The following is a 60,948-nucleotide window of genomic DNA, read 5'->3' on the forward strand; positions in this document are numbered from 1 at the left end:
TACAACAAAATTTATAAAAATAAAAATATAATTAAACTTTGCACTTTTCCGTCTAGTCAATTTTTGCCTAGGAAAGTTGTTTTCTTGTTTGCTAGATATAAAGATTAAAGAATGTTATTTATTGCTCCTTTAATTATATATTATATGAGCATTTCTAGTAGTCTATTAAAAATTTTTTTGTATAAAATATATACTGTCGCGTATGGATGTGTAAATTTTTTTTAATCTTTAATAGTATGTTACCAGTAAAATTATTATGTATACACTATATTTTTATACAATCACATCAATATATTTTCTTCCTCCTCCTTCTTTTTTATTCCATTAACTAATCAACCTTGTATTAAGTAAGTTTGTAAAAAATATGTGGAATCCAGACATGACACTAGTGGGTTGTTATTGGGGGAAATATTGTTATACAAAATGTATAAAACAATCGTTGGAGCTAAAAATAAATAATCAAAAATTTTTGTATAAATCTATTATAAGAGCATCTCTAACTATTGTGTGTGTGTGTGTGTGTGTGTGTGTGTATTTGTGTAAATCTGATGTGTCATAATAGATTTACAAAAAAAAAAAATTGGATTATTCATTTTTAGTTCCAGCGGTTATTTTTTATCATTTGTGTAAAAATATATCTCCCAATAACAACCCACCAGTGTCATGCCTGACTCCACATAATTTTTACAAACCTATTTAATATAGGATTGATTCATTAATAGAAGGAGAAAAAAGAAAAAAGGAAATATGATGACGTGATTGTGTAAAATACACAACAATTTTACCCATTGTGACGTGACAGTGTATTTTAACAAACTACTGGAGATAAAAAAATAAAATAAAAAATAAAAAATAAAAAAATTGGACCAAAGAATGACTTAAGAAAGATGACATCATTTCAACGCGAGGCAACCGATGAGAAGCGAAGCTAAGTGGGAAAGGGATAATGTGCAACTTCGAGTTGTCAATCAGTTGTGTGTGTGTGTGTGTATATATATTGTGTAAATCTGATGAAATTTTGGTTTGTTTTATACATTTTGTGTAAAAATATATCCCTCAATAATAAGGTACCATTATCATGTCTGCACCCCATATAATTTTTACAAACCTACTTAATATAGGATTTATTCGTTAATGGGATGAGAAAGATGGAGTAGAAAGAAATTATGCTGACGTGGTTGTGTAAATTACACATTATACGTTGTAGTGTATATTTTACCCAAAAGATTGTTTTAACATACTACTGGAGAGCATCTCCAACAGTTGTGTGTGTATGTGTGTATATATATATATATTTGTATAAATCTGATATGTCATAATAGATTTATACAAAAATTTGGATTATTTATTTTTAGCTTCAGCGATTGTTTTATACCTTTTGTGTAAAAATATATCATCCAATAACAACCAATCAGTGTCGTGCCTGGATCCCACATAATTTTTACAAACTTACTTAATATAAGGTTGATTCGTTAATAGAATGAGAAAAAAAGAAGGAGAAATGAAATATTCTGATGTAGCTGTATTAGGGATGATGCTCTAATAAAATAATATTTTCTCATAATTTTTCTCTAAAAATTTTCTTGTTAACCAAGTACACGACTTAATTTTTCTTTTTTTCACTTTCGCTTTCACTTTTTAAAAAATTTTCGTCTAACCAAACAGACTATTAATGTACTAATATGTAACAAAATTTATAAAAATAAAAATATGATTGAACGAACTCCTTTTTATTTTTATTTTTATACACTTTTCCATCTAGTAAACTAAATAAAAGGTAATTATCCGGATAAGGATGACGAAAACAATTTGACGTAAAGTATAAGCAAAGCTCCTATTTTTTAACCATTTCAACCGAAAAAAGGAAAAGAAAAAACACGTGCTCCACTTAGAACCCAATGATAGACAGGGGAAACTGAGTTGACCCATGCTTAAGTCGGTAACCCATGCTTTGCGTAATTAAGAAGCAACGATATGTATATATATATATATATATATATATATATATATATATATATTAGGGTTGGGGGTAAACGTATGACATGTAGAACAAGGAGGAACTTGGAAAATGGCTGCCGTCAGAGAGTCATTTCCATGCCAAAATCAATTACTCTGATTATGAGTTATTAACAATTAATTTGGCATGGAACTGAGTCTCTGATGATAGACAATTCTCCATTAATATCAATGCATATATGCTACATCGATTGATCGTCAAGGTACATCGATTGATCGTCAAGGTACGTGATATATATATATATATATTGCATATATTGAGTCTCACTAATTATAACGTTTTGATTTTTTTTTTTTTTGGTACTCTACTTAGTTTTTTTCTTTAATTTTTTAATCTAATAGATTCAAGATTTATGATTTCCTCCATCCATTGGGAGGATTCGTTCTTCCTCTATATATATATATTACTCTGATGGCTGATCAATGGATCACAATTAAACCTAGTTCTTGTCTTTTGATTCTGTTATTCAATTTTATGTTGTATTATATTATTTCTCGATGAAATTAATGATTATGTACTTTCGTTGTTAATTCTATATTATAGCACTTAACTTCAATTAAGTACTGTTTGAAAATTTTATATTAAGAATCCGATTCGTTCTAAATGGAATTGAATTGATCATTTTGAAATTGGGTCTGACAAAGAAATCTGTTTGTTTTTGATGATTTATTCAATACGATTAAATTAACGAGCAATGATCCAATTTTATTGATGAGTTCATGGTATAGAAAATTAAATGGATTAAGGATGTATGAGTAAGAAGGAATCATGGAACTTCAATGAAGGTTGCAGTACAGCAACTATTACCAATGAGCCTTTACCTAAAAAAAAAAAAAAACTATTACCAATGAGCAGTGTCAGGCCTGCGGTAACCATCTATCAAAAGTTATTATATATGTAGAATGGACATAGTGACATGCATATTCTTTCCAAACCCAACCTCTATAAGAAGCTGGGAAAAATCAATTAGTAATTCTCTGTTTGAGATCATAACGTTCCAATGAGTAAATGAGCCCATTTACTTATCCTAATTAGACTCAATGCTTAATTGTGCCTCCATCAACTAGGCCTTGGACCCTCCACGTTATATTTTGTATCCACGTTTTTGGCCCAAATTATAGTAATCATAGAAGGTAAAACCAAACACAGCACTTGAAAATTGTCAACCTGGCCAGCTATAGTAGCCCAAAACACAGCCCATGTTGCCTAATGTATAATTTTTATTTTTTTATTTATAATCCTACCAAGAAACTCGCACCTGGACAAGCCTTCTCATTTTCCTTTGAAATGTGATAAAGTATTACTTGGCTACGGCTGTTGGTGGTGGCTAATGCAAAACCATTGGAATTATAAATTACCGTTTTGTTTTAGTCAAAAATAGAACAAGTGTTTTGTTATGTTGTATTGTGAGTTGAGAGAAAAATTTGCTGAGAATTTTGGAACAGAAACATGGTATAACATGTTTGGTAAGTATCTCATTTCAAGAAATAAGAGACCAATTTTATTTTCGGTTTTATTATTATTATTTTTTCCTTTTCAATAGCAGGGGTTGCACGATTGAACCCACCATCACCAACAGATCACTACAATTGTAGCCACCATCACCAACCAATTACAAATCACCATCTCCACAGCCTACATCAACCACCCAAACCATCCATCATCACCACCAATTTCCAAAACCCACTGCCACAACCAATTTCCACTCCCACCACCAATTCACAAAACTCACTACCACCACCCATCACCACTCTCAATTGAAAGCCCTGAATCCCATGACTTGGGTCGCAAAGAAATAAATGAAAATAAATAATTAGATAATTAAATAAATAATTAATTAATTGGAGAAAAATTGAAGTCATTCATCTATAGGTGAATACCCATGCAGTAATATTGTCCTCACTATTCACCCTTCAATGACCTAAGTAGACCATTCAAAGATAACAAGAAGAATAAAAGTAAAATAAAATAATAATGTGCAAATATATATATATATATAAAGAAGGTGGTTTGCAATACTGTGTGCAACATATAGTTGCTCTAGGACAATTTGGACGACCACATGGGAGGAGTGGTCGTACACAGTAGTGATACCAGCCTCATTAATGATATGAATCTAACTTAGATATACATAAACAAACTATATACTGATAATGAGTTTCATGAAAATAAAAACAAAAATAATAGTAATAATAATAATAATATGCTTAAATATTTAATTAACAATATACATTAGACTATTTAAGTGAACCCATTTAAATACATCATGCAATAATTGTTCAATCTTACCACATAAGTCATGGCCACCATGGCCTCATTACAATTCATAAAGTGAAAAATAATGTTAAGGGATTATATGAGTAGAGATAAGAGAGAAAATTTCATAAGAACTCCAAAAAATAGATGAGTGAGTTCCTAAGTCATTTCCCCCTCCAAAAGAATATTACAAACATGTGTCATCAAATACATTATCCAAATACAACTTGAGTCAAAATGCAAGTCCAAAAATAAGTTACACAATAGATGTCACAATTATCACAAGTAGCTCAAAAATGTTGTCAAGGTTCCAATCAAGCTAGGGATGAGGAACTTCCTCTTGGGCAATACCCTTTCCTGTAAAATATAAGAATCAACGGAGTGAGTAACGAATTGCTCCGTATGAATGTCTCATGAATATAAACTAAATTTCTCAAAATTCTTCAAACATGGTATGGCCATGCAATACAAGGAATATGCTCCTTAACGTCCAGTCTCAAGGGAAACCTAAATAGGATCATCCTAGTCTAGCATAAATAATATTAATTCATTCATCAAGACAAGCATAAACAATATTGTGTAATGTACATAAATTCACAAGTTGTAATAACACATAAATGCCAACTTAAAAATAAAAGTCGAAATCAATTAATGGAATAACTCGAAACACACCTACACTCCCTGTCACATAGCCATGCTATGCGCCTAAATAAAAATAGTCGTTTTCGAATTACTAGTCAGCCGAAAACTAACCGATTGGCCAATATAAAGTGGGGAAACTCATGTTTCACCCATGAGCGCCAAACCCTCGCATTCTCAAAGTAATAACCCCTGAGTATCTCCCAAAATCAACAAACAAGTCCACAAAATAATCCATATATCGTGATATGCCCAAATTGCACTTCACATGTGCACATAAATTATACTAATCACACAATCCATGTCCTATGGTCTAAATCACTATAATGACATACGCTTTGATGCAATGTCAACAAATTGGGTATTTTAAAGTCATATGATTTCATATTGTTATTATATCAAATTTCAAGTATGTAAAAGTTTAATATCATTATAGAAATGTACATATTCAAGGTTAACCCTTACAAATAACAAATACATAAAAATTCATGAACAACCACAACATATAAGACACTTTAATTACAAATAATTGTTCACACTAAAATTTGGCACTTTAATAAACAACAATAATATCAAAAATGAGACAAATAATATGTTACACATAAAAATTAATATAAGAACTCAATAAAACATTATGGACATGCAATTAAATCATTATATAAACTCTCTAATCCAACACACACACACAAGTGTATGCATAACTCACACAATGATCATAAAATTCCAAGAACTCCTAGGTTATAAGCACAATACACCCCTACTTTAAGCTAGGAACAAACCCTAGCTACTCCAAATGAAAAATGTGCTCCAAATCCGAAATTAATTGAGGGGTTTTGTTCCTCTTGTAGTCCCCGTCAACTGTTTTGTTCCTCTTGTAGTCCCTGTCAACTTTTCCTTCTATGCAAGCTCAAAATCTCAAAGGTTGGAGGTGAAATGGTGAATAAATGGTTGAAGTAAAAAGAAAAAAAAAAAAAAAAAGAATGGGAGAGAGAAGAGTGTCGGTGGAGTGGGAGAAATGGGAGGATTTTGGCCTATTTTACACTTTTTCTCTCTATGCACACACATATACATATCATACACACTCTCATCCACACATATCTCATCAACTAGTCAACCTAGGCCCCACAACATAACAAAATGCAATTAAAAATAAATAAATATAAAAGGGAAGGAAATATATATATATATATATATACACACACACACACACACTTGGTCCTCACAACCTCCCCCAACTTAAAGGGATTTCGTCTCCGAAATTAGGTCATACCTCAAGTCGCGAACAAATCCTAATACTTGAAGCGAACCTCCTCTTCCCGTTCCCAGATAGCTTCCTCAATTCCATGATGCCTCCATAAACCTTGACCAATGGAATGGTTTTGTTCCTTGACATTTGTTCCCTAGTGTCGAGAATCTGTACTGGCCCCTCCTCATAAGTCGCATTCTCATCAACCTCAATGTCGACATATCTCAAAATGTGTGACGGATCTAGCTCATACTTCTTCAACATAGAAACATGGAAGACATTGTGAACACTATCCAAATGTGGGGGTCACGTCGAGCGATACGTAACCTCACCAACGCAATCCAAGATCTCGAATAGCCCAATGAACCTAGGAAACAACTTGCCACTTCGCCCAAAACGCATCAATCCCTTACGTGGAGTGATCTTGAGAAAAAGCATAGACTCCCACCTCAAAGGACAATGGTATCCTCCTCTTGTCAGCATAGCTTTTCTGCCTACTCTGAGCCGTGACCAACCGCTGTCGAATCAACTTGATTTTCTCCGTGGTCTCAATAACAATGTCGGGACCCAAGGCAGCTATCTCTCCCACCTTGATCCAACAAACTGGAGATCTACAAAGTTTGCCATATAATGCCTCGAAAGGTACCATCTCAATGCCGGCCTGATAACTATTGTAGTAGGCAAACTCTACCAAAGGCAAGTGATCCTCCCAACTGCCTCCAAAATCTAAGATGCAAGCTTGTAGTATATCCTCTAATGTCTGAATGGTACGTTCCGACTGACCATCAGTCTGAGGATGGAATGCCATGCTAAAATGAAGCCCTGTGTCAAAAGCCTATTAAAAACCCTGCTAAAAATGTGAAGTGAATCGTGGATCCCTATCCGAAACAATGGACACCGGAACCCCTTGCAGCCTGACAATCTGCCCCACATACTGCTTACTGAGCTTCTTTGCATCATTAGATACTTGCATAGGCAAAAAGTGAGCTGTTTTTGTCAACCTATCCACTATGACCCAAACGGCGTCATTCCCCATCTTTGACCTCGGAAGTCCCGTCATAAAATCTATGGCAATGTGCTCCTATTTCCACTCCGCTACTGGCAATGTTTGCAACAAACCTGCTAGCCTCTGATGCTCGGCCTTCACTTACTGACAAGTAAGGCACTTGGGCACAAACTGTGCAACATCCCATTTTATACCCTTCCACCAAAACTAGCATCTTAAATTGTGATACATCTTGGTACCACTTAGATGAACTGCAAGTCGAGAGTGCTGAAAGTCTTGAAGGACAATATCACGAAAAGGCAAAGGGAACATCTTTCCCTTGAACCTAAGACCTCCGTCTGAATGTAATGTCCAACCCTTCACAAACTCGCCACCTGAAATCCGTATACGAATAGACTTCATCTCATTATCCTATTTTTGTACCTCAATTACCCCACTAACAATGGTTGGTTGAGCCATAAGGCTAAACAAAGTAGCCGGTGCATCATCATCACTGAAATATAGACCCATCTCTACAAAATCCTCAATCATTTTCCATTCCCGGATAGCAATGCTAGCCAAGTTCCCATGTGACTCCCTACTCAAGGCATCTGCCACAACGTTAACCTTTCCTGGGTGATACTGCAAATCAAAATTATAACCCTCCATATACTCCACCAATCGTCGTTGCGTAATGTTCAAGTCCTTTTATAAGAAAAGATACTTGAGACTCTTATGGACGGAAAAAACCTTAAACTTCTCCCCGTACAAGTAATGTCTCCATCCCTTTAATGAGAAAATAACTGCCACCAATTCTAAATCATGAATCAAATAATTCTGCTCGTGAGTCTTCAACTGTCCAGACCTATAAGCAACCACCCGTTCCGTCTGTATCAAGACGCAACCCAAAACATCCCGTGAAACATCATAATAGATCACATAACCCAAACCACATTCAGAAATCACCAAAACTGGAGCTGTAGTTAATCTGGTCTTCAACTCCTGAAAGGTTAGCTCACAAGCCTCGTTCCATACGAACTTAATTCCCTTGCGGGTAAGTCGAGTCATAGGTGCCGCTAAACGAGAGAAATCCTGAACGAATCTCTGATAATAGCCGGTCAGGCCAAAGAAACTCTGAATCTCAAATACACTTTTCGGACGCTCCCAATCCATCACTGCTTCAATTTTTTAATGATCAACTGAAACTCCTCCTCCCGAGATAACATGTCCAAGGAACTTTACTTTCGGTAGCCAAAACTCACACTTCTTGTACTTAGCATACAACCGGTTATCCCTAAGGGTCTGCAACACTGTTCTTGAGTGAGACTCATGTTCCTCCTCCGAAGATGAGTACACGAGTATGTCATCAATAAATACCACCACAAACTCATCAAGATAGGCATTAAACACACGGTTCATCAAGTCCATAAAAGCTACTTAGGCATTGGTCAAACCAAATGGCATCACAAAGAACTCGTAATGGCCATACCGTGTGCGAAAAGCGGTCTTAGGGATATCCTCATTTCTAACTCTTAACTGATAGTAGCCCGACCTCAAGTCTATCTTCGAAAAACACTTAGCTTCTTTTAACTGATCAAACAAGTCATCTATCATCGGCAAAGGATACTTGTTCTTGATCGTAACATGGTTCAACTTGCAATAATCGATGCAAAGTCTCAAAGACACATCATTCTTCTTCGCAAAAAGAACCGGTGCTCCCCATGGTGAAGCACTAGGGCGAATAAAGCCCTTTGCTTTCAAATCATCCAACTGGCTCTTCAATTCATCTTTATGGCGCCATACGATACGGCGCCATAAAGATGGGCGTAGTACTGGGTATGACGTCAATGGCGAACACAACATCCCGTATGGGAGATAACTCTGTCAACTCCTTCGGAAAGACATTAGCGAACTCATCAACCATCGCTGGAAAACTATCACCTAGACTTCATTCTTCCTCGGCTAAAAGGTTGGCCAAGTAGAACCTGTGGCGACCCTAATCACCAATACCATAAACGGTCAAAATGTGTGAATCGCTCCGATCTCCAACAAAACAGAAACAATCTCTATTGGGAGTACATACGGTCACCCTCCCTCAAAAGTAATCAATGGTGGCTCGAAAAAAGGACAACCAATCCATCCCAAGAATAACGTCAAAGCCCGTCATCTCAAGAGGAATAAAGTCGAACCACAATGTCTGCCCGGCTATCTCAATAGCACAACTCCAACAAATCCTATCCAATGTAACTGGTCCCCTAACCGGTGTGTCAACAAAAAACGTGATCTCCAACCCCAATGAATGTGCAAATGATGATGAAATGAATGAATGTGATGCACCTGAGTCAATCAAAACTCTAGCCTAAGAACTGAATATAGGAAATATACCTCGAACAACTGAAGGTCCCACTGAAGTACTCATCTGAGGAAGAGCAAAAACTCTACCCTGCCCTCCTGAACCCTACTGTCCACCACCATTATACCCTGACTGCTGTGAAGACATACTAGGTGTAAAGCCCCTAGTAGGTCATGGGCCCTGAACTGAAGCTACAAACTGTGGTGTCTGTAGAACCCTGGATCCAGACTAGACCACGAATGACTGTGAGTGCCTGTACGGTGATCCCGTACCACTACATGATCCACTCCCTGTAATACCCCTAATTTTAAAAAGGATATTCCTGATATTTAATGGTATTTAATTTATTATTTAAGTGCATTTTATTTGATTATGTGTCATTATTTTTTTATTAGGTGTTTAATTGTTTTCTTTTGTGATGATTTAATTTATTTAAATGATATTTATTTTTAGTTATTTGATTGGAATTACTTGTTAGTGTTTTAATTATTTAATTGACATTAATGATTTAAGTGTAATTGGTTTAGTTATTTGATTGGAATTACTTGTTAGTGTTTTAATTATTTAATTGGTATTAATGGTTTAAGTGTAATTAGTTTAATTATTCTACGTGTGTCTTATTTTATGTGTGTCTTATTTGGTTTAATTGGGTTTACTAATTATTATTTTGTTCAATTAGATTATTTGTTAAGTATTTAATGGTGAATAGGGTAATTTGGTAAATACATCTAACTAGGGTTTTAATTACAGTATAAATTAGGGTTTTATATTATAGCCGTCATAGGTTTCTACGTTAATTGGATGGGCTGGTTAGGATTGTGAGTTGGACTTAAATGAACCTAGGGTTTAGGAAAACTCTATAAGTATAAGGTAGACGTCTGTGTAGGGTTTTTTTTAAACAAAGCACACGTTTTGTGGAAGTGGAGAAGGAAAAACGCAGTTTTTCACATTCTGCCAAGGTTTGATCAAAGCTCCGATCCCGCTTCGTCTGTGGTCCGATCGAGCTGAAATTTGGAGGAGAGGTTCACGACTCAGTGACGCACAATCTGAACGGTGAAGATCAGAGTTTGACCTCGGGAACAGTGATTCGTACTCGTGAACAGTAACTGGGTTCCATTCTGCCCAGATTTCATCAAACATCCGATCCCGCTTTGTCCGTGGTCCGATCGAGCTGAAATTTGGAGGATAGGTTCATGACTCAGTGTTGCACAATCTGAACGGTGGAGATCAGATTTTGAGTTCGGGAATAGTGTTTCGTACCCGTGAACAGTAACCGGGTTTTGGAACTCGCCGGGATTTTTTAAGAAGACGACGTTGAAACTTTGAACAAAAGTTTCTGAGGCAAGATTCTATCCTTACTCTTTCCCTTAGGCTTCATACTCTTTGCACTCTTAAATGATTTCAGGATTAATGAAGATTATACCAAACTAAAATGATATCTGTTTTGCTATGAAACTGGTAGTTACAGTAGTGTTGTATGCTTGTTCAACCTAGACTAAGCATGTTTGTGGATGCATTGTGATTCTGTGGTTCACGTTTTCCTTACCACTGCTAGTATAAATTATTGGAAGGATGGGTCTAGATGATAGCTATCTTAACTTATGTAATAGCAACTGTTAAAACTTAAATACTAGGAGGATTTGAGTTTAACACTAGATCGGTTTTGTGGAACACTATAATTTGAGCATGTCTACATACATACTGTGAATATTGTTTTATGCTTATATTATCACAGTTAGTATCAACTGTGGAGGTTAGGATTTTGTGATACATACCCTACATATCTGTATGTCATTTGTAAGGTGTTAAATGGAAGTTTTAATTAATTCTGCCTTTATATCAGACTAAAGGGAACAACTTAAATTGGGCATGTATATGTTGTTGTTGTGACTCTGTTTATCAATGCTTATTTTATCACTACTAACATTGAATGTTGGATGTTGGAATTTAGTTGATATATACTTGATTTATTGGTATTATTGACTACTGGAGGATTGAAAAGTAGGCACCGGTATGGGACGGTGGCATACTAAGGATGTGTTTGGTTTTTAAAACAATACCATTACCCACCTACTTGGAATAAGGATGGGATTAACTAAAAGTTAAGTCCCGTGGATTTGTATTGTCATGGCAACTACTTGTTGAGCGGCAATACCTGGGATTTTGGATGGATTTTATATATGTACTGTTATGGTGCCTCGGTATGAGCTTGAACCTCAGGACCGATGGCTAGGGAGCGTATATGCATCGGGATGTGTAGCTGGCTACGATGGTTGGAGGTGTACCCTGTTTAGGTATAGGTACATATGCCCACTTCGTGTGCGTTTTAGCATGTTACCTCTATTCAGGTTGAGACCGGCCTGGAGTCCAGTGAGAGTCCTTTAGTGTGACTATATATATATATATTTACGGACTATTAGTTATTGTTGAATTGTTTAGGATGTACATGCGTATCGGGCCTCTGTTTGGATTGTAGTAGTATAGAACTTGCGCGTGGGCCTGACCCACTTCTATTTTTTAGGTACACGACAGTTCCAGGCTTAGACGTGTTCGTGCTGAGCAGAGGTCTCTATTCACTCTTCCGACGATGTAGGGCTCTCTCTATAGTTTTATTTCTGGTCGTTTATTACTGTTTTTTCTTTCTTCCGTTTGAATGTTTAATAGGGGTCCACTAGAGATGGATTCCCAAGTTGTAAACTGATGGAGTTTTGGAGTTTGGGTTTGATGGATTTTAATAATTATAATATTTTGCGGATTCTATTTTTAGTTCCTTCCAGCTTTAATTTCATTTCTTAATTTATTTTGTATTCCGTGTTCATTATAAAATATTAATTGTTTGATATTCCCTCGGGTTTGGGCCTGGGCCTGATCAACCCGTGTCTCGGATCCGAGGGGTATCTCACTCCCCCTCTATGGGCACTCCCTTTTGAAATGTCCCGTCTAACCACAACTGAAGCAAGTTTTCGGAAGTTCAGTCAAAGTAGCAAAAAACTGTGTGGTAGGTGTCCGAAGTTGTGGGCAACGTGGCCTGATGTGTCCTAACTAATGACAATGGTGGCAAACCACCTCATGTGTGGATCCCAAAGATAAGGGAACTGTGGGTGCAGGACGTGCCTGTTGCTGGACCCCTATGAGTATAAACTACCCCTTCCTTCTACTTCGCCTCAATTCCTCTTTAACTGACTCCCTGAAGATGAAGCCTCACCCTTGAAATGCCTCTTGGACTCTTAATCCGCTATGAGTCCCTGTCTTCTGCCTCCATAAGCAATGCCCGCCTCACCACTTCACAATAGACCTCAAATCCAAGACTGAAACCAGGGGCCTAATGTCAAGGTGTAGGCCATCCTGAAACTTCAAGGCCCTATCCTCATCGGTCCATACCAAGTTCGGTGCATAGCGAGAGAGAGATGTAAACTTGTTATCATACTCCATGACACTCATACTCCCTTAGTAGAGGCCATTGAACTTCTTTCTCATTTCCCTCATTGCGTTCCTTAGGAAATGCTTTTCATAAAAGAGCCCCTAGAAGACTTCCCAAGTTATCGTCTCAACATTATGGGTGTTGGTGATAGATCTCCACCAAACCTCGGCATCACCTGTAAATGAGAAAGATGCTAGAGAGGTCCTAAACTGATCTGTGGGCACCGCTATACAGTCAAGCTTCTTGACTGCCTGATCAAGCCAAAACTCTGCAACTAGTGGATCAAAACCCCTACAAATGGCTCAAGTTTTAGCCTCTGAAACGTCACAAGGTAGTCCATAACCGGGTTAGCCACTACCGGCTCTGGAGGCCTCAATCCTGTGGTAACTCTCCGAACCATTTCCTCCATAGCCACTGTAAATCCACGTGTCATCTCCATCATCACCTTTGTACCATCAAAAGGAGAAGGTGGTGGGTCAACACGCACGCCTCTGCTCCTATTCCTCCTGGGTGAACCATATCCCTAAGAAGTTGTGTCTCATCCACATGCTCCCCAAGGTTAGGACACGAAATCTCTCCAGTTTCACGTCTAGGTGGCATGGTTCTATAAGTACAATGGAAACAGATGAATATAGATGTAAGTCAATAATCAAATAGAAGTGCTCACAATCCCATGCAATTCACTCAAAAGAAGCATGAAACGCAATGCATTATGATGCCAACAAACATGTAAATCATGCTAAGTCATAAAACAAAATGTCTTAAACAATTAAGCACATAAGCACGTAACAAATAATTATCATATAAACATGAAACACGAAATAAACCAAACCTCGTTGTCCTTAGGTTTACGAACCCCGACGCTCTGATATCACGTTGTCATGCCCCGAATCCCATGACTTGGGTCGCGAAGAAATAAATGAAAATAGATAATTGAATAATTAAATAGATAAATAATTAATTGGAGAAAAACCGAAGTCATTCATCTATAGGTGAATACCCATGCAATAATATTGTCCCTACTATCTACCTTTCAATGACCTAAGTAGACCGTTCAAAAATAATAAATAAAAGTAAAATAAAATAATAATGTGCAAATATATATATATAAAGAAGGTCGTCCGCAACACTGTGTGCAACATATAGTTGCTCTAGGACAATTTGGACGACCATATGGGAGGAGTGGTTGTACACAGTAATATTGCCAGAGTCAGTTTACATGCAAATGTTAACAAATCAATTATATCATCATAACACCTAATCATTTCATAGCCTCATTAATGATATGAATCTAACTTGGGTATACATAAACAAACTATATACTAATAATAGGTTTCATGAAAATAAAAACAAAAATAATAGTTATAATAATAATATGCTTAAATATTTAATTAATAATATATTAGACTATTTAAGTAGACCCATTTAAATACATCATGCAATAATTGTTCAATCCCACCACATAAGTCATGGCCTCATTACAATCCATAAAGTGAGAAATAATGTTAAGGGATTACATGAGTAGAGATAAGAGAGAAAATTTCATAAGAACTCCAAAAGATATATGAGTGAGTTCCTAAGTCATTTCTCCCTCCAAAAGAATATTACAAACATGTGTCATCAAATACATTATCCAAATACAACTTGAGTCAAAATACAAGTCAAAAAATAAGCTACACAATGAATGTCACAATTATCACAAGTAACTCAAAAACGTTATCAAGGTCCCAATCAAGCTAGGGATGAGGAACCTCCTCTTGGGCAATATCCTTTCCTAAAAAATATAAGAATCAACGGGGTGAGCAACGAATTGCTCCGTAGGAATGTCTCATGAATATAAACTAGGTTTCTTAAAATTCTACAAATATGGTATGACCATACAATACAAGGAACACTCTCCCTAATGTCTAGTCTCAAGGGAAACCTAAATAGGATCATCTTAATCTAGCATAAATAATATTAATTCATTCATCAAGACAAGCATAAACAATATTGTGTAATGTACATAAATCCACAAGTTTTAATGACACATAAATGCCAACTTGAAAATAAAAGTCGAAATCAATTAATGGGATAACTCGAAACACACCCACACTCTCGGTCACATAGCTATGTTATGCGCCTAAATAAAAATAGTCGTTTTCGGATTACTAGTCTGCCGGAAACTAACCGATTGACCAATATAAAGTAGGGAAACTCATGTTTTACCCACGAGCGCCAAACTCTCACATTCTCAAAGTAACAATCCCCAAGTATCTTCCAAAATCAACAAATAAGTTCACAAAATAATCCATATACCGTGATATGCCCAAATTGAATTTCACATGCGCACATAAATTATACTAATCACACAATCCATGTCCTATGGTGCAAATCACTATAATGACATACTCTTTGATGCAATGTCAACAAATTGAGTATTTTAAAGTCATATGATTTCATGTTATTATTATATCAAATTTTAAGTATGTAAAAGTTTAATGTCATTATAAAAATGTACATATTCAAAATTAACCCTTACAAAATAACAAATACATAAAAATCCATTAACAACCATAACATATAAAACACTTTAATTATAAGTAATTGTACAAACTAAAATCTAACACTTTAATAAACAACAATAATATCAAAAATGAAATAAATAATATGTTACACATAAAAATTAATATAAGAACTCAATAAAACATTACGAGCATGCAATTAAATCATTATATAAGCTCTTTAATCCAACCCACACACACAAGTGTATGCATAACTCACACAATGATCATAAAATTTCAAGAACTCCTAGGTTATAAGCACAATACACCCCTACCTCAAGCTAGGAGCAAACCCTAGCTACTCTAAATGAAAAATGTGCTCCAAATCCGAAATTGATTGAGGAGTTTTGTTCTTTTTGTAGTCCCCGTCAACTTTTCCTTCTATGCAAGTTCAAAATCTTAAAGGTAGGAGGTGAAATGGTGGAGAAATGGTTGAAATAAAATGAAAAAGAAAAGAATGGGAGAGAGAAGAGAGAATGTCGATGGAGTGGGAGAAATGAGAGGATTTTTGCCTGGTTTCTTCAAAGATGAACTACACAAAGAGTTTCAAATATTCAGAAAGCATCGTCGATTTCATGCCCGAGCTTGTGTGTACTAGAGTCGCCTGATTCGCCTTTTGAGAGCTATGCGAGATAACCCTAAAATTTGAATCGCCTTTTGGTTTCTGCAATTGAATATTTTTGGTTTTTGCAATTTTCGTTCCAAGTTTGGGCAACTTGTTGCCCCCGCTACAATGAAAAATGGGCCAGTCCATTTTTTTAATAACATAAAACACTAATTTTGTGTTTCAACTTTTGGGCTAAATTTTGGTTTTGTTCTGCTACCGTTGGCTATAAAACAAGTCCACACAACACATGAAATGGCCCAAAAAATGGCTACTGTAGCAGTTTTGGAGCAAAACAAAACATTATAGAACACATAATAACCCCTACAAGTTCGGTGATTATGAAGAAGAATCCAATTAACTTTAATTGCCTAATGTATAATTTTATTTATTTATTTATAATCTTCCAAGAAATGCTTAGTGTCACCTTTCGACTCCCTACATCTACTAATTTAACATTTAATATTTCTTTCTTGTAAAAAAAATTATAATAATAATAATTGTAAAAAATAATACATTAATTAGAAAAATCACAAATTTTACTTAATAACCGTCACATCCTCCCATCACTTCATTTGATTCCATTTTATTGTTAGATTTAATTAACAATTAGCATTACTTCCCTCCCATTCTGCAAATGAAGAATTGTTTATACTTCATAAGACAATGGTGGTTATGATGGAAGGGAATCAACATTCTTGAAAATATAATAAGGGTCGGCATTAGAGGTGTCTTGCATTGACATTATTTTTATTTTAATAAAAATAATCCTTGCACACCTCTTAGTGGTATTGCGTATAAATAAGTAGGTAACGTGGTATGATACGCCTTAATTTTTCTTTATTTTTCCTCATAATTGATGTACATTAATTTTGTAAGAAATCGCAAAAGCATTTAATTTCACTCTTTAATAATGCGATGTAAATTTTTTTTTAATATTACATAAAATATAAAATAAAAAAAACATAAATTTACTCTTTAAAATTAAGAAACTAACTTGTAGATTTAAAAAGCATAACTAAAAATAAATGATTTTAAAAATAACATTTATAACGTGAAAGTAACATTTTTTTTATATTTTTTTTTCCTATTCTACCAAATAACTTCACTGCATTATTTTATGCAACAACTTTATCATATTTTTTTTTACTAGATTTCAAACAATTGCATTTCAACAATAACTTTATCATTGATAAGGTTTTAATAAACATGACTTTCATTTTCTATTGTATATGAATGAAATAAATAGTAGTAATTTACATGTTTAAATTAATTAAAAACTCTATCATTTTTTATTTTATTTATATATATATACATACTACTAATTAATTTTTTTATTTATTATTTTATATTTTTTATAAAATAAGGATTACTTCAGTATCTAAAGTATTACATGATATTTTCTTATATTAAAAAATCAATTTATTAAAAAATTATTTTTCTTTTCATTTCCTCCTTTCTTTTCTTATTATTTCCATATAACTAAACGGAGTCTTATTATTATCAAGCAATATGAATCATTTATAATAATTACTTTTATAATTATATTATTAGATAAAAAGATAATATTCACGTTTTTTTAAAAAAAAATCAGACCTTTTTATACTTAGCTTAAAAAAAATAAAATTAAGATCCTTTTTGAATATATTAATTCTTATTTACACGACAAAACCCGATAAAAAATAAAGCAATATTCCTGTTAGCTTTAGAAACAAAGCAGTCAGGCAATATTTAAGACCTTGGAGGTCGACAAGGCCGATTCAGGAGTCTCAGACCATCAAGCACGCGATCGATTGAGGACGACTGTGCCGACAACGGAATCCGACTGCCGAACGTCTCCAGCAAGATATTGGCGAAGGATGTGAAAGCTCCCAAGACTGAAGATCGTGCCAACGGTGCTGTTGATGAAGAAGATCCCAGGAGTTTCGACACTGAGTTCGTCAAAGTTGATCAGGCCACTCTCTTAGATCTCATTCTGGTGGAGTTTCAAAACCCTAATTTCGTTCTCTTTATTTACATTTTCATGCATATATAACGATTGGTTCTTTCCTTTTCTGTTGATTTGGTTCTTTATGGTTGAAGTAATTTCTAATTTAGGTTTTTTTTTATCTTGATGGTTTGATGGTGTTCTTTGTGTAATTTATTGCGCAATAGGGTTGGTTTTGTAATGTGGTAATGATTTTGCCTGAGGATAAGTTAGCCCTAGCAGTGAGAGTGCGTAAGTGAGTGCCACTCCCTTCTCCTCTTCAACTGCTGGTTCTCTCTCCTCTCTTTGCGAGCTCAATTTTGGTTCCAATTGTATAGATTTCTTCACTACAATCCCTAACCCTTCAATCCTCTTCCTACCCCTTTCCCAAATGCTAACCGTCCCAACTCCAGACGCCCACCACAACCCTTCAATCCTCTTTCTACCCCTCTCCCAAACCCTAACCCTAACCACAACCACTGGAAAACCCGACGGCAGACATTCATTATATGATCAAATCCGACCTGACCCGACGGCGTCCAGCTATGCTTGCTCAGTTTTCCCTTTCTTCTCTCTATATCTATACATACTTACACGAATCTGATTACTGTTTTCCTTCGATTATTTAAGTTTTTAGTTTGATTTTTTGAATTAATCTCATTTCTACTAAGAATTCCCTGGTAATTTATCATCTTTGTATGGTTAGTTCTTCCAACATGTATGTTTGTATTTATGTATGTATGTATGTATTTATATATTCTTGCATACATTTATAAGTTTAAAACTGCTTATGTTGAAATTTTCTGTGATATTTTTTCAAACTAAGATGAATTTGATATTCTGATTTTTCCATTATAGGTTTATAAGCATATTTGAGAAAAAAGGGCTTCTTATTGACAGATAATTAATTTTGATTCTTTATATTGTTTACTATTTATCTTGTTTGTTTGATATCTACTTGTGATTTCATTATTGGCAATTGTGTGCATTATCACTATATTGATGGCGACTAGGGTTTTAGGGGGAAAACTATGGCTATTAGATTCCAATGATTCATTTTAAGAATTTTAAATTTCATGGATTTGATGTTTCTCCTCGGAATAGTAGAAGGGTACATTCAATACGTTTTTGTTTATTAGTTATCAGTTCTTCTCTTTAGAGCGGTTTGGTAGCTTGCAAGGTCATTGCTAATTATCGGAACGGTAGAGGGGTACATTCAATCCTTGTGTGTCTATTAGTTCACAGTTCTTGTTTTTAGTGCGGAGTAGAGCAGTTTGGTAGCTTGCAAGGTCATCACCTTGAGATCACGGGTTCAAATCCTGTCTCCGCTACATTTTCATTTTTTTGTCAGTTTTTATTTCTCCCATCATGATGACTAATTCATTAAATATTATTGCCTTTCAAGTGAAGAAGTGTCTTCTTTTCATATTTGCTTATCAATACATTTTTTATTTATTTATGTTGATTGTAAGAATTTCATGCAACAATGTTGTGTCTTTGGCAGCAATTCTTAATCTTTCTGATGAAAATTGATGAGCTTGAGGACAGTATTACTCTTTGCTTTTAAGTATAGTTATTGCTGCATCATTTGCCCACTCTATTCGGAGTAGTTTTTGACAGTTTTCTAAGTTTTGTTCTTTGCTGTTTTGATAGCTGGACTCCTGCGTTCATATTGCCATTGTAGGTTTTGTTGTTTGTTTTCATTAGGGATGCACACGGTTCCGGTTCTCACGGTTCCGGCCGGAACCGGAACCGGAACCGTTCACAACGGTTCCTTAAAAACGGAACCGGGACCGGAACCATATAATATGGAACCGGGACCGGAACCGAACCGTAGAAACGGTTCGGTTCCCATGGAACCGTTAACTCTCGGCAAGCAGTCAAGCTATTGGGTTTCGGAAGCTTGAGAAACAAAACATTCCACCAACTGATCAAAGTTACTAACAGAGAACTCCAATCCGAATTGAACAACTCAACCTACAATGGAGATCGAGCAAACTGCAATAAAAAATTTGACGATCAGAATAGAATAACTCAACCTACGATCTCCAAATAGATCGAGCAAACTGCAATAAAACAAAAGATGATCTCTGGAATCAGAGCTCATCATACAGTGTTGACAAGAAAATAAAATCACATCATACCTGAACTGAAAGGATGACGCTTCTTATCCTCCTGCAAGGATTAGAAGAGAGGGAGGTCCTCGTTGACACAAGAGTCGAGATGAGCTTGAGAGCTTTGTCGCCGATGCTAGCAGATTTGCCATCGCATTTCAGAGCGAGTTTAGTCGCCGCATTGAACCTCAAAAACAGAGACGGAACCACTGAGAGCAGATCGGCTTGGGCGTTGAGAGAGAGACGGTGACGACTCTGTCCCTAGATCTGAAACCACCGGCGACAGACGAGAGAGCATCGTTTCTGATCACTGGAGCCAAGCGACTGGAATATGCAAGCTAAGCACTCGTCGGGAAGGTTGGAGATGTAGTCGGGGAGATCAGGAGCGTCGATAATGATGTCCTCAAATGACCAACATGCCGGCGTTGGTCAACTCTCGGCAAACAGAGACGGAAGATGAGATCATGAGAGATTGAGAATTTGAGAGGACTCAGAGGAGGCGACTGGCGAGGACCGAGAGAGTGAGACATTTAGGGCAAAAAAAACTAAAAAAATATGTTTTTTTTTCAGGTCCAGCAACTCATCTAAACGCCTTTACTTCGTTTTTAAAGTATAAAATTATATATATATATATACATATATCCGGTTCCGGTTCCCACGGGCTGGAACCGGAACCGGAACCGTATGTCCACGGTTCTTAAATTCGGAACCGGAACCGGAACCGTGAGAACCGTAAAAAACGGTTCCGGTTCCGGTTCCACGGTTCCGATTCTTTTGTGCACCCATAGTTTTCATGACTGGTGGAAAATATGTACATAATCTACGGTAGCCAGACTGATAATTTGGTTGGCTTCTAAAAAATTGGATATTTCGTTCTCTGCAGCTATATATCTTGCAAAGTGTTGAATGGTCCTTGATAGGTGCTTTTGCAGTCTTGTTTCTTTCAGGTTTTGCCAGCTATTGCCATTAAATGATCTTAACATATTTAATAGTTTGAAAGGAATAGTGGGGTCATTTCTTTGCATGTTGGAGAGTTTGTGGTGAGGGAAGAACAATGATTTATTTCCTTGGGAGGTTGAAATCTTTTAAGAAGCTTCTTATTTTTCTTAGCGGAGTTGCTGCCAGATTGTTAACATTGTTTGCCTATATTTAGTTATTTGATAATGTTTTTCCCCCTCTTTTACTTTGTTGCATTACTGCATGCTTTAACATTTGAAGTTGTTTGTAGTTTATTATATGTTTACACGAAGACATTTAAGTAAAGCTCCTGCATGGATGGTCTGTGAACAGTTAGCCAAAACGTTTTGAAATTAACTCTGCATGGTTAATCTAGAGAATATATTTGGTACTTCTCTGCATTTCCCCCCACCCTAGATGTAATGAAAAAACTGCATGGTTAATCATTGAGAATATATTTGATACTTATCTGCATTTTCCCCCACCCTAGACACAATGAAGAAACTGCATGGTTAATCATAGAGAATGTATTTGATACTGAGCATTTCCCCCCCACCCTAGACACAATGAAGAAACTGCATGATTAATCATAGAGACTGTATTTGATACTGAGCATTCCTTCCCCCCCCCCCCCCCCCAAACACAATGAAGAAACTTAGGATAGTTGTATAGGGCTACTTCCAATTCAATGATCCCAACTCCTAGTATCGGGCTGGTATATTTGATATTGTTGATTGAATTTCATAGTTTTAATGGTGTACCCAGGCAGAGAATGTTTAGCAATATTTGGAATGCATAATGAGGATCGGCCTCAATCTTTTGTCATCTTTTCTTTCTTTCCTTTCACTCTCTTCTGCTTTTTATTTTATTTATTTATTTATTTTTTTGTGTGTGTTTTTTGATGTATCATCCTTGTATGGTCTGGAGCTCTTCTCTTTGTCTGATAGGGCACCCTGGCATATCAGATGTCAGCTTTGGTCAATATCGATGTTTGGCATGTCAACTCTCCATTTTTGCAAGGTAAGAGTATAGAAAAATACGAATTAACAGTTTTTTATTCATAAGTTTTTGCAAAATACTAGGATAAGAAAACTACCAATTTCGTGTTTTTGATTCACGAGTCATTATCGTAATAGATGCCTCAACTCACTAGAGGCCCACGAAACAAAGGGAAGATTTGTACGAACGTGATATGCAGCAACAAAAAGAAGTAAAATGATTGAATAGATGTGTACAAACCACCTTGGAGACAGTTTTGGGTATGGACAGATGGAACAGGGAATTTCTTCCATCCCAAATTGATCCAGCGTTGGGTATTCTGTTTCTTTTCTATTATATATGGAATTTCGGTGTTATGATGTCTGTAAACATGTTCACCGCCCTCCTTTTTTTTTGGCAGGGACATCATTATTTCTATGTTTTAACAAATTACAATGGCTGAACTCTTTGGAGTGCCTGTTATCGAGCCGCCAGGTGTGAGACATCATATATTTATATATGATATATTATATATTTTTCTTTTTGCAATTTAGAGAAATCTTTTTTGGCCTCAGTTGATGTCATTAGGTATTTAGTGATGTAGTCATTGACATATTATTTTGTAGAGTTATGAAGTGGCATCATCATTGCACATGGGATTATGAAAAGCTTGTGAGAACTCGGCTGTCCTTTTTTATCCTTCTGGTGTTTGCTTGCAGCAGTTGTGTGCATATGGTAAGAGAGCCTTCTGGTGTTTGTTGAGATGTTGACTCAACCTACTTCAGTAACTTCCTTTTTTCAACTGAAAACTTCTGCATAGTTGGTAAGAAAGCATTTCCTGTTTGGTCTGAACTGGACTCTTGGATGATCGACGTCCATTTCATGTTGTATCATATATGAAATTATGCCATTTCTGCTGCGGAGTTGTTATGGATGTGTATAAATATATATTTGTCCTTTTATTCTTGATAGAATTTGGGCAGTTTACATACATCTCGGTTGACTAGTAGTTGTCATTTGTCTATTTATGCAGGAATCACTTATGTACACATGTTGAAGAGTTGGTGTTTAATTGCTTGTGGTTTCATTTCCAGGATTTCACAGTGGTTGCTTAGTTTTTTATGGAATCTGAAGAGGCATTATACCTGCACTTGGACATTTTAAAGCTTGTCAGTCATATTGTCCATTTTGTGGTTGGTGGAGCTTCTACTCGCTTTTTGCATCCTGGCGTTTGCTTGTTCTTTTCTGGAGCATGCTCCCTAGTCCATACTTTTTTGGTGGTTTGCATTCTACGATTTCTACTTTCAGACTGTAAACAACTGCTAACTAATTTTACCCTATTATATGTACATGGTTAGCAACAAAACAGAACTAGTTCATTGAATATTTCATGTACTAACTTTTAGATTGCATTTTATTTTCTGCTCGCCATTCTATAGCAATGGATGGAGCGGACTATGACTAAAGTAAGTGGGACATAAATGCCTCAAGTTTTGCTTTTGCCATGTCTCATATATATGTACATACACATATATATATTTGGGTGTGGGGTGGGATTTCATGACATCATCTTCAAGATTTAGTGGATTTCTGTTTATCATATTTGTGTGTCTTTATAATGATTGTCTTATTATATTTGTTGTTGGAAACATCATATTTTGGGTATAGGTGTATTGATATTCTATTTTAAGATGATCCTTCGTCATTGGTGGGGCCCTTGGGGTGGTGTTACATTTTTGTATTTTGATCACGGAATAAGCATGGAATACAAAGAGTACTATCTTCCTTGGTAATCGTGTGCATCTTGATTAAGTTTCTTCATCAGTTTTTTTGTTTAAAGAGGTTTTGACTTCTTCCTTTTCAACCTTGTGAATGATTCTGCTTTGTTCGGTTTCTTGCAAAGGCTATATTTGTGCTTTCTCTTTCTTTCTTTTTTTCTTTCTCTATTTTCTTTCTTTCGTAATATCTTTCTTTTCTTTCAGACTACACTTACAGTTCTCTTTCTTGACATAACTCTGCTTGTGTAGTGCTTAGTGCCATGTCTTTACATAGTCGGTCCAAGTAGAATGGTTATGCCAGGTACAAAATAGCTGGATTATTAACAATTGTCAACCTAACATGCTCGTGCAATATCTGGGAACATGTCATTGCGTGTTGGGGAGTTTGTGGTGATGTAAAGAGGAATCGTTGTTTTCTTAGAGGACAAAATCGTGTGAGAAGCTTCTGATCCCTCTTTCTGTTTCTTTTTACTTCGTGGAGTTGCTGCCATTCTTGTTTTTCTTTTTCTTTTTTCTTTTTTTTTTTTCCTTCTTCCCATGTCGTTTCCATTGTTTATTTGCACCAGATTTCTCCTTTATGGAGTTTGTTGTCTGCTTTAACTTTTTAGATTATATGAAGATATGGATGACGTGATGCAAGAGTAAATCTTCTTGCAGCAGCTTGTCCTTGGTAGACGTGCTATCTGATCTCTAGAAAATATTTTGGAGAGGATGGCATTGATGGGAGTCCATTGTTTATGAATGGTTCTGCTTTGTTGGGTTTCTTACAAAGGCTCTGTTTGTGCTCTCTCTTTCTTCTTCTTCTTCTTCCCTTTTTTTTTTTTCGTTTTTTTTGTTTTTGTTTTTTCAGACTTCACTTACGGTACTCTTTCTTAACATAACTCTGCATGTGTAATGCTTAGTGCCATAGCTTTACATTGTTGGTTCCAAAGTATAATGGTTACGCAAGGTACAACAGCTTGATTATTCACAATTTTCTTCCTAACATGCTCGTGCAATATCTGGGAACATGTCTGTGCATGTTGGGGAGTTAGTGGTGATGTGAAGAGGCATGGTTGTTTTCTAGGAGGATAGAATCTTGTGAGAAGCTTCTGATCCTTTTTTATTTTTCTTTTTTCATCGTGGAGTTGCTGCCATTCTTGTTTTCCTTTTTTTTATTTTTTATTTTATTTTTTTTTTTTATTTTCATTTTTCTTTCTTTCTTTCTTTTTTCAGACTTCACTTAAGGTTCTCTTTCTTACCATAACTCTGCATGTGTAGTGCTTAGTGCCATATCTTTACATAGTCGGTTCCAAGTAGAATGGTTACAAGAGGTATAACAGTTTGATTATTCACAATTTTCTTCCTAACATGCTTGTGCAATATCTGGGAACATGTCTGTGCGTGCTGGGGAGTTTGGTGGTGACGTGAAGAGGCATGGTGGTTTTCTTAGAGGATAAAATATTGTGAGAAGCTTCTGATCCTTTTTTCTGGTTCTTTTTTCTTTGTGGAGTTGCTTCCATTCTTTGTTCTTTCTTTTTTTTTTCTTCCTTCTTTCCAAGTCTGTTGTTTCCATTGTTTACTTGAACGAGGTTTCTCCTTTATGGAGTTTGCTATCTGCTTTAACTTTTGAGATTGTCTGCAGTCTATATTACATGCTGATGGGCTTATGGGTTGAGCTTACGCTCCTGCATGGATGGTCTATGAACAATAATAAATTATTTCTATGTGTGCATATGGAGTTGACTGCAGTTATCGTCCAGTTATAGTAAATGTTGTTTCTGTATCTTGATGTCTACGTGGCTTCTTGTTTTGCAGGGATCTCATTTCAATTGTAGGTCTTGATGGAGTAGGTCTTGCTGTGAACTTTCTTGTTAGATCACTGTATTTATGTAATTAGTGATTTGAATTTATGGTATTTATCTTGTAAAATATAGTACCCACGGTACTATTTCGGAATTTCCTTTGATTCGGGGTTTGGTAGCTGATTTCTTGTGTGTTTTCAACTTTCTAGTATGTCATTTCATGTTGCAGATTCCTATCCCATTGTCTTTTATGGTAATACGTCCTTGAGAGGCACTAAACTTTTTCTGTTATCTATGAGTGTTAATGTTGGTGTTTTGCAATTTGGGTTTAATAAGAATTTTTTTTTGACGAAAAGGCTACTAATTGTAGTGTATATTATCTTGTATATTATCTATGAGTGTTAGTGTTGGTACCCTCAATTGAGGATTTTTGCATATCTAGTTGTTGGATCTCAATTGGGTCTCAGTTCTTCTCTTCAGCTCGTGGTAGTTTCCAAGGTCATCGCCTTGAGATCACGGGTTCAAATCCCATCGCCGCTATATTTGTTAGTTGGTGTTACTTTCTTTGAAGGTGTTGTAGTGTTCTTGTTTCTGTTAAATTATATAAACCTGAACAAAAATAAATATACAGTTGCTGTTCTAATTTCAGAGCTTTCCTCTGACACATCATTCATGTTGTAGACTGTCGCTGCAGAGGGGCTGAAAATATCATTATTATTCTTCTCTCTTTCCATGTCTATTTCCTTGTAGGCGCAACGTTGAAGATACTTTTGGTAGTTTAACGAATTACAAAGTCTGAACTCTTTAGAGTGCCCATTGTCCAGCTGGAGGTGAACCATGAATGCTTTCTTTTTCCTTCTTCTCTTTTGATTTCTTGGAAGTAATTAAAGCTCTTATCGATAATTTATAACATTTCTAAGATACAAAATTTATGAATTTTCTACTCTTACGGGTTCCATGCAAAACTCATGAATGGTTGTGCTTTGAAGTGTTTCTTGCAAAGGTTGTGCTTTGAAGTGTTTCTTGCAAAGGTTGTGCTCTCTTGGTGCTTTCATTCTGTCCTCTTTTTTTTGTGTGTGACTTTATAATGATTGTCTTATTATATTTGTTGCTGGAGACATAATCTTTTGGATAGAGACGTATTGATACTCTATTTTAAGATGATCCTTCGTCATTGGTGGGGCCCTGGGGGTGGTAGTTACATTTTTCTATTTTGATCACGGAATAATCATGGAATACGAAGAGCACTATCTTCCTTGGTAATCGTGTTCTTCTTGTCTAAGTTTCTTCATCGGTTCTTTTGCTGAAGAGGTTTGACTTCTTCCTTTTCAACCTTGGCGATTTGAAATGAATGTTTGGTGAACTTTACCCTGTATTTGATGTAGCATTGTTTATGCACATGTTCTTTGTGGTTATAATTGAGTTGACTATATGTCTATTTCTAGATCACTTGTTGCTGAACAAAATTTCTTGAACACTTGATGCGCCTTATATGAACTGTGTATTATCTTCTTTAGTTCCGTCAAAAATCCTTTAAAGTGTTCTCGTCTTTGGGTGGCATTTGATCATTTGTTTTTGTTAGTTTGTATGTGTGGTAAATTACTTTTTTGTGTCTATAGATTTTGGGCAACACAGAGGAGTACTTTCTATCTTGTTTCTGCCATCTTTTGATGAGGCTTCTACTTGTGTTTGCCTTTTGCTGTGCTTGTTTGCATTTAATATCTTAATGCTTAAGTTGATTTTGACCCTATAGAAATGGACATATTGAAGGGCAGGTTATGTTGTTTGGCATTAGCAGTTAAACCTTTTATTCTCATCCTCATGGTTTTGTAGAGAGAATCTTGTTCATTTTCAGTATTGTTTGCTTTATTTTTTGAATTGCATTTTTCCTTTTGCTTGCCAACATAATAGATTTAATTAGAGGCTTATTGCTGAAATTTCCTGGGCTTAAAATGTGTCCGAACACTACTCTAATCACGATTCTATTGTCTCATCATAAGAATGCTCTAGGATCTTCACTTATTTTGCTTGAGGTCCCTATAACTTATGGACAAATATATTGCAAACGTGGAGTACAATGGGTGAATATGGACTTGACTGCAGTGATTTTCAACCAGTTATGTCTGCATGGCTTCTTGTTTTGCAGGGACCTCGTTCCAAAAGTGGGGCTTTATGTAGTAGGTTCTGAACTTTCTTGTTAGTATTTCCGTAATTAGTGATTTTGATTTGAATTTGTGGTATTTATCTTTTTAGATATCGACCGCAGACTACTACTTTGAAATTTCCTTTGATTCGGGGTTTGGTTGCTGATTTATTGTCTATTTTCAACTTTCTTACATGTCATTCCATGTTGTAGTTAGCCTATCCCATTCTCTTTTATGATAATAGGTCAGTCCTTTTCCTTGGGAGGCACTAAAATTTACCTGTTATCTATGAGTGTTAATGTTGGTGTTTTGTGATTTGGGTTTTGATAAGAAAAATTCTGAAGTCCTCGAACATGCTTCTTCCTCTTTTTTTTTTTTGGGTAGTTTTATCATGATTTCTATGTTTTAACAAATAACCAAGGCTGAACTCTTTGGAGTGCTTGTTGTCCAGCCGAGAGGGAACCATTATATATGTATATAACTATATATGATGTATGATATATTTGTCTTTCTCGACAATGTGGCCATTTACAGACATATTTTGTTGCCTCAGTTGACATCATTATACATTTATGCTTTCCTCAATTAGATTTTGACACGACTTGCCATGTCATGACGAGTCTTTAAATTTTTTTTTTTGTCTTGTGATTGAAATTTTGAGGTCGTGTGGTGGTTGAATTTTGTTTTAATGATTATTTATTTATTTATTATTTTTTTTTTTAAATTTTTTTTTTTCTAACGATTATGTTCTTTTAGTATAATGAGTGCATACTGTTTGAAATATTTCATTTTAATGATTCAGCATTAATCTCGAACAAAGTAATGTCTATTATTTTTGCTTTTGATGATTTTTAGAAAATAAGTTTACTAATACGAATCATTTTTAGGCATGCTCTAATAGAATTTTATTGCAATGTCATCTTCAACATCATTCTTGCCTTTATTCCAAAGTTACCCAATCAATAACTAACATACACCAATTTAAAATATTTTATTTTCATGATTCAGCATTAATCTCGTCCAACTTGTTCGGTAATGCCTATTATTTTTGCTTTTGATGATTTTTTGAAAATAAGTTTACCCGAATCATTTTTAGGCATGCTCTAATAGAATTTTATTGCAATGTCATCTTCAACATCATTCTTGCCTCTATTCCATACGAAAGCTAAACTTTATCGTTCATTTACACAATCAATAACTGGCATAAACCAAATTTCTCTTGCCTACACAATTTACAAACAAAAATTCAAGAACAAAAGGCATCTTACATTCCCAAATATTTACATAGAAACTGTTTTCTGTGTATTTTTTTTTTTTTCTTTTGTCTTTCCAGGAGTATAAGATTTATCGGAGTATCAGCGCGGTCTGATGGTGGGAACAACGCCACTGACAAGATGACTTCCTGAAACATATGACGAAATATATGAGTCCCTGCTTGAGTAGGCCAACGAAGATGATGATGCTGATTCATCAAAAAATTTGGATGTAGATTCTGACGATCCAGATTCGATTTCCGGCATCATTTTGAGTATGTTTTCTAGATCCCTGACCACATCCAACATTGATGGCCGTACTTCTGGCTTGTCCTGGCAGCACCTGAGGGCTAAGTCTATGAACCTTTCGACGCATTCAGAAGGGTAAGAACCCATTCTGCTATCTATAAGTGAGAACATTGTGCCCGACTGACGAGTTAAATTCACCTAAAATCAAAGATTTTCAAATCCTTAATACTCATTTTCGTTTTTCCAACATTCAACAACAAAATACTTGTAGATATGGGGGCTAAGGTTCTAAAAGCAGCAGGTGAAGAAATAACATTACTGTCTTGGCACATTAAATTGATCTCAAATTGATTACTTCTCGTGGATATACATACCTCACGGACAATATTTTTTCCACGCGATATTGGTTGCATACCCGTCAAAATCTCCAAAAATACAACCCCAAGGCTATAAACATCACTTTTATCTGTCAACTTTTGGGTCAAGAAGTATTCAGGATCAACGTAACCCTGCATGTGCAATCGGGCATTAATAAGCTTTGCTGTTGAATTTCTACCAGTATATTACTGACTTCCTCCATTTGCCATACAAGATTGGCTCAAATATAGGTACTTTCTTACAATTTATTTTTCCATAGTTTCCATAGTGTATGTTTAAGAGAGCTAAGACTTACAGGTGTTCCCTTCACAATTGTGGATATATGATTAGGCAAAGTCCCTTCATCATCCAGCACTGGTGCAAGCCGTGAGAGTCCAAAATCCGCAACTTTGGCAGTAAGTTGGGGGTCCAGAAGTATGTTGCTGGCTTTGATATCGCGGTGGAATACAGGAGGGTGAGCCTCAGTGTGGAGGTAAAGAATACCTTTGGCTGAACCCAATGCAATATGTAACCTCAGACCAAAGTTTAGACTTTCCTTCGATTTAGCTGTCAAATCCGAGAATCCATATACTTAGAACTTAGGAAAGAGTGTTGAATAGAAAATTGACATTAGGAAAGAGTGTTCAATAGAGAATTAACACCACGAAACTCACACACACCAAGATGTTTTATTAGTAGATAGTGTATTTTAGAAATTGTTGGAGGGCACCCACAAAGCATAGTAGTGGTATTTCTTCAGTAAAAAGATACTGAAAATTTAGTTTATGGTCAGAAAAAGTAAAAGAAGAATTATTTTATTCCAATTGAACTTTTAAATCAAATAAAATACACCAAGCTGCATGGCAGTACCTAACGACAAAATACATCAATAATTTACTTTTCATCTAAATAAATAAATAATCTTTTAGAAACAGTAAGGTGAAGTTTCAGCCCCCTCACCCCGCAACCCCAAAAATAGTAACAAATAAAAATAAATAAAATGAAAACAGAACTGCGCCATGGAACAGTAGTAGTAAGAATGATAAATCTCGAAAAATCCATACCAGAAAGCCAGTCTTGCAAGGTGCCATTACGCATGAACTCATAAACCAGCATCTGCATATGTGCCAAGGACACTCTCAGACTGAAATTTTTTACAATGGAATTGATCCTCTTACATCTAAACACTCACTACATCACACCCATTTATTGTCTAGGGCAGTGAACATTTATGTGAACTTCATTCTTCAAAGCATGCATAAGAAAGTAGTAAGTTTTGCCCAACTTTAAGCATACCATGATTGAAATGATTGAAATAGAAAAACTTCATTTCAGGGCACCACCCAACCTGACATACCTGCTCTCCTTCTTCATCGCAGTATCCAACCAATGAAACCAGATTTTTGTGATGCAACCTTGACAACATTTCTATCTCTGTCAAGAATTCCTTTTCACCCTGTAAGGATCCTTCTCTTGCACGCTTTATGGCCACAACACTACTGTCGGATAAAATTCCTTTATAAACCTTCCCATAACCTCCTTGGCCAACTAAACTAGAGCTGTTAAAATCTTGAGTTGCCAATGCCATTTCTTTGAAAGTGAAGCTTTTCACTCCATCAATTTTTATAGGAAGCTTTGAGGCTGCAAAGAGTAACAAGGACTTCATACTATTTTCCTCAGAAAGTCAGACATGATATATTTGACAGAAAAAACTAAATTTCATAAAAATGTTCTTTAAGTACTTACATAAACGTTTCCTTGACAGTGTATGCTGGTATCTAGCAAGTCTTCTTGCAATCAAAAGTGTGGCTACTGCAGAGATAATAGCAGCACAGGCGATGGCCGCTAATATAACAGCTATTAAAGTGCCCTTGCTTATACTTTTTCCTTGAGTCTCAAGATTCACTGTAGCAATAAAAATCATATGAGGTTATAAAACCAAGATTAAACTGACTATGAAAGTAAGTTCAATTACTATCACTTTAACATTCTAGATATATATTGTGGGATTAATGGAAGACAATATTCCCTAAAAAGACCCAAATTCCCATGCCTACAAATGAATGAATGAATTATCATTTATGAACTTATTTTTAGTTATTTATTATTATTATTGGTAACACAGAATCAACCCCCAGTCACTTTGGGCTCTCGGATGGTTTGCAAACCACGTGCATCATTTAAACTCAGGCCTTACCTTTAGTAGGACTTGAACCAGAAGCTTAAGGGGTACCCCCAAAGACATTACCAGCCGAGCCGCCTGTGCGGGGCTCACTTATGAACTTATTTTAGAAACTACATGTCATTTAGAAAGTCAGGGCATCACCTCACCAACACAACCACGTCTCATTTCATTTGCATTGGGACATGCCAGTTGCTATATTTGGGTTGCCAAGCACTTTTTAAGTCTGCAACTAGGCATGCCACATTTTGCAGAGTGATAGTGTGAGAGCAAAGAAATACCATGTCACTTCAGCAAGTGATTTTGGACCACTGGTTTGTAGAGTTTGCCAAGCATTTAACTTCTGACTTACTGACAATCATTTTATAGGTTTATAGATTTCACATTTAATTTTTAAATGTGAGTTTTCTTCTTTCATTTGTCTGCTTAAATTTGGTGATGAATTTAGTTCCATTTTTCTTTTTAATGCTTTTGAAAACTAGTGATTAACAAGTGAAGCACTCCACGCTTTTGGATAAATATTCTTCTTACTTCATAATGATTCACTTTATCAATTGCCTATAATAATTTTACCACGATCTAAGCGCATAAGTTTTGCATATAAACTAGTCAGGCATGAATAATTGAACATATTAAGGTGGATCATCACTTCAGTAAAGAGAAAGCTCAAGATATAATGATTATACCCATTTCACCAGGGAAGGAGATCAGCTTGCAGATGTTCTCACCAAAGAAACACACAATGGTTTCTATCATAGTGTATCGTCAAGTTGGATGTGTGTGTGATATACATGAACCATCCTCCCAAGGAAGCTTAGTTTACCATGTAGGAGCACTTTGGGAAATTGACTCTCATTTGTCATATTTGTGTGCGCGCTTGTGGTACTTATTACACATTCTTAGCCTTTCCCACTTAGCTTCCTAACTTCACTTCTTCTTTTTGTATTTATTAGATTAATATTGTAATCAGTTATACCAAGCTAATTCAAGTAGTTAGATACATTATTCCTTCTCTAAATGTGCCTGAAAATCCAGCACTATCTAAACATCATTAGATTAGTACTTTTCCTGGATTTAACAATTGTTTTGGTCTGTTCTCAAGAGGTGCAGGACTTCCAAAATTTCAACTGAACTGTACATAAAATGTTTGCCAAAAGTCCAGTTTGTTGCTATCTAATTATAACTGGTATATTCATTATCATGTACTCCCTCTGTCCCCAAAAGAGACATTTTTTTGGGACAGGGGGAGTATGTCAAGCAAATCAACAAACATGTTAGTTGGCAGCTCAGTCTACGGCCATATTTTCTGCCAAATCATTCTGACAATTGAAGCGGAAAAATTGTAATTCAGAATGAATATTCTTGTTATTAAAACTTTAACACCCTCCCTCATTCCGACCCCGCTAGCACGCGGAAAGGAATGGGCCCAACAATGTATATCAATCTCTTAACACTTGAAACTTTAATTTGAGATAGAAGAAGATGAAGAATTGAATACTTACCATACGAGTAAGGTCCCAGGAGAGTGAAGTTGAGAAGCTCATAAGGTCCAAAAAAGTCAGAAGGAGGAAATTGCCAAGATGTGTATATGCCTCTAATACGCAGAATCTCACTTTTGTTGAACAATCTACTTGAGTGATCATTACTGACCATAGGAAAAAGCTTCAAATACATCCTCAGACGTCGTTCCTCCCAGGCATATGATTCAATAGATAGTTGATAACGGTCCAAGTTAAGCGAACATGTCACATACATCTCAAATAAGTCAGCATATGGAGGAAAATAAGAGAAACTCGGACTCTTCAGCCTATATCCAATTCTAAGGGGTGATGCACAAAAGCATGGCACAGGGGATGATGGAACATATTCAAAATAATTATCAACAGGACATGCTTGAATAGGACAAGTCAGGTTTGAATCAGTTGACTTTTCAAGAATGTCACCCCCTCCAGCATCAGATCCACAGAATTTGCGTGTGATTTTTGAGTTTGCATTGCTGCAGATAGGATTGCCTTGTAGCCTGAAGGATATAGCTGCTAAATTGATGAGAATGATGAAAGCAAAACAAAACATGGTAAAGGTACTGTAAGTGAAAAAAGTATTACTATCTGCTAATTAATTTCATTAGAACCATATAAAAAAATAACAAGAAAGTGAAATAAGTGATAAAAAATCATATGAATATCTGATCTCAAAACCTAAAGATTCATAAGCACAGTGATACATTTAAACAATGAAATCGACAATCGACAATTTTAACTACAATAAGACAAAAAAATTCTTAGTTGAGTACACCTGAATGGGTAATAAAGAAGAGTTCAATCTCCACTTGTAATTTGAATGCTACAGCAAATTAGCTGCTCTATCACCACAACCACAAAAAAAAAAAAAAAAAATTACGTGCACTTGATATTTACTGTTTTCTGAAACAAAGGATAAACAAAATATAAAGCCTAAAAAACACACACACAAAAAAAAGAAAAAAAAGAAAAAAAGAAAAGAAAAAAAGAAAGAATATTGTGAGAGTTGATGTAAAACTGATAGTATATATACATAAGATTGCATCAAATGATTCAAATATATATACATACATAAATATAACACAGATGCCCCAGTAATTATCGTCTTGAATTGTGAAACAAATATATATATTCTTTTGAATTAGAAAGTCTACAATATATTGAAGCCTATCTTTACTAGGAAGCTATCATAATGGGATATCGTTAGATTGTGGTATATATGACAAGATTCTTTCCAAATAAAATGATAAGTGCTAGAAAATAGAAACAAAAAAGTGACTCATGAAACCTTACATAACTTGGGGAAAATTCTTTCACTTGGAAACTGGATAGTCAAGGGCACATTTGCCATCTTTATCAAATCTGGGAGTCATGCAACCTGAGCTCATTGTGGAATGGTTGCATATATATATATATATATTGGTAATGGTGGCATACTTGCAATAGACCAAGTTGCACATAAATTTTAGAATATACTTGCAGTAGAACAAAGTGCACATAAATTGCTTTATTTTTATTTTTATTTATAAGTACACATAAATTTCTAATATTCTAGAACATATAATGTGGTTCACTCAAATTTTAGATGGCACAACATGTGATGTTCAGTAAAACCTAAATCATAATATTGCACCAAATAGGAAGTATTATTGTAAATAAATAGAAAGGGGAAGAAGAAGGAAGCACACCTTAAGGTGACATTTGCTGGAGGATTAAGATCTCCTAAAATGTTTGAAAATGAATTATTCCGAAGATCACTGCATTCACGAAGTGCATGAAAGGTAAATTAGCAAGACAGCCATTTCACATAAAGCCAAATATATTCTCCATGAAAAGTAAAACTATTTTATTTCAGAGAATAACAATTGTTTTCTTCTTTGAGGTCTTACAGTAAAAGTCTAGCGGTTCCACTGAAGGACATGTTCTGCCAGATGTTTGTGGGGACAGAACCAATCAAAAGATTATTCTGAAGTGATCTGTAATAAACAGTCATTTACAGCATCTTATCAAATACGAACCAGAATGGTATTCCAAATTACTGAAACTGCTATCACTATCTATGCAGTTCAAAAGCACATACAATGTTCAAGAGCGTTAAATTTAAACTATTCCATAACTTGTTACCATGTAATTTTAACTGCATAATAGGAAAAGAATTCTGCAAAGAAGCATGAAGATTCTCACAGTTTCTGGAGAGAAGGAAGATCTGAGAAACTTTCGGGAATAGATCCATTAAGATGGTTATTTGACAGATCTCTGCATAAGTCAAGAAAGTAAAATGTTACATATAGCATTTGATATTTTATTTTCAAAAAATTGAAGCAACAAGAAGAGAAATAGTAATGCCTAGAAATAGCTACAAATGAGTATCTATTTATACAGTCAACAACTGGAAAATCTATGAGCCCATTAACATACATAGTTGTCATATTATTGGAAAGCTTATTTGATGGTATGGATCCAGTGAGTTGATTCTGGCTGAGATCTCTGTATCAATAATCCATAACCAGTTAGATGCAGTATCATCCAAAGAAGATAATGGAATTAATGCACTGAACTGACAAGAGTATATGCTGCCTTCGGAAAATAATATTAGAAAACTCAAATGGATGCCGAACAATGCTCAAACCTACATATAGCTAAGATTTGCTATACTGCTGAGATCAGGTACAGCTCCGTGCAAGCTGCAATTTCTAAGACTTCTGCCAAATCAAAAAGAGAAAGAAATAGCATAAGCACTCCTTTTTTGGATAGACTATAGTAAAACACAGAGTTTACACTTTACATCTTCTCTATTTTGCATAATTACACTTTGAATAGACATCAAAGTAAAGTATACTAATCCAGATGGACAAACTTCTATTTTATCCTTTTGTAGTTTTCCATTTTAAACCCTAAAAATGCTGCAACTTTGTTTCGTGTTTCTGTAGTGATTTCCAAATGATTTAAAAGTTTAGCAAACCGACTCATACCCCTTCCATGTAACTGTCAACAATAGCAGAGATAAGGAGAAACATAAATATAGCTAAGAACAAGCTTATGCCACCTGGGTAAGAATGGTTAAGTGTTTTTTTTTTTTTTTCGGTGAATAAGAATGGTTACATTTTGCCTAAGCCATTTCATTTTGGAAACACCCAAACCATGAAACAAGAATCAATCTTAGTTTCATACAATTATTTAAGGTATGAAGTTTCATGAATCTTCGTGTTCTTGTTTCATTTTCCCTTTCCAATTTGATATAGAGTATGCCGAAGATGTCTTTTTTTCTTTCTCTACAGTCACCTGAACATCCTAAGAAATCCAAGTCAAGCACCTTCAGTGGGATCCCCACCCCCCCACACAAACCCATTAGTCAGCTTGTGGGTGCGTTTTGCCTTGTTGATTGAGTCTTTAATTTGGATTTTGTGTGCTGCTTAAAATTTTGGTTTACAGGTAGCTTCTTAAGTTCTGACTGGTGGTTTTTGTCTAAGCACGTTATTTTAAAAGTCAATAGTTTTTAAGTGAGTCACGTTATTACTGAAGGACAATTTTGTCACTTTAACCTTTCTCTTTTGCCAGACAAATAAATTGTTTTCGGTTTAGAAATAGATAAAGAACGACCCGTTCCCCTTATCAAGGGGCCTGGATCCCAAAACAATAAAAAAGCAAAAGAAAAAACAACTGAATTCAAAAGTATCATATGGTTACGAGTTCCTCCAGAGTTTGTACACATTAACATGCAAGTAGAGCAGCAAAAGAGAAGCAACTCACAGTATTAGTAAAGAAGCTTATTTCACTGGTTGCCCAGCAGACTTTAACCCTATACTAGTATGTTTTGTTATGACCCGCCCACACCGTGCAAATATTTTCCGTTTTGCATTCTCTCCTCTGGTGCTCATGGTTTTCCTCTCCCCCTAGGAGATGTGGGACGTCACAGGTATCGATTCTACTATCAACATTATGAACAAATTTTATTTCACTTAAAATACTACTCCATCATGCCACCCTATTAAACCTGGTCGATTACTTGGTAGCATTAAGCGTTGGAATATGATCTGCCCTGAAATATTGGAGAATTTAAACTGCGGTCTAATGATGTCCATCAGCAGGTTGACCGCAAATTCTTCTCAGATCATAAATCTAATACATGAGAGTTGAGAGAGCATGTATGCATGACAAAAGATGGATTGGGCACTAGGAAAATTTTTAATCACCAATGCATATAGATCCTCAAAGACCTTACAAGATCAGGTATCAAATTGTATAAATCCAAATATGATGCTCCTGCAATGTGAACATCTTTTTCTAATGTTTCAAGCTGGTTCATGGGATCTGAACTGATGTCTGCTCCATGATGGACCCAAGTTACCATAAGCCCCAAATGCAAGTCACAATGCACAAAATAAATAAAAAATTTATATTATCCGAACTAATTTATCAAATTATCAAAAGTACAACCAAGCTTTTAACTTGCTAATTTTCAAAATGACTTAAGATACCTGTGCCTGATATTAATGCATATTTCTTCATTGATAAGAATGTAAAAAGAATTATAAAAAAAAAAAAAAAAACAGAGACCCTTTAAATAGCACTTACAATTTTACTAATCTGGACAGCTTTCCATAAGAAGATGGAATCTCCGCCTCACTGAAATTGTTGTTATCTAGTTGACTGCAAGAAGAAAAGAGAAAAGTGTTAACACAAACTAATTGTAAAGTTATAACTCTGGAAATAATGCTGGCCAGAGGATAGGAGCAGTGTATGGACATGAAAAAGACCTCCATGAAACCACTTGCCCCAAATTGGAATATGAAACAGGCCACTAGGAAATAACTCTGAGAATTGATTAAGTCAAACATAGGTACGTGGTATTAATGTTCATATAACACAATAGCAACATGCGACACACTGAGGCCGACAACCCAGGGATGGGGACATTTCAAGTGAAAATTTAACTAAGCCAAAAAATCTCCATTTAAAGCCATATAAGCCTGACAACTATATGAAAAATTACCATCAAGAATGTGCAACGACAACCTAAAAAGAAACTGACCAGAGGACTCATTCCCACCCCCACGCATTGGATTCTGTTGCATTGTGGTCACTCATTAAATCATACTTACTAATTTTTGTCACAACTTCACTCATTGTAACACATACCTTGTGAAAACTAACTTTTCAAAATTGAAAACCACTACTCTGTTTTGATTCAAAGGTGCAGTAGTTGGGGTTCATTTCTCCTCTTTTTCATTTAAGAGTGAAGCGAACAAAGGAGGATTGAGAGAGATGAGATTAGGAGAGAACTTGGGAACAATAAGCTCACGAAAGGACTGGAGCAGGATCTCAAGGCCAAAGAAGAACTGGCCTCTCACGTCACCATGGAACAGAATTTATACACCCTGACACGTACAATTGCAAGGAATATTTATGTGACCACACATGCATGTGCCAGGTGTCCTCATCATCTTGGGGGTATCCCCACAGCTAGGATCTCGGATCACCCATTGTTGTGGGTACTCATGCTCACCCCACTCTTAGTTCAGATATGAACCTTGCCCATAGGATTTGATTCAATTCGAATATGGACCCTAATATTAAAGATGGATCCAGATCTGGATTCACATGAATCCACTCCATTTCAAGCTCTACTGGGCAATGAGTTAAATAAATTACATTCAAACAACATTTTTAATTTCTCAATGTCATATACTAATTTAAAATTACAAAATCGCATTTAATAACTTAGTAAATGGTTTATTACTAATAGTCGATAGACTCGCTCCATTTGGGTAAATGAATGGATTCAAATAAAATATTGTTTATTCAACATGAACCCTGAAACTCAAGAGAACTGCAATCCTTCTGTAGTCAAATCCTTGAAGACATGAATTTCAAAATAACTCCTTCCACATTGTAATTTGGAATATATACATATAAAGCTCTCAAATCTATATACCTATAATATTAAAACTTGAAGTTAAATTACTCACTCTAGGTGTATGCTATATCGTTCAAATGAATGAACATAAATCCATTCATATCAAATCCTTTGATCCAAGAGGAGCCTGAATGGCTAACATTCTATAGTGTACCTAAATTTACTGCATCAATATAAAGATAATTATATGATGGAAAGTAAAAATAAAAACATTATTCAAACTATTTTTTTTAAATTGGTAAAACCATATATTGGAAGCTCCAAGAAAGACTCACAATGGCCTTTGGTATTAATTTCAACATTAATTGTGTGTTAGATTTAAATAAAAAATCTTAAAAATTACAAATATATATATATATATATTTATATATATATATTTTATCAAAGACGTTACATTTAGTGTGAAAGGTACGACTATGAAAAGAGGAAGCCAATCTACCAACCCTTTCACAAAGTATTCAACCAAGTTCAATAGCTACCAAATGGGACCCCATCACATCAATGAGTTATAAAATATCATATTACTTATAAGTAATACCAATCAACAGCTGTGTTGTTGAATCATGGATCTTTGTATTTCGAGAGGAAAAGGAATAAAGATGATAGGAAAGCTCTCAATTCAAACTAGAAACTCAAATTTCAATTTCATTTTTAAGCTTTGGAGGCCAGATCTTGTGAGTATGAACAGGTTGAGTGAGTGTGTCTGAGTTGTTACTTGTTAGGGTAAGAAAAGTGAAAGAATGAAAACAAATTGGAATTTTCATACCACACCCTGTAACGGCTGTTACGGCTCTGTAAATGCTGTTGCATAACTGTTACGGTCTATTAAGGCACCGTAATGACTGCTCTGCACCATTAGGGGCTATTAGAACTGTGAAAATTGTCACAGTTGAGTTGATTAATAAAGGATTTAAAATTTTGATTTCTCAAGTTGCCCCTAAATAGTTGGGAAAAAGGCTTTGTTGACTTGCATGTTGAGCTTAGATGTAGCATGCAATTCAATTTTATCGATGAGGCAATCACAACTTCTGCACAACATTGAAAATCTTGAATTGTGCAGAAATTTTAAATCATCACAACTAAGTTAGATGTCCAATTCAGTAAGCATCATCAGTAGCCTCTTCGGCCCTAGGGGGATTTTAGACCTTTACCGTAAACATCACCATCCAACAGCTCAAACTACGGAGTTCTGAAACACTAAAAAGGAGGACCTCCTTTTTAGCTTGTTAATCTTCCGTAGACGTTTATGAATATGCCGTTCCCCCAACTGGGGCCATTTAATGGGTTCGCGCATAAGGTATTAATATATCTGTTAATCTTTATTGCTTGAGGTGGAAGTGGCCCTTTAAGGAGAGAAATCGAGGCGAGACTCGTAGTCAGCTAGTGCGTTTCTTCTTATTGATAGAGCTTTTCTGTCTGCGCCGCTCATAGACCTCAAACTACATTTGGTAAAAAGGCCCCGGTATCTCAGGTTTAAGGAACCCATACTGTCTTGATAGAGTGAAAACCAAAAAGGAGAGATGAGGCAGCCCCAGAGAACCATAAAACAACATGCCTACTTGTTTTCTTTCTTCCCAGTAGCCTCTTATTTTGAAAAGTGGCATTTAAAATAATATAGGAAGTAAAAACCTAGATCTTATGAAAACATGAAACCTGTGTAACTTGTCATTTTAAAAGCATAATGCTTTATACCATAAACTTAAAAATATTTGTTGCTAATAATTCATAAAAAATAATCCGCCATCCTTGTGAAGCAAAATGGATAGAACAACTATATTTCAACAATTAAAACCATATGAGAAGGGAAACAAGTTAATCACAAGCCATCTAAAGATGCATGGTGGAGCAACTTACAGTATACGCAAGTCTGGAAAATTTGATAACTCTGGCGGAAGAGACCCAGATAAGTTATTATTATCCAAAAGCCTGTAAATTTTGTGCAATTGATATCAGACCCACTATAACATATCCACAAATTTCAAAATGAAACAATTACCAATATAATTATACAATTTGGTGACAGAGAGAAGAATCTGCTATGTTAACTCACAAGTGAAGAAGACTGGATAAATTTGAAAGCTCAGAAGGAATTTGTCCACTAATCGAGTTATTGTTCATGTGGCTGCAGAAGGAACATACATGCAGATAAATTACAAGGAAGTAATCTGAAGTCCCTATCAATGCAGAGTGACTCATAGCATGAAGATCCACTTACAGATGTCTCAAACTGTTCAAATTTGAAAATGATTTTGGTATTGGCCCCGATAACTTGTTCAGGTCTACTTGGAATCTATTTAAACTTGAAAGGTAACCAAGCTCATCAGGTAAAGAACCAGAAAATTTGTTCCCATTCAAGAGCCTGCGTAAACAGAATAAGAAGGTTAAATTAACAAGAAACACCTTGTGTAGATATTTCAAAAAATGAAGTATTCCTTTTTATGTAATTAACCATTATTCGAGTTAAATTTGGACCATGACTATGGATGAATTTCAGGTTGATGAATTAAATTCTGCCAGAAAAAAACCTAAAACTATGCAGGCCTATTTGTCAACTCTCAGAAGTTCCTCAAAGATGATCAAGTTAGGTTTTAGGCCTTAACTAATTGGTTATAGCATTAGTCAGTCACGTGTCATCTTTATAGAGCAAGGTCAATAGAAGTTAGGTTTCTACATGTCACTCTTTTATGAGAAAAAAGAGGGTGAGCCTTGGTGCACGGTAAGGTTGCTCCATTGTGACCTAGAGGTCATGGGTCGCAACAAGTAAACAGCCCTTCCACATGTGGAGGCAAGGATGCGTACACCTGACCCTCCCCAGACCCCGCAATGGAGCCTCGTGCACTAGGTTTGCCCCTTTTTTTTTCATTTTATGAGAAAAAACAAAACAAAAAGTGGTAGTTAATAGTACTGCACTTAAAGTACTGAAGTAGAAGCAGGAGACAATATGACATAGTTTCCAAGAACTATGATTATGTGGAGTTAACTTACAGGAGTTTCAAAGATGAAATATTTCCTATCTCCTTTGGTATGCTTCCAGTCAAATTATTCCACATGAAATCTCTTCCCAAAGAAAAAAGAGAAGCATCAGCATCACTGAAAGAATATTATAGAAAAGTTTGCAGTGATAATGTAATGTTTCGAGTTTTATAAATTTAATGTTTTGTTACAACTCACAGTATTAGAAGCTGAGTTAGTTGGCCAAGTTCAGGTGCCAAACTTCCTGATAGATTCATATTCAGTAGCTGCCTGCACCAAAAAATAGGAGAGACAATCGTGGCATTATCCATAAACCAAATATATATATATATATAAGAAACTGTCTAAAATTCAAGGCACTATAGCTTAGATTTAGCAATGCGATGATCTTCTGTTGTGTTAATAACAAAAAGAAGTGACGCCATATTGGCAACAAAAGAGCAAAGTAATTGAATCTTTTTGTATCTTAGTTCCTACAGTCCTAGATGAGCCAAATACAATGAATCAAATTTATTCAAGACGAGATCAGTGGGAGAAAAGAAGTTGCATAAAAAAAACATACAGCTCCCGGATGTGCAAGTACGCATCAGTCCCAATTTTATCAAAGCATAAAACTCCTGTCCAGTTTGATGTACATGGATCCCTTTTTTTCCAATTCTTAAGATGGTTCATAGGATCAAGTAAACTTCTCTTCACAGCTCGCAATGCATTGACTGCAAATGAACACAAATTATTGGTTATTCTCATGCAAGACATTGCTAACAATGAAGTTTACGAACTGGCACAATAGTACATTCTTTCTAACTCAAGTTATGCATCAGATTGAGCCATGTGGCAAGCCCCATAACTCTTAAGATAGTTCACCATTCTATAACCCATTACATATATAACAAAAACACACACACACAATTACAGACAACAAACAATTAAATGCATCATTAGTTCTTTGGCAATCAGTATAAATTTTTTTTTTAAAGAGAGAGAGAGAGAGAGTAGAATACAGTTCCTATATTAGCACAATAAGTGATAAAATGCTAGATTAGATGAAATTAAATTATTGATTGTATGGAAATCAATGGAGGTGGAATGCAGAAGTTGAAGGCTGGAGTCCAGATTACTGTGCACTTGAACAGTTCCTATATTGGCTTTCTTGAGTTGTAGCAACCTCACCAAAACATCTCTCCTCGCAGATGGACCATTTATTATTGCAAACATCATCTCAACTTAACCATATTGGTGCTACCTCCAATTGGCCACATATATTTAAGTTTATTCTGTCAATGTTGAGCTAAACAAATTCGCCTTAGCTATGCCCTTCATTGGCAATATTACTTACTTCACGCTTGCAAAAACAGAACCAAAATTATTTGGGTTGAAGAAGGCCGGATCTTGAACTAGGCATAGTTACTAGGGTTGTCTTTTTAGGAAATTTTAGGTCTACAACCGGATCAGGTTGGTTATTCAGGTTGGTTCGATTTGGGGGTTCCCATGGATCCAAGTTTGTTATGATTTTTAGGCAACTGTTGCGTTTATGTACTTTCTAAACCAAATCAAACGGCAACATATGCACATACCCTAAAATATGTAATGAGGCTAATGAGCACCTAAAATAACATCCAAAAGAACAATATTCTAAATCGTAGAGTTATATCAACTTCCACTGCAAAAAATTTTAAAGAGGGAAAGACTAAATAAAACATATTATTACTAAAATGAAAATACCACCTAAAACACTAAGGTCCAAATTCCAATAAAATATAATAACAAACAAAAATCGCAAGAAAATTTAGCATTAGTGTTTTGTGAACAGTGAGAACATGAAAGCAAAATTTGTCTAGTGCAGTAAGATTAGTAGAAGAAACACTTGTGCACAATAGAAACTTGCTCCAACAAAAATGATGTCAAATTTCTAGGAAATATAATAATGTTCACCTTCAGAGGGAGCAGTAATTTGTGCCATTGCAAGGAGAAGAAAGCAAGAAAATGAGATGGCGAAAACACATCCACGAACTCTCCATTCCATCATCCCCGAGCCTTAGAAATCATATGAGCAAAAGAAATAATATCAAGTTGTAAAGTATGAATTGACAAGCACTTCAAATTCAAAAACTGAAAATATAAATAAAAATAAAAATTCAGGGCCTGATGGCCAGGGTAAAAAATCATCGCAAGTAGATTAATGTCCTTTAAACTAATACATATGTATTCTCCCCAAATAGTAGTATACAACTATACATACATATATGTGTACCCATACATACACAGAATCAACAGATAATTGTCACCTACAAGTTCGTCTATGCTTCTTTTGATAACTGAGAAAAGGGAGTGGAAAAGAGCACAAAAAGTTGTACAGGGTATATTTTCCAAGGTTGTATATGCTCAAGCAAAATTAATCGGCTATGTTGAGCTGAGTACCATTTATAATCAGCAGAGTGAGAATGTATCAAGTTTTCTTTGTTTTTCCTCCGTTTTCTCAGCAATCAAACAGAGGGTTGAATTACATAGCAATCAGTATAACCTTCTTAATACTAAAAAAAGCAAAATTCAAAGACAAGGAAATTGAAGATAATAAAAATTAAAAGTTGTAATGTAAATCCTAAAAAAATCTTACCTGAGATCTGAGTTGACTCAAATATTCAACAAAATGTATTGAACAACCTTGAGATTTGTATAATAAATTAGAGTGAGGGGGGCGATTTTGGACTTTTCCCCGAGAAAACGATCCCTGAGATGGCATTGTCGTCACAGTTGGTTGATCCACTACAGTTATATATATATTATGTATACAGAGAGATTTCAGTTTATTTGTTGGAGTTAATTTAAATGGTTGTCTACGTCTGGGGATTAAAATGCTCTTGTCGATTTTGCCGATGGCGTGTCCAAAATGTTGACTTTGATGCATCGCAGCAAGGGCGTTGACTTGTCGTCTTGTACGTTCTTAGATTTTTTTAAACATATATATACAAGTTGAAGCCCCGCCCCCCTTGGAGCTCAAGTTGGCAAAATGGAGGGATCCAATATCACCTTTTTAAAAACTTCCACTGTTGCTGTTTATGCTGATTCGGGTCGGCTGATATTGGACAAATTTGAGAATTAATTATTATTTTTTTTTTTTCCTGACAAATTCGAAAAGATAAAGCACACGTGTTGGAAAAGGATGGTGACGACATAATACAGATATTGAGTACTTGGAATCTGTTAAAATACATTTATTATGATGTTAGAGAGAACCCACTTGACAGTGATAACAACATTGTAGACTACGAAAAATCAAATGAACCTTCAATACCATGATACAAGAGTGGGACAATTGCTGGGGCAATGAATTTAATGTAAATGTAGACTCTGTTGTCCCAACACTACCATGAACCGTTAATGTGGGATTTGCAGGGCCATTAATTACACACATTGAAAACTATAGACAAAAAAATAACAACCAAGGAGATCATTTCATTATCTTTTAACAATGAAAGGTGTTAACCAGAGTCACATGCGATTGTTAGTCCAATCACAATCTTGATTGATGGACACATATAATTGTGTATCTTAGCATCTAATTACTTTTATTGTCAATTTTTCTAGGAAATGTCGCTAGGATTGATGGACACGTATACTTGCGTGTCTTAACACCTAATTACTTCTATTGTCAATTTTTCTAAAAAATGTTGTTAGTGTGTATAATTACTCTTTTATCGTATTACCATTCTAACACAAAAATCAAATCTCCCTCTCTAGATTTCTCTTTCTACCATGGAGATCACTAATCAACCAGTGAAAGAAGACCAAACACTAGTGTCGCAGAACATGCTAAGGCCTTGTGAGACCAGCAATCAACTCTTTTGATGGATTTTCAGATTCCGAACACAACGTGATTCGACGCGTTCTGTCACATGTATGAACGCGTTTTGTTTTTTTCAAATCTGCTGACATTTGATTTGGGTGAATACCTAAGTCAAACAATTTTTCTCAAAGAATATTGGTCTCACGCTCCGAGCGTGCTCTCACTTTCACCCTCCGCAAGTGCTCTTACTCCCATTCTCATTGTTTTTTACTTTATTTTGCCGTTTTCATGTTCCCGCTCTCGAATTCACTCTCGCTCCCGCTTTATGTGATTCAAGTGGAGACTTTGCAATTTTTTTTTGAATAGTGGAAACTTTGGGTTTTTTGAGTTTGTTTGTGTTAGATCGTGATGGTGAATATGGGAATTTGATTGAAAATTAAATGGTGGTGGTGATTCACCGGAAGAGATGGATTCGTGGTGGAAGAAGACAAATGGGTCTTTGGCTTTGTGTCAGCCTTGGTATCTTTACGTGATGTTGGAAGTTAATAATTTGGTGTGGGTTTTACATTTCGTCTCATTCGTGTAAATTGGTTTCGATTCCACCATGTGAATTCCACCATGGGTCAATTAAACGTGTGAATTTTGAAGAAAATAAATTTACACTAAGGAAGGGTGAGGGTTTGAGAGAGAAATTTATTCTGTTAATAGGATAAAAGAGTAATTTGACATGTATAATAAGTAATATACTATAAATATGCATTATTTAAAATAAATAATAGTTATTCTCTACAAAATATCAAAATATTTTTAGCATTATTTTATAACCAAAGGCAGTGTAACTTAACTTAACTGACATTATTGTATTATAATTAGGGCAAATTACAATGATCTCCCATGAGGTTTGAGGTTTGGACTATATGTAACTAAATCTGAAGTTTGCCATATTTTTGCAAACACCTCCCCAAGTCAGATTTTGTTGTAAATTTACTTATCTACCCTCATTATTATATTACTAAAAATGTCAAAATATTTGAGTAAGTCAAATGACAATTTTGCCCTTTACACTATTTTGCAACCCCACTATTTTCTCTCTTTTATGTCAGATTTTGTTTTCTTTCCAACCACTCCATGGCCGCCGCAGCAACCACCACACCACCATCCCACCATCTCTCTTCTTCTCTCTACCTCCACAAATTGCTGCCAAATGCTGATCAACAATTATAGACTCCAAAAGAAACTTACCTGCAACGATGAATGCAACGAAATCATACGAGAAAGACCCATATGTGATGGGAATTTAGATCACAAATTCGGCGTAGGAAAATACAAATAGCACAGCGCAGAGAGGCAGAGGCGGCGTACGAGAGCAGCACAGAGAGGGTCCGACAGTGTTGTGAGCTTATTTTCCGATGAGGTTGAAGATGCCGGAGCTGACGACGGAGACGAAGCAAAGCCAGATTAGGACCCACCAAGTAGTTGGCGCGTCATCTCTGTTTACCAGCCTGATCAATGATGTTCTTCCGTACAGGTGATGTAGAGGCCTTTAAATTTCAAGGGTGGAGGAACAAAAAAAAATTCATATCTTCAGATTCAAATGCCTTAAAACTGACAGATTTGAATCAAGCTTAAAATTAAAAAAAGAAAGAAATTAATGATGGTGGTGGCTGTGATTGTAGAGGAGGCAGTAAAGGTGATAGTGCTTGGTGGTGGTGGTAATGGTTATGGTGCTTAGTGGGTTTCAAACTTCATTAAGGTTTGTTTAATTTCCTACAAGTGGGGTTCCTTCAACTTCCTACCAGTGCGTATATATGTATATCCAAAGTTATATATATATATATATAGTTTAGGGAAAGTAATCTATTAAATTTGGAGTTACCACCAATACACTTGCCACCACCAACACCAACGCATTTTGAAGCTTAATTGAATCTTGTAAGGGTCTGGGTTTGGAAATGGCAATGGAGTTAGTGGTGGTGGTGGTGGGTGAATGGAGAGAGAAAGGAAAGGGAGAGAGAGAAGGTCAATTTTGTCTCTTAGAATATTTTTTTTTGTAATTTAATAACACATTAAGGGTATTAGGGTCTTTGCCATTTTTTTGAAGGGCATTTTGGTCCGTTCAACTAAATTTTCTGACAAAGAGTATCAATTTTTGTACCAAGGGAAGTCTTTGCAAAATGAGGCAAACCTCATGAGAACGCATGGCAAAAAATATGCAAACCTCATATTTACTTACAATATGCCAAATCTCAAAGGAGATCATTGTAGTTTGTCGTTATAATTATCATATTTTTAGTTTCAAGAAAGCAGCAGACTGTAGGACTAGTTGGAACGAAGGCTATCAACCGATATGCCTTGTCAAACAACAACATACAAGGAGAGAATCTGTTCCATCCGTTCAGACACAAACTTTTTCCCTAATCAGTTTCTTTCTAGATAAATTCATTATTTTCTTATTATATATTTTAAAATATATATATATAACCTTTGAATTCAAGATTATATATTTTAAATTATATATAACCTTTGAATTCAAAGGGATGACGGTGCGCGTTCACTAATGACGCTTTCTTCACAGAATTTTCCTTAATAAATTGTATATGTTTCATATTTACTGTATATCGAATGACATTGAGATATTTATATCGAATGAAATTGATTGACAGCGTAAAAAAAATAAAATGTAAGGTAAGTGTCTTTTTCGTTCTTGAAAACCCAAGTAGAATAAGATCATTTCACAGACTAGTCAAAAGAAGGATAATGCTGGAGTAATGTTTTTCAAAATCATTTCTTTTAAATTACTAACAGATTAATAATAAAAAAACTATCCTATCTAATTTTCCTAGTCCCTGTTGAGTGGAGCTCTCCTTATTTCAATACTTAATTGAAGATTCATTAAAAAAAATTATCTCAATTTCGTGTTTAAATATAAAAAAATAATAATAATAAGGAAAAATTACATATAAATAGAGTTAAAGTTCCATATTTACTTAGAGGCTGAGTCAAAATTCCATATTTCTCTAAAATGGATTGCTGAGGTGGCACATGATTTTTTACTGTTTAGAAATTGTAATGCCTAAAATACCCTTCCGCGAAGGTACTACTTTTTTTTCGAATGTACTACTTTTTTGAACTGAAGGTACTACTTTTTAGCGTCCAGGTACCATGTTTTTTAAACACTCGCGAAGGTACTACTTTTTCTCCAAAGGTACTACTTTTTTGAACTGAAGGTACTACTTTTTTGAACTGAAGGTACTACTTTTTATTAGGGAAGGGCATTTTAGGCACCACAATTTTTTAAACAGTAAAAAACCATGTGCCACCTCAGCAATCCATTTTAGAAATATATGGAACTTTGACTCAGTCTCTAAGTAAATATGAAACTTTGACTCCATTTATATGTAATTTTCCCTAATAATAATAATCTCATGACAAGATGCCTCTTGTCATAACAAAGAATAGTTGTGCAATTATATCGAGATTACTCGATATCGGTGCATAAACAATTGCATTTGAAGTAGTATGCTAACTACAGGCCTGAGATCACATGCTAACCACTCTAATTGCAATCGCCATTGAAAACGAATGCCATGTTTGGTTGAAGGGAAGGATTAAGGAGAGATAGAATAATGTTTTCTTGTTAGGAGAGGGAAGAAGCATTGAGAGATGAAACATCCATCCTTTGTAATTTTCTATCGGCCCAAAATTGGAAGGAAAAAAAAAAAGATAATTAACAATTATTAAGTAATTTATATTTTTGACCTTTCTAAAAATTTGAAAAGGGTATTTAATTTTTATAACTGTATATAATAAGAGTATATTAGTAAAAAGACTATAAATACTCTATTTTCCTCCCTTCCAACCAAACAAGAAAAAATATGTTACTCTATCCTATCCATCTTTTTTACTGTTCATTCTATTCAACCAAACAAAAACAAAAAGTAAGAGAAACATCTTCCGTCCCTAAGAATGCCTCACCCTATCCTCCCCTTCTTCCTTCCATCCATTTTTTTATCCCTCCAACCAAATGTAGTAAATAATTGTGTCAGATATGTGTAAGTTTTTTTCCAGCTTTTTGCTTTCGTGTCCAATAATAATTGGTCGGAACTATCTAAAATTTCTCCTAGAATTCAGGCAGATTTTTAGTGCCTCCTTGTGTTTTGCTTAGCAATATATTACTGAGCATTTTCACCTCAAAAGAACAAATTTTTTTTTTTTTTTTTCTTTTCTTTTCGAAAATGCTCAAATAACATTTTAAGAGAAATAAGAGGAGTATAAAAATTTTAAGAACATTTTATTATTCCAAGAGCATAAAAATTATTCTATCTACATCAGTACCAAAATTATACAATTTGTAAATGAAAAATTACATTGAAACAATATAATTATTACATGGTCCAAGGTAACTAAGTACAGGAGTACTGATCCAAGAACCCTAAATTAGCACCAGATGCCATGTAAATGAAAGTTATCAACAAAAATTCGAATGTTTCAGATGCTAGAAAACATGATCCCTGTTAAAATACAAAATGGCTCCAGCACTCATTTCAAGCTTCAATATTATATGTATGTCAGAAACTTTATACATGATTATCATTAATATACATACAGATCTCCCATCAATGCCCCACCATCAATTAATTTTGCAGCATGAACCAGGGTAGCCACTAGCATTAGCAAAACTAGTTCACATTGGAGTTACCACTAATACCTTGGGTACCAAAACATACCTTTAATGCCTTCTGGGTCAGGCTTGAAACCTAGATTCTGATAGAAATCCACAACTGCAACGACAATGTACCAAAACAAAGTGAATTTTAAAGCTTTAGTTTGTTACTAGTAACCGAGTCATTGTGGACATCTAAGTGGACAAAAGGCTTTTTTTAGTACTTATTGTTCAAGAAATACGATGCAGGAAAAAAAAAATGACATTATTTTTTTTCTTTCTTCTGTCTAACAATCTTGAAACCTTGACCTGAGGCTTGGGAGTTAAAACCCAAAGCCACCAAGACAGAGGTAGACCAGTAAAAAGGATGACATTTTTGTAATCAGTAGATATATCTAATATATCCTTTTTGACTTAAAAGCTGATCGTTCTTGACTGTACAAATAGGTCCATTGTGATGAATTAAGGATCAGATTTATAGAGGCTGTACCTTGACTATCCGCGAAGAGTGTAATATTGCCAATGTCCCTCTGCAGAAGAGCCCTTATAATCTTCTCAACAAGAGCCTTTCCAAGACCTTGGCCCTGGATGTCAATAGAACTATTAGAAAACAAAGTAGTAGCTTGAATGAAATCAAAGTGATGTGTATAATTCGAGATGACGCACATGCACAGGTACAACGGCATGTGGAGTCAATTTCTAAAAACTGCCATTTTATTTCCCTTTACTCCTTTCCAGTCCACCCAACAAATATGAATAATTTGTTAAAGCATTCCTTGATTAACACTACTAAAACAAAGTTGTCTCGGGACCCAATAGCCAGCAATCTATACTTGGTGAGACTTGAGTAAATTGCCTATTCAATAGTTAGATGAGTCTTATAGGCTCCAACCCAGGCCATTATTTATATGATATATCCCAAACCACAATATATACTAGAAAGGTATCCTACATGGGTTCTGATCGTGTCATAAGCAATGGCTAGTCGCAATAAGTGTGATATTGATGTCCACATACTAATACAGAGGTGGACATCAAAGAAAATACAAAGAACACTAACTTCTATTAATATAGTTTATATAGGTCTTGGAAACAAGGAGATTTGTAGATCTATATATTGGCTATTTAACAAAAACACTAGAATGCTAATCTGAGTAAATGTAAAAGTAACTTCTGACTGTAGAAATTGGAATTTTAAAAGGCCATCTGTGACCAACAAAAAAGTGCAATTTCAATATAAAAAAAACATTTCCCAAGAATTTTCATGCTAAACTTAAATTAAAGACCCCAAAATCAAGCTAGTAATACTTTACCTAGTGGGCCATTTGAAGCCAGACTTCATTAAAGTTGTTTCAAAATGCACCCAGAGTTATAATCATCATTTGGAAATTCCACATATCTAACAAAAAGCAAACGTCTATTCCGAATTGTAGAAATGTACAGGGAAAAAAATGTAAGAGAACCTCAAAGCTGGAGGCTAAGTTGTATTGAACACTATTAATTGGGTGGACGTTAACACACCTAAGCTGGTCTTTACTTAGAAATTGCTGAACCTTTTTGACCCACAAGCCGGTTTGCCTAAACATTGATCCAAACCAAAACTACGTATCAGAATACATCGGTTTCGACTTGCACAGGCAATCAAAGATAATAAAGAAAGTATCTGATCAGCATAATTAACTTGAACTCAAATTGGATATGAGTATGCATTCAAACATATGTTTATAAATTCAGACCGAACTGGTATAAACCCAATATTTAATTCATCAAGTATCACAACCATCATGTTTGCATACTTGCGGGAAGTTGAATACAAGTTTTATTTTAATAAATTCTTAAAGGGAGAGGTAAGTAAATACAATACCATCATCCCACATGCAACTCATAGTCATACCATGGCTAACTCTTCCCGATACTCCTTACATGGGCTGCTTAGAATTCTAACGTAGTCTAAAGGCTATTATATTTATACAATCAAGCATAACTGTTATACCAACTATTAGAAGTATAAAAACACTCCAATAATATGCTTAAATTTGTTTAGGGAGCCATCTCCCAAGTACCCAGGAAAGCCAGGATTGACAGCAAAAACAGTATTTATTGTCCTTCAATGGCTTTTCAGTTTTGTTGCAAGTTGTATCTTTCTACAGACTACCACCAGCAACTTGTCCACGCACAGGAAACAAAGAATACCTGATATTGAGGATCTACAAGGACATCCCAGATAGTAGCATTGAAGGCGTGATCTGATGTAGCACGAGCCATGCCTATAAGTTTCTTTTGGTAATTCCCTTCTGCCAAGCAACTTCTTCAAGTACACTAAGATGTTCATCATTTATTTTTTTTAAAAAAAAGCATAACTCAGTTGTAATTAGTTTTTTTTTTTTTACGCATGAACAAACATAAAAGACAGCTTTGGAGGACCAATTATAATGAAATGAAAGAAATCCATGACAAAGTCAGTCATATTTCTCAAGTACCTGCTCCTGGTGACTGCCTTACGGAATGCAAAGTGGCTACCATGTAGCTGTTTTTTAAAGCAGCGGCTAGTTTTGACAGTGGTCTCCTTGGCCATCCCACCTGTTAATGTAATGCATTTTAATGGCTCAACTTTCACAAAAAGAAAGTAATAAGTAAATGAAACTAGTACAACAAAAAATGGTCACTGAAATTGATAATAGAATAGAGGAAAGAGTAAATATAACTAACTGAACCTTTAAAATTTAGCAATAACCTACGATTTCAAGGACCAACAAATGATTCTTTACCAGATTAATAAAGACAACTCTAGCAAAAAAGGACTTCTCAACTGATATCCTGCAAGGTAGTGAAAGGGCTTTGATAACTGGACAACTGATAAAGAGAGTTTTATCCCAAACAACCAAGTGTAGCAAAAAAAACCAAAGATACACCTATCAGCTGCATAACTGTACCAAGTCTCATACTGATATGTTGAGGTGCACATATATACATAATAATGCACTTAAAAGGCATTGAATATTCAAGCCATGCATGCATTTGCTGGAAGATCCTGAAGCACGCACCTTATCGCATAAGGCTTGGAGATCATACACATCAACATCTCCACCTGACGAAAATATAATTTGCTCAACTGTTCCATCTGGTTGGGTCTTTTCGATTAGAACAAACTCCTCAGGTAATGGTTCTTCCTCTTCTTCAAGAGTAGAGGGTGGATCAATAACCTGTGTAGTATTGTTCTTCACAAATCTGCAACAAGAAGCAAGTTAAGGCCATTGGATTTATAGCTAATTCACAGGTGGATGAGCAAGCAACTGGGAGGATGGCAGATGGCAATATTGCAGTATGATTTATAGGTGAAGATAAAACTAATAAATTAGTTTAAGAGGAAGGCACAAAAGAGCCAGATAATTGCTCAGCATTATAAATCAACTGAGAGGAAAATATCATGATGCAGAAAATAGCAAGCTCGGGAAAGAGCAACTTTAGAGACGAGGAAATTGTGAAAATTGGTTGGATTTCAATGGGGGCCATTTGGGACCTTGCATAATTTTATTTTTCGGCCATTTTGAGCTTTCTTTTGTGTTATTTCACTTTCATATAAAATAAGATGTGCAGCTTTTTTAATGGTCTATTCAATTTTAAGAGTCCATAGCATTTTAGATTTTCTAGACATCGATTGTAGTAGGGTCCATATGTCATATTCTGCGTCATGTCGTGGGTCATTTTCTGATTCAAGTTATATTATTATATCTTTCTATATGGTCTTTATTTGGTTTAGAATCTTTAGATAGGTTTAGTGAGTCAAAATATTAAGTTTTTAATTTTCAAGTCAATTTTTTTGTAGGAGTAGGAAAAATCCAGCAATCTACTAAGATATATATATTCTTTTAGTTCAATAGAGATCAGTTAAGAAAACTTCTCAAAGATATTGAAGCTTTTTTATGGGAATTGTGTGGTGCAATGTAACCTCCAGCCTTAGAAGAAATAATTTATAAGGATACCTAGGTGTAATTGCTAGCTTTTTCTTCTTCTTTTGCTTAATTTTTTTTACTTTTGTAAGCCTATGAAAAATCAGATGTTGTTTTATATTTTACAAGCTTAACCCTTTTCACTTTTTTTTTCATTCAACAATACACTAACAGAATCATAAACAGCCAAAGTTACTGTTAACAGGTGCTGTTCACAGCACCCAAAATCGTCCCCAACTTTCCTTTTCCTTGCGTAACCAAAGCCACAAAACCTTCTCTTTCCTTACACACTTCAAAAACCCTTAAACCCATTTCTGCCTTTATTCTCTGGCCTCCAAACTCAGTAATAAACAGTGAAAAATGGATCCTTTTTATTGTAGGAGTGCATCCTTCTCACTCATTCTTCACCATAGTATCCAAAGATATTCGAGGAATGGTACCTCACTGTTGCAAACTCCACTAAGTAGCAATAATGTATTTGTAAAATACTAAAATATTGAAATTTGACCCCCATAAACATGACATATTTAGATACAGAATTCCATGCAAAGGGGTCCACTACACAGGTTACACACAAGTTCGGGGAAGATGATGTCAATGCTTGCTATACAAATTCCCTAAGTATGGTACAAGATATAAAAGAATCTACAAAAGCAGTATTTTCCATTAGTAACTCAACAAAAGAAGTCAGGGGAGTCATGTCTCACAACAAGACAACCACAAATGCACAGGCATATCTTTTTTCTCCAGTTCATAAAAGCCACCAACACCCATATGTTGCAAAAACACTTCATAAAACGCTTGACCACCAAGGGCCTAGCCCAACTGGGGTTGCATTATTACCTAATAGCATGCCACTGGTCTATTATATACTTTTTTGTATTGTCAATTGTGTTTTTCTTAAATACTGCAATCAATATATGTAAATGAATATGAATTAATATCAGTCCATTTTAAATAATTGATGGATTCTGAAGGTAACTTTATTTTAAAGTGGCCAGATAGACCACTAATAATCATGATCTTTTTACTAAAACTTTTTAACAGGCAATATTTATTTTTAAACGTTTATAGTTATGACGGTTTCTATAATGCATCAGCTGGAAGCTCATTCAATACAAAAATTTTAGAAATATATCATAATGCAAAGCAGAAAGAAAAAAGAGCTAACTCCAATTACCCAGATCTGATAGATTCCCAAAATCCAGCCTTCAATTGAGAAATCTTAAGGTTTCTGCTTCCTGTAAAGATGATGACAATTTGATAAGAACAATTGTCAAAATTTTGGAATCATAAAATTAAAAATTTCCCATACTTCTAGTGCTTCTTCTTTTTTTTTCCATTTTTCCTGTAGCTTGACCTTCCTATCAAAACTTGCGTAAAAGTGATGCATCCAATTAAGTGAAGTTCAATAACAAGGTAACTGTAGTAACAAGGAGCAAGTGAAGCCATTGACGCAGATGCTTGGATGCAACATGGAGAGATAAATAGATAGATGAGAGAGAGAGATAAATATGCAGGTGGTAATCTTAAATAAGGCAATTCAAACATTTTGCATGACTTTACAAACTGAAGACAGAGGATATAGAACAGGAAATTGTATGATGTTAGAAGTTTAAAACAGTCTAATGCACAAAGTTTTGGGATGCTTTCATGCAGCACACATTCTCAATGATACTTTACAAACTAGGATCATGCATCGAAAAGGCAAATCCAAGTAAAAACTAATTGATTTCACATAATCAACAAATATATATATATATTTAATGGTAAATCACACAAATAACAACAACAAAACTGAACTATATACTCCCCACCACCAAACAAACAGAACCCCCCCAACACCCCCCCCCCCCCCCCGCGTTATGATTTTTGTTTGTCGAGTTAACATCTGAACTATTGGATATGGAGTTAAAAGCCTCGCTTGTTGTCAATTTCCCATACAAAAAGGTAATGGTAACATCATAGCAAAATGCACCAAGGGGGCAGGATGAAGAAAACATATAGTTCAATAGGGTTTTCTGAACTAAACCCAGGAATGATATTTTTTATTTTAACCTAGATTGGATTCAAGGGAAAAGAAGCTATACAAACCTACAAGAGATACAAGAAGGATCACACTAAGAAAACAGAGAATTAGCAAAAAAAAAAATTTACTACTACCATAGCAGTTAGAGTTTCACTTACCTTTATCAGTTGAATTAATATGACTACTAGTACGGTGAGAACTTGTAATTATTTCCTCTGTCTCCCGCTTTATCTTCTTTCTTATTTTTTTCTTACTTGTTTATGTAATTATTCTATGCATTGATGTATGTTTTCTTCTTTTCTTTTTTCTTGTTTTGCCAATGACAAAAATCAAACCCTTAACGCCACCTGTCGCTTTTACATGTAATGCCAAAACTGCACCATTGTGCTACAATGGGTTTGGTGTGTTTAGTATTGCGAAATAAAAGTCTAGTAGACTTGAGTTGAAACAAAGATATTCTGAACTTAGTTGATATTTTTTAAAATTCTTTCTGGAACTTTTCACTATCAAATATTGACTCCCCAATGTGCAATATTCAGTAGGACTTCATTACTTGGAATAGTGGTAAAAGTTTGATAGCAGCGAATTTGTGCAAAATAGTATCAAATGTTAGGTCTATGTCCAGTCCACCCCTCCCGAGACGGAACCCCATTCATTTTCCAAATAATTGATCGCATTATGCAACTCCACCCCTGCTTTGGCAAAATGCATAACTAAATAAAAATGGAGACTATGAATTATTAAAATATATGTTACTTCAAAATTTCCATCCTAATGAGTAATTTTAAAGTTCAACAAGCAGAATGGGCTAGCCCAGTGCACAAGGCTCCCGCCATTGCGGGGGAAGGGTCGGTTGTACGCAGCCTTAACCCCGCATGCAGAGAGGCTGTTCACAATGGAGCAACATTACCATTGCCCCAAGGCCCACCCTCTTCACCAAACAGAATAAATAGCTTAATTTCTTTTTTTCTTTTTTCCAATTCTTTCAGTAAATACAAAACTCGTAGCAATGCAATTCAATTAATATATCCATAAGAATGTACAGACCTCTTGCAAAACCAGAGTTTAGACTGCAAGGAAAATGTAATTGATTCGAAACTTGACCATGGCAATCAGAAAATGCAATAGGGTATCTGCAAAATATGAAGTGCAATGTCGTTATTTCTCTATAAAAAAATAATAATAAATAATTCAACTTTACTTGAATTGAGCAGGTTGACTGATCGCCAAAAACCCAGAAGTTACAGACACTGAACACCATGGACAATCAAACAATAATATAGAGGAGAGAGAAAAAACCCTAAATTTGCAACATAGTAAAAAAAACCAAGAAAAGTATTTCCAGGTGAAAGTATGTGACGAGTAAATAAAGGGGGTCTCATGTTAAGAATTGTCCCTTTTAAACAGAATCAAATGGACATGAATTCATACAATTTTATCTGAACTATGGAATGCATAGCCCAAAGTGCTTACAGAGAAGAAGGTGAAACTACGTTGCAGGTTTGCATTTTCTGGGTGTAGAGATATGCTCTGGAGCTGTCCGTGGACTCTGTAATCTGAAGTGTGGTTATTGCCCTCCGGGCACGTATAGGATATCAGAAAGATAAAACCCACTCTTTTTCAAGGAGGGAAAGGAAAAGAATGACAGAGAAGGGAAAGTGAAGGGGAGGAAACAATAAAACATAAAAATAAGTATGATAACCACTATCTCTTCCTCTTTTTTCCGAAAAAAAAAAAAAAAAAAACTACCCTTTTTTTATTACTATTATTTTTTTCTTTCAATGCGTATATCATAATTCATTACCAAAAAGTTGTAATTCATTGACAACTTTAGAGTAGAAGTTTGATATTCAAGTTTAGACATTGAGTGATAGAAAAAAAATAATAATAATAAAATAAATAAATATTTGGACATTGAGCTTTAGTTGGCTAGTTCCACCTATATTTGAACCAAAGAAGGAAAAATTTAGTCCAACTATGTTCCGTTGCGGGGATTTAAACCCAGATTCCAGAATTTCAAACAAATTGATGGGAATTCCAAAGTGCTACAGAGGAATTGTTATTTGTCGTCTTCAAATATAATATATAAAATTAATGGAGTACTTAAATTTTTAAGCCCTTGAGCTTATTAGAACATAAGTACTTTTTTTTTTTGTCAAAATATTATCAATTTGTTTTTTTAATAAATAAAATAAATATAAACTTAGGTGCAAAACAGAAAACAAAAAATGAAAAGGGAAAAGGTGTATTTCAATTAGTAAAAAAATATTGGTTATTGAGGAAAAAGAAGGTGAATTAATGGAAACCTTATATTTGTTGACAAGGACAATTAGCTTTTGAATCAAATGTAATTTGATTGTTAGAACTTTTTTTCTTTTTTTTACGAGACAAGGAGGGTTATAAGTTAGTACATTTGGTAAATTTTGGAATATCAAATTTCGACTTTCTGTATCTACTAATTAATAGAAACCTTATATTTGTTGACAAGGACAATTAGCTTTTGAATCAAATGTAATTTGATTGTTAGAACTTTTTTTCTTTTTTTTACGAGACAAGGAGTGTTATAAGTTAAATTAGTAGATACAGAAAGTCGAAATTTGATATTCCAAAATTTACCAAATGTACTAACTTACTGGACTATTGAGGCATCTGTAATTGTTAGAACCTTCAAATTCTGAATTTGGTAGATTTTTTTATATTCGCTTCTGTTTGCCGGTCTTAAAAATAGGCCCACCACCTCAAGCCTTTTTATAAGGCCCAAACAGGCCGAACCACGTGTGCTTTAAATATTGTAATTAGCCATTAAGCTTTGGTTATGACTTACGAGTTGCACTTCTTATTAATCACCTTTTTCGGTTGGACGGCTCATATCGCTTGATTATGTAATTAATAATTAAAATTAGAGAACAAACTTTTGTGACAAAACGAAACTCCAAATCTCCTTTCAGTAATTGGAACTTTTTGTTCGTATTATAAAATAAGAAATTAATAAATTTAAATACCATTTAATTTTTTGATAAAGTATAACATCACCTACCTCCTGAGGTTTGCCAAAAAGACATTCAAATGAAAGTTATCAGTTTTTTCGAGTCAACTGAAAAATTGACTAAATTATCCTTTGACCATTTAGTTGACCTTTTTAATTTTACAAGTTAATAGATTGGACGAAACTACTCCTTATGAACAAACCATCGCAATGTTAGGAATATAGACTATATATATATATATATATGTGTGTGTGTGTGTGTATATATACACATCCCTGAAACAGATTAATAAATTGGACAAAAGTACTCATGTGTGAATTAAAAACAAATTTTCTGAAAAAAAAATATCCATTTGTTTTCATTTTGCCACAATTTCTCAAAATAACAAAATGAATAACCCACAATTTCTCAAAATAAAAAAATTGCATATTTCTTTTGTTGTAATAAATTTTCAATTTCTTACAAAAAGAAGAAAGTTTGACCATTCTAAAAGGGTGTCTATGGGTGCTACTTATATCTGTCAATGTTGCTCAATTTTGCCTTAAAAAAATTATGAGAGATTATGGATGAGTTATCCAACCTCTTAATGACATCTTTCAAGAGCTAATTGATGCTACTAGGTGTTACTTCGTTGTGTAGCCGTCATTGGATTCGTTATTTTAATTATTTAGTTATTTTCCATTCTGTTTTTATGATAATAACAAAATTGATAACCCCCATTTACTAAAAAAAAAATAATAATAATTTCATTCCGCCATAATTTCTCAAAATAACAAAATTTTGATTTAAAATTAAAAAAGAAAAAAAAAAACAGGAATAAAGAAAACCACATATTAGTAAAGAAAACAGGAACAAAATTTTCTTCTAAAGAAAATAAAGAAAACCCCATATTTTTAGAAAACCGCATAAAGAAAACCCCATATTTTATTTACATTTTTTTTTTTTTTTTTTTGTAAAGAAACCCCATTTTAGTAAAGAAAACATGAACGAAATTTTTGTTAAAAAAAAAAATCCAATATTTTTTTGTAAATTAATAGATAACATAGTAAATAAAATAGGAACAAAATTTTGGTAAAAAAAAAAAAACATATTTTGCAATTCACAGGCTGTTAATTTGGTGCCAAGTGGCATTAATCTGTGGCCCTAAACTTTTAAGGATAATTGCATCATTTTAACAGAAGTGATATTTTGTAATAAATTTGAATTTAATATTAAGGGGTAATTTAGTTTTTCATATGATTTAATGCCTTGTTTGGATGGAATTTCTTTAAAAGAGTGTCATTGTCTCAAAAACAGGTA

The 60,948-nt window shown here is 34.9% G+C and overlaps 2 protein-coding genes and 1 long non-coding RNA gene across 8 annotated transcripts; all 3 read right to left on the reverse strand.

Annotated features, from left to right (window-relative positions):
* Positions 1-28,897: 28,897 nt before the first annotated feature.
* LOC132285432 (probable LRR receptor-like serine/threonine-protein kinase At1g06840) lies at positions 28,898-44,988 on the reverse strand. 3 transcript variants are annotated; one of them, XM_059787625.1, is made up of 21 exons: positions 44,851-44,988; positions 44,169-44,270; positions 42,799-42,949; positions 42,435-42,506; positions 42,249-42,320; positions 41,479-41,622; positions 41,314-41,385; positions 41,118-41,189; positions 37,922-37,996; positions 35,980-36,048; positions 35,765-35,833; positions 35,531-35,602; positions 35,236-35,322; positions 35,035-35,103; positions 33,329-33,846; positions 31,391-31,549; positions 31,002-31,285; positions 30,709-30,760; positions 29,961-30,211; positions 29,662-29,796; positions 28,898-29,485 (listed from the first exon to the last, which is right to left on the reverse strand). In XM_059787625.1, exons 2-21 carry the CDS (start codon positions 44,260-44,262, stop codon positions 29,141-29,143), a joined length of 2,862 nt encoding a protein of 953 aa, XP_059643608.1. In that variant the 5' UTR covers positions 44,263-44,270; positions 44,851-44,988; the 3' UTR covers positions 28,898-29,140. The 3 variants fall into 3 exon arrangements, with proteins under 3 accessions (XP_059643608.1, XP_059643609.1, XP_059643610.1); XM_059787626.1 differs by lacking the exon at positions 44,851-44,988 and adding an exon at positions 44,655-44,790; XM_059787627.1 differs by lacking the exon at positions 44,851-44,988 and adding an exon at positions 44,526-44,648.
* Positions 44,989-46,860: 1,872 nt separating this feature from the next.
* On the reverse strand, positions 46,861-48,049 carry LOC132285433 (uncharacterized). The gene is made up of 2 exons (XR_009472540.1): positions 47,383-48,049; positions 46,861-47,262 (listed from the first exon to the last, which is right to left on the reverse strand). It is a non-coding gene; the product is annotated as an uncharacterized LOC132285433 (long non-coding RNA).
* Positions 48,050-50,368: 2,319 nt separating this feature from the next.
* LOC132283269 (histone acetyltransferase TAP1) lies at positions 50,369-58,338 on the reverse strand. 4 transcript variants are annotated; one of them, XR_009471984.1, is made up of 8 exons: positions 58,136-58,338; positions 57,710-57,795; positions 55,814-55,874; positions 53,728-53,911; positions 53,164-53,263; positions 52,877-53,002; positions 51,174-51,267; positions 50,369-50,801 (listed from the first exon to the last, which is right to left on the reverse strand). XR_009471984.1 is itself a non-coding variant. In XM_059785202.1 (8 exons), the coding sequence occupies exons 1-8, from the start codon at positions 58,168-58,170 to the stop codon at positions 50,722-50,724; spliced, it is 741 nt and encodes a 246-aa protein (XP_059641185.1). In that variant the 5' UTR covers positions 58,171-58,337; the 3' UTR covers positions 50,369-50,721. The 4 variants fall into 4 exon arrangements, 3 of the variants coding, with proteins under 3 accessions (XP_059641185.1, XP_059641187.1, XP_059641186.1); XM_059785202.1 differs by having other exon boundaries at positions 52,877-52,977; positions 58,136-58,337; XM_059785204.1 differs by lacking the exon at positions 50,369-50,801 and adding an exon at positions 52,205-52,261 and having other exon boundaries at positions 52,877-52,977.
* Positions 58,339-60,948: the final 2,610 nt, after the last annotated feature.

This window comes from Cornus florida, unplaced genomic scaffold (genome assembly GCF_030987335.1).
Source record: "Cornus florida cultivar Cherokee Brave unplaced genomic scaffold, ASM3098733v1 CherokeeBrave_3.0.0_Hap2_Chr11, whole genome shotgun sequence".
NCBI lineage: Eukaryota > Viridiplantae > Streptophyta > Magnoliopsida > Cornales > Cornaceae > Cornus > Cornus florida.

Bases quoted from the DNA above. Each gene is read 5' to 3' on its own strand.
- LOC132283269 (XM_059785202.1), bottom strand. From the start codon at position 58,170: ATGCAAACCTGCAACGTAGTTTCACCTTCTTCTCT. The intron at 51,268-52,876 runs GTATTCTTTGTT...ATTGACATCCAG, and splicing joins TTGTAGATCCTCAATATCAG to GGCCAAGGTCTTGGAAAGGC. The intron at 50,802-51,173 runs GTACAGCCTCTA...TTGTCGTTGCAG, and splicing joins ACTCTTCGCGGATAGTCAAG to TTGTGGATTTCTATCAGAAT.
- LOC132285432 (XM_059787625.1), bottom strand. From the start codon at position 44,262: ATGATGGAATGGAGAGTTCGTGGATGTGTTTTCGCCATCTCATTTTCT. The intron at 37,997-41,117 runs GTAAGTTGCTCC...TTCTTCTTGCAG, and splicing joins TTTCCAGACTTGCGTATACT to TCAACTAGATAACAACAATT. The intron at 36,049-37,921 runs GTAAGTGCTATT...TTGATTTGGCAG, and splicing joins CTGTCCAGATTAGTAAAATT to AAGTCTTAGAAATTGCAGCT.